General features: G+C 44.2%; 1 protein-coding gene across 1 annotated transcript; it reads left to right on the forward strand.

Annotated features, from left to right (window-relative positions):
- The first annotated feature begins 6,241 nt into the window (after window positions 1-6,241).
- Window positions 6,242-56,921, forward strand: LOC126344078 (uncharacterized). Its single transcript, XM_050001992.1, has 4 exons — window positions 6,242-6,288; window positions 36,283-36,576; window positions 45,224-45,568; window positions 56,530-56,921. The coding sequence occupies exons 2-3, from the start codon at window positions 36,289-36,291 to the stop codon at window positions 45,563-45,565; spliced, it is 630 nt and encodes a 209-aa protein (XP_049857949.1). The 5' UTR covers window positions 6,242-6,288; window positions 36,283-36,288; the 3' UTR covers window positions 45,566-45,568; window positions 56,530-56,921.
- Window positions 56,922-72,089: the final 15,168 nt, after the last annotated feature.

Below are 72,089 nucleotides of genomic sequence, written 5' to 3' on the forward strand. Positions count from 1 at the left end.
AAGCGGTGAGGGGGATCGAGTTTGTGGGGGGTGTACAGGATCCGATCCGTTCAAGGAAACGGAGGAGGTGGGGGAACGGAATGAGATCGTACAGGATCCGCATGGGGGAGTGGAGACAGATGCGATAGGCGAGGCGGAGAGCATGTCGTTCAAGGATTTGAGGGGATTTATAAAAGGTAGGGGGGCGGAGATCCAGGCTGGATGGGCGTAACATAGGGCGGAGCGGTGAAGGAGGTAGGGTGAAGTGTGGACAGTGTGGTGAGGTTGGAGGAAGGTTTCATGGCATCCATGTGGTGGGTGGCAAGGTTCTTGTTCGCAGGAAGGGAGCGGATGTTGTTGAAAAGCATACAGTGCTGTTGCGCCATGACAGGGAATTAGATAAGGGTGTCAAGATGGGAGAAGGTGAAATGGGCCTGGTAGTTGGAGTAGGTGGCATACATTTAAAGTGGAAAATGGAACGGGTGGCGAGGGAGATCTGTTGGAGGGTGTGAGGGCGCTGGAAATGATGGACGTTTTGTAGGACAATGGTGAGGAACCTGATGATGTCCTCAGCGCTGGGGGGGGGGAGGGATGAAGGGAATTGCCAGGACGGGTGGGGGCGTCCAGAGGACGGACAGGGACAGTGAGTTCAGGAGTGGTCGGAGGGGGTCGGGCTTTACACTTTTGGGAGTAGTGGGATGGGAGAGATTGCAGGTATTGCTGGAGGGAGGGGATTGAAGATTAGGGCACTGCCGGAGGAAGTGCGGTTGCCTACAATACGGCCAGGTGGGAACCTCGCAGTACTCGGCTGTTGGGTGTGCGTTATACCGCAGACATGTCTGGCAGTGCAGGGATTGAGGAGGGGAATGGGAGGGGTCGACCTTATAGCGCTGGTTGAAGAGGAAGGCACCCTCCTTCAGGAGACGGTCAATGGAGGGGGCGTCCTCAGAGAAAACCCGCATAAGGTGGGTGGGGCCGGCTGAGTTGAAAATGCGGCGCACTGCCCGCACCTCCAGCGTGGGATGCGCCTTGAGCTCCGCGATCACCTCCTCCTCCGTGATCGACGGACTGAGCCGAGTGATCACAGCAGTGAGGGTCGGCGGGCGATGTGGGGGTTGGGGTTGGCAGGTAGGAGATGGGGAAAGAGCTGGGGTGAGGAAGGCGTTGGGGCAAAAACGGGTCATGGGGAGGCGGGAGAGAATGTCAGTATGGAGGGTTGGGCTGGGTCAGGAAATGAGAACGGAATCCCATCGGGGAGTGGGGAGAGAGATGGGGGCACCAGGGAAGTGTTGGCGGAGGAGGAGGGAGATATTCCGGGCCTCGAGAAGGAAAGGATTGGGATGGGAGAGGAGGTATTTGTATCAAGAGGGGGGAGGAGGAGGAGGAGGAGGAGGAGGAGGCGGAGGGAGCAGGGCCAGAAAAGTAGACTTTTACTTTTTTCAAGACGTATGTAATGCTTTTAAGGAAAAAATAAGTTCATAAAACGATGTGGCGAAGTCTCACATACCGCTAAGAAGTTTTAAAACATGAAAATCGGAGAAGTGGATTTTCCCCCATTTCGCCGTTCCGGCTCGGCGCGGCGCGCAATGTGAATGCACAACATGTCGGCCTGAGCTGGCCAGGCACGAGCAGAGCCAGTACGCGTCAGCCCGGCCCGGCCCGGCAGGCAGTGTGAACGCAGCCTACTGCGGAACATTGAAAACTGATCCAGACTAGTAGTGCTAGAAGATAAATAACATCAAGTGGATTTTTGTACTACCACAAGATCAATAAAAAGGTAACACCATGTGGAAATAATATTATACGTTCGGTTCTTTCAAATAAAACAACTGTGCAGGAAGAAATTCAAAGAACAGACTTTACTGTAAACGAGAGAATTAAAAGCAACAGTACAGATAATAAAACAATCTCAGAAAGACCTGTGTTTGAAAATAATAGAAAAATAGTATATAGAGATTACTTACGTCTGTATAACAATGTGCTCACATACTTATGAAGAGACAGATTACGAATAGTTAAAAAACATACGGCGGAATTTTAATGCGATAATAGGACAACAACTAAAACACAGTTCTCTACAAGGAAACTTAGGATTCGATTCCAGAAAACTGCTAGAACTGCCCCAGAGAAAAAGAAATATCTTTGCCCGTAACACATGCTCACCTGGAAATAAACTTTCCAATAATCAAAATAAACTAAAAGCTGATTGGATTTTACCAACACAGTAAAGATTATCCACGTCATTTTTTTGCACTCCTAAACCATTTAATAATTTCAAATAATCATAGATTAGTCAGAGACAGAACCAAGGTAGATGCAAAGTTAGAAATAACTCACTAGGCAGGAGTTCAGAATGTTGAATATGAGTGTTTAGGAATGAAGGAGTACGCCAGTTCAAATTTCGCAAAAACTCCAGAAAACAAGAAATGTACAGGCATAGACGAATTATTCAAAAAAGATATTGAGGGGAACAACAAAATATGTAGCTGCGAAGAAGGCAAAAGAAAATAAAATATCAAACAAGGTAGCTAAGAGACGACAAGAGATTCAAACTGACTATAAGAGGGACGTGAAATAATAGGGCACATCACCAAAAACTATATGGAATTGTAAGAGAGCAACTTAAGGCCATAAGGGTATAAGAGAGAAAAAAAAACAGAAACATATATTGGATAAAGATCATAATTCACATAGCAGGTGAAAACTGAGAGAAAATTGTGTAAATATTACGAAGTTTGCTAAACGGTTGAATAGTTCAAGACATGAGTCATAAAAATAATTAACAATGACAATATTGAATAAGAAACAACATGTGAACTGAATGAAATCATTCATGTAATATGCAACAAAAGGCGCCTGCAGTTGGCAGTTTCAGCAGCAATGATTAAAGCTGGAGGGAAAGTGATACAAAAAATCTTTCAAAACTATTTTCTAAACGTCTTACAAAGAAAAATGACAAAACATGTATACCAATTCCCATTAAACTAGGCAAACAAGAGAAAAGACACTATAGACCCATCAGTCATCTTTCCGTAATTTAGAAGATATTCACCTAACTTTTCATCAACTGCAATAGAACACCATTAGATTTTTAAACAACAAAAGCAACGAGCTAACAGAAAAAGTACATGTCGCATAGTGGATGGTTTGTAACTTCTGAACGAAATTATAATACGTAGGAATGGTACTTAGTACCACCTCACCAATTTGACTGGGGTTCGTTGATACGGAGCAAAATACTGAATCCATATCAACTGATCTGTACCAACAGGTGTTGGCAAACAAGACTTAGACAGATCAAACGGCGAATATTTATATCAGCTGCATAACTTCTATTAGTCGTGAACAGAACAGTATAGAAAGAAGAGTCGAGCAAAAAGATTCCATATCAGCATAAATGATCGTAGTAGTCCTGAAAACGTTTTCAGATTCTTCAGCTGAAAACACGGAGACGTTTGTGACACTGAATCTTACCTGAGAAACCCTCGTTTTACTCATGACATTGTATTGTTCCCTCCTACGGCACATAAATTGCAACAAAGAACGAGAGAAAATCAGTTTTAAGTAAAGTAATTTATGAACACCACATTGAAGAGTAAGTACTACAATTCAACAATGAGGTGCTGCAATTGTTTGATGAATATCTGTTTTAAGGGCAGTTGAAAACAACAAATGATTGTACAACATAACTTGGTACGAGAGCAAAAATGACGTGGACTGATTTTAGTAAACAGAGTTTTCTACGTTAAAGTTCAGACGTGTTTGGTAAGAGAAGTTCACAATCAATGTATTTCCGTCAGTTTTTACTAATGGCAGTGTGGCAGACAATCAGTGCGAATTCCATTCAAAGACTGAATTTTGTTTAGCAAGCAGAGGAGAGGTGCTTCTTGAAAATTACTAGAATAACAGAACAGACTGGAGAGGAAGATTTAACTACAGCTAAACGGGTGGAACACGTAGCCAGTGGAAGATAAATTGCCGGAAAAAATTAGTGTATCCTTTTACATGTTTCTGATTCTCTCAACATTTATTGTTGCAACCGTGCATGTGCAGTACATGAAACGATTACATTTGCATATCACCAGCACAAGTAGTTCTGAGGTACCAGGTATCTAGGTACCAGGTATCGACACATGTTGTAATACCAACATTAGTACATGGAGAAACCTCCACGGGTGACTATGCAGGCGCTGACTATGGCATCCAGTCGACTGTACATACGGCGAATACTGTTTTGGGATACGTTACGCTACGCCTGTTCGACCTGTTCACGTAGCTCTGTAACGGTTTACGTCCCACAGAGCTCTAATGGAGACAGGTCCGGACATCGTGCTGACCAAGAAAGTTGCTGCACTTATCGCAGAGCACGTTGAGTTTCAAAGGCAGTGTGTGGCTGAGAATTATACTGTTGTAACAACACATCACCTTCCTGTAGTAAGAACGGCAAAAGCACTGGTCTAACAACATTCCGCGAGAGCATTTTACTGTCCCCTCCACAAACATCAAAGGTGAACGAGAGCTGTAGCTCATCGCGCTCTGGACCATAAGGCCTGGAATGAGGCTAGGGTTTCTTGGAACGTATGCACTCTACGAGGCAGCGCTCAACGGGTCAGGTTCGTACACGCAGACCATCACTTGATTCAGGCAGAATCGGCTTTCATGGCAGAAGACCATGGCGCGTCATTCCATTTTACAAGTGATCCTCTGACGACCCCATTCGAGTCGTTCACGTCATAGCTGTAGCGTCAGAGACAGGGTAGAGGTTGTCCAACTGCTAATAACCAGTTCGCAACAGTTCTTACTGACGCATCTGGGCTCGCAACAACTCTTATCTGTGCTTTGTTGGCTGTACGATGTACTACTGCTGCCTTACAATACGACGATCCTAGGGGCGTGCGTGAAGCGTGGACGTCCAGAACCGCGTCGACGGGTGAGAGACCGTTCACATGATCACCGATACCAACATTGTTGCACAACTGGCGAACCACACCCGACTTCTGTGGCGATTCTCCAAAAGGACCTTCCCACCAATCGGAAGACCACAGTAGGCTGTAGGAATCACGAGTACGTCGCCGTGGGATGGTCGACCGCTTGCTTCACACATTTGTGCCACACTGAGTCTTCTGGCCGTGAGGATTCTCTATTAAAGAGTAGATACAGATGGCTCTCTGGTAGCTATGTCAGCTCACTATCTGTTGGCGGACAACGTTGAAACCATTAGCAGTACATCTGCTGTACCCCAGGTGGCATATGTCATCATGGGCTCAAAATTTAAATAGTCTTTGCAGGTGTGCTAACATTTTCCGCCGGTGTAATGGATCCTGGAATCTCTGTATAGCATTACAAAACACAACAAATATATGAGTCGGAGATCTAGGCGAAGGTGAATGGGTATAATTAGGAAACATAAATGAATGGATATAACTGAAGACCATAAGGATACCCTTAATACATGGAAGTCTGCACCCTTTAAGCACCTGTGTATGTAAATTGGCAGGTAAAGATTACGACGACGTCAAATGTGATCAGCGTCGGTCTGCGAAGCGTCATTTGACTTCCATGCTTCTTTTTTTTTTTTAAAAAAAAAAAAAGGGTTCAAATGGCTCTGAGCATTTGAGGCCATCAGTCCCCTAGAGCTTAGAACTACTTAAACCTACCTGACAAACTAGCATAGAGAGCTGCATCAAACCAGTCTCAGGACTGAAGGCAACAACAACAATAACCTAAGGACATCACACACATCCATGCCCGAGGCAGGATTCGAACCTGCGACCGTAGCAGTCGCGCGGTTCCAGACTGAAGCGCCCAGAACCGCTCGGCCACATCGGCCGGCAGTGCTTCTTGGCGACATGGACTTTTCACAAGGTGCTGTGTTACACAGCAGCTCTGCAGATCTGTCAGGGACCCCACGAGGTAGCTCTTGTGATTGGAAAGGTTCCCTGGCTCAACAGTCCAATGAATAAGCTCGTTATCGGGCTTTTGCCATATAGTATTACGCCATCGCAGTATATCAGGTAGACAATTACAAAGTTGAATTATTGCAGCCCAGATAAACAGTATCTGACACACTCGCTGGTCGACATTTGGCGTTGCCAGTCACTGCTTTTATCAGTTACGCAACGTGCGCGATAGCGGAAGCGCGAAGTTCCACACAAACAACACCGCCGTTGAGCGCGGAACGCAAACGAGCAGACGGCGGTCGTTACGTCAGTGATCGGAGGCGGGGACACGGAGGCGCCGAGGCCACAGCTGGCCAGCAGTGTTCGTGGAGGCGGCGGCAGCGCTGCAGCTGAGCTGAGGCGAGGTGAGGTGAGTGCCACACTTCCCGCCGCTGGCATTTCGATGAAGCCAGTCCGGTGCGCGAATTGGGTCGCTCTGATGTAATCGCTGGGCAGCCTATCAAGGCCCGCCAAATGCCTCTCCCAGCCGGCCCCAATATCGCGTCCCATGTCTCCAACAGTGCACAGGACGTACCCTAAACTGCATTTTTCTCTGTGTGTTTTGCACCCAGCGAGCATATACAGAGGGGCGTGGGATTACAGCCTTTAACTGGCAGTTGTGACATGATGTTCAGAACGTTTGATAACTTTGTGACAAAGAAGATGTGTGAATATTCCGAATAAGACTTGTGTTTTTATGTTTACGCCACGCTCTTTTGTGTTCCGGTTTTTAGCAGTGGTATTGCTACGTTCCAAGTAGTGTGAAGGTGATTGTGTAAAATCAAGTAATTATACCTCGCATAAAAGAATTTTTCAGCTACCGACATCGACTAGGTTATCAGACTTCCATTTGTAGTTCTTATATCTGTAGTGCGCAACTACACTCAGGAAAAAATTAACCAAATATTACCTTAGACAAATGAAATTTCAGGACAACATTTAACTGGATAACGTATTAAAGTGATTAACATTGTACGATCACAGTTTGATGGCCGGCCAGTGTGACCTTGCGGTCCTGGGCACTTCAGTTTGGAACCGTGCGACCGCTACGGTCGCAGGTTGAAATCCTGCCTCGGGCATGGATGTGTGTGATGTCCTTAGGTTATTTAAGTTTAAGTAGTTCTAAGTTCTAGGGGACTGATGACCTCAGATGTTAAGTCCCATAGTGCTCAGAACCATTTGAATCATTTGAACAGTTTGATGTAAACGAGAGATAAGCCACACAAATGTGAAATACTGCTGCATAAATAACCTGTGTAACCGTCAGAATGTTGAGAGTATTGTGTTATACAAGTGTCAGATGTCAGTTTCTGGGATGAATTTCCATGCCTGTTGCACTTGGTCGGTCAATACAGGAATGGTTAATGCTAGTTGTGGGTGGCTCTGGATTTGCCGTCAACCTCAAGGCAACATGTCGACGCTCTGTAGAGCATTCTGGGTTGGAAAAGCGGTATGTGGGCTAGTGTTATCCTGTTGGAAAACACCCCCTGAAATTGCTGTTTATGAATGGCAGCATAACTGGTCCGGTTACAAGATTAGTGTACAGCTTTGTAGTCTGGGTGAGAGGGATAACTACGAGAGTGCTATGCACCACAGATCATAGCTGAATATATAGGCCCACTGTTTCTAGCGTCCGCAGCTCGTGGTCTAGTGGCTAGCGTTGCTGGCACAGGATCACGTAGTTCCGGGTTCCATTCCCGGCCGGGTTAGGGATTTTTTGCTCCTGGAGACTGGGTGTTTATGTTTGTTCTGATCATTTATTATCATCATCATTATTCCTGACAGTGGCTAGATTGGGCTGCGTAAAAAATTGGACTGAACTAATTGGGACTTTGTATGGGCGCTGATGACCGCGCAGTTGAGCGCCCCACAAGCCAAACCTCATCATCAACTATTTCTAGCATTCTGACAGGTTGCCTGCAGGCCCTCAACTAGCCTCCTTCTAACCAACAAACGGCCCTCGCTGGCAGAAACAGCTTTCATCAGAAATCACTATAGACATCCACCGTGCCCTCCAATGAGGTGTCAGGTGACACTGCCGTAGAGCAAATGGTGGTGGTTTGGCGTCAGTGCAATGCACGCTACAGAGCGTCTGGGTAGGAGCTGTGCTTGAAGTAACCGATTTGTAACAATTCGTTGTGTCACTAGGGTGCCAGCTGAGGGTCAAATTGTTGCTGTAGATGCCACAAACAGTCCGGAACGCGGCCTTCTTGGGACTGTACATTTTCGTGACCACCGCTGACAGCCACCACGTACAATTGCTACATTCCTGCTAAACCTTACTGCAATATCACAACAGAAACACCCACCTTCTCCTAGCCCTACTACAACACCTCGTTCAGAGTGATCGAAGCCTTGATAATGGCATTTTTGTTGACTTACAGGCAATCTTGACGACATCAACTCACCACTTCCAGTCTCAAAGACAATTACAATCTTGGCTGACGTCAAGTCACCACTTCCAATCTCAAAGATAATTAATGCTCACGACAGTTACATCATCTATTTAAAGCAAACCTGATTTGCATCTTTCATAGTGGCGCTGCTAGCACCACTCTTATGCGGCCCTCGCGAAATTGCAACAGACATCATCTTTCAGATGTGAAACACGTCTACCAACTTTTGTTTATGTCGCACAACTCGTTCTTGGTGGTGCGATTTTTTCCGTCGATGTTTAACGTTATGTGGCGGAAGCATCACTTTAAACTGAAATATGAATTTTTGATCAGTTTCACTAAAGAGATTATAAGAAGTACGTCAACAGAAGATAATGCAGCCGAATTCAATCATTCGCTGCTGAGACCATCAAATTAGGATATTAGGCACTAAAGAAGTAGACGAATTTTGCTATTTTGGCACCAAAGTTACTAGTGACCGTAGTTTTTATAGAGGATAAAAAGTGAGGTGCGCATAGATGTAAAAGCATTTCAGAAAAAGAGTTATTTGTTAATAACGAATATAAATCGACTTATTAGAATCTCGTTTGTGGAAGTATTTGTCTGGACTGCAGCTTGTATGGAAGTAAAATGTGGGCAGTGAATGCTGTAAACAAGAAGAGAATGAAAGATTTACAAATGTGCTGTTACAGAACAACGCTGAGTATCAGTGGTTTGCATCGACTAGTGAAGAGGTACTAAATCGAATTGAAAACAGCTTTATGATAAAAGTAGTTAAAAGAAGTAATAGGATAATAAAACACATTCTGGAGCTTCAAGGAACAGTTAAGTTAGTATTTGAGGGAAGTTTCGATGGTGCAAACTAAAGGGAAGAAACAGGCCTTGAGTAGAGCAAGAAGGTTGAAGTCGATGTAGGCTGCAGTAGATATGCACAGATGGAAACTTGGACAGGGTAAACTACCATGAGCAACTACATCTACACAGTTTGCGGAATGAAGGCGACCACAGAAACAACAACAACAACATTTACAAAGAAATGATACTTTATAAGTGTTCATCACCTTCATCTAGATTAACGGCTGGCATATTCTTGTAATTGACCAATGTATTAGGCTAGAGACTTACGGTACCTACGCCAGTGGTAAAAAATTTGTTTATCTTTCGGCTATATGTTTTATCTGAGTCCCGCACAGTTCACTTGTAGCTGATGCTCCCTATTTACTATCGAAAAACCAGCACTGGACTTTTACGATACTGCACTTGCCTTATCCAATTGTATCAATTTGCTATATCGCCGAATTTAAGCAAAATCCTGTACAAAATTAAAAGTAAATAAAAACTGATTATAAACCAGCCCAAGTCGCTATTTATTTGTATCTTTTGTAATGATTTTCAGTTAAATTACTGTCTTCAGAACAAACTGTCCACGGTGAAGAGGTAGCGTTGGCAGTATTGATCAAGTAAAGAAGTTACATAAAGCACACAGTGCTAAAACTTTGTGTGAGGTATTCCTTCATGAATGCAGCCAACATTGCGTTTTCGTCGTAAGAAAAATTGTCCTGAGGATGCTCGTTTAACTGAACTCCGTCTCCAAGTATAAATAAAAAGTGACTTGCGCTATTATTGATTAGTTTTTGATAATCCGTTGTTGTCGATCCGTAGACTTTATGCCAAAACTATAAAAACGTAAAACAAATCACGTGATGCTCAGTCGATTGCGCTACATTAACTTGCCATAAATAACATCTTCAGTGGAACTTTCGAGACACTCGTAGCTTTACAGGGTTTTTCTAAATTGCTTCGTTGTGTTACCCGAAACGGTGGATCAGAATGCACATCCTTTCTGTCCGAACGTGAAGTCGTGATGGCTGCATAAATGGATACATTGCTGACACATATACTAATCCAAACCAGACTGTATTCTCCATTGTATTCTCTTTCACTATCTACTTACAATAACCACACCTTGAGATATTATGTATTGCCATTGTATATTTGCATATAATAATCGAGGCGGCGCTCTCATTAACGCTAGAACTCCAAAGGGGGAAAATATTACACTGCTACTGAGCCGCAATAGATATTCCTAGTCGATGTTTTATTCAAGGAAGACATAATTTACAGATTATGCATTAGTTAAATACAGTAATTAGATCTTCAATGTTATGTTACATGCCAAGCTAAGTAGAAAATTTCCTGTTTTATACTCAACTGTGATGGCAAAATTTTACTTGGGTATAGGAATCTAGGGTTAAGACACTCTATTCGGATTCGGAAGGGAAAAGATTTAAGTCCACGGCTGGCTATCATCTAAGTTTCTCGTGGCTACTGCTGATGAATGCCAAAACGGTTTATGCAGTGAGGTCACAACCGTTTCTACTCCCCCAAGTCATCGTGCACAGAGCATAAGATTCATTGCTAACGTCATCATCCTGATATTACTTCCTTCTCTTTGACGAATTTGGTTATGCAGTTTCGCTAGTCGTGTCTGGTTCGGATTCAGTATAGTACCAAATGCCAGAAGTGTGCTTCCGCTGCCACTTTTAAGTACTGAGGTCACCAACGGCCGTTATTTGAAGTGCGAGTATACAGAGTGACTCAGCTATCCCCACCAATGTTGTTTTAAGCAACCCGCAATGTTATATCTGGCCTCCAAATACCGCGCGCGAGATTTTCATATTCCCTCGCTCGCTACGCGAAAACTATTAGTTGTGTAGAAGAAATGAACAGGACCTTTCAGTGGGAAATTTAATGTAGTTAAATTTTACAGTGGGATGCGTTTTCGTTAGAGGTCACAGTTTTCAAGTTATTTAATAAAAACATACAAAAATGGTTCAAATGGGTCTTAGCATTATGGGAGTTAACTTCTCAGACCATCAGTCACCAAGAACGTAGAACTAGTTAAACCTAGCTAACCAATGGACATCACACACATCCATGCCCGAGGCAGGATTCGAACCTGCGACAGCAGCGATGGCGCGGTTCCGGACTGAAGCGCCTAGAACCGCTTGTCGACAACGGCCGGCGAAAAACATACAAAAGGGACCTTTAAACGCATCTACATCCCCACATTCATCCCTCAACAGTCAGCATTTCTAGTATGTTGTTCGTGACATTCCGTCATACCAATGTACCAACATTTCCCACTACACGAAATGTTCCCGATATTCGACCTTTTCTGGTCTCAATTGATTGGAATTCTACGGCACCAGCAAAGTCGGCTACGTCGTTAACATTATTAATTTAAATGCGGCTAGGAGGGTAATAAAAGAAAACTACTTTTGTTAACGTAACTCTAAATCTAACGACGTTGACAATTCCATCTAAAGGTAGCCATTACAAGTACAGTACTTTCACAATTCCTGCAGCCGTCATTTTTTGCACAGTGGTAGAAGTGAGAAAATGGTTCAAATGGCTCTGAGCACTATGGGACTTAACATATGAGGTCACCAGTCTCCTAAACTTAGAACTACTTAAACCTAACCTAAGTACATCACACACATCCATGCCCGCGGCAGGATTCGAACCTCCGATCGTAGCAGCAGCGCGGTTCTGGACTGAAGCGCCTAGAACCGCTCGGCCAAAGGAGCCGGCGGTAGGAGCGACAGCCATCCACAGTATACTAGTTACCCTGACCGGTGGGAACTAAGTATGGGAGCGGGGCGTGCATTTGAGGGTCACTTTTGTTCGTTTTTGTCGTATAACTGGAAAACTACAGCCTCCAGCGAAAATGTATGACAGTACAAAACTGAACTACGTTAAATTTCCTACAAAAATATCCTGTTCAATTCTCTCGTAGGACTAATAGCTCGCGCAATAGCTGTTCAATTCTCTCGTAGGACTAATAGCTCGCGCAAAGCGAGCAGAGAGTGTGAAAATGTCGCGGGTAGTTTCTTTGACACTAGATATAACATTGCGGTTTGCATAAAACGACATCGGTAAGGGCAGCTGTATCACTCTGTTTCCTCTGTAAGACATGCGGAACTGTTGCTGCTATTCAGACCAGGCGAGTATACGCAAGGCTGCAGCGGGCCACCGCTGCGTCGTGCTGTGTGCGGTGTCGCTGGGGCACCTCTACCGGGCGCTGGGAGCCGCGGAGCGGCGCTGCTGTGGCGGCCTTGGGTGCGAGGCCGCGGGCTGACCACGGTCACGCTCATCTGCGTCTCACACGTGGCGGCAGCCCGCAGCCGGGGTCCAGGGAAGAACGCGGATACAGCTCAGCGTGCTGCAGCTGTTCACACTGTTTGCTGGCTGTACGATGCTCGCTTTAATACTTCTCATTCAGAATTTTTTTCTTTTCTACAATCACAAAAGAAATATGATGAGAAAAATATCTGCTACCAGTCACAACATCTACATCTACATCTGCATGATTACTCTGCAATTCACATTTAAGTGCTTGGCAGAGGGTTCATCGAACCACAATCATACTATCTCCCTACCATTCCACGTCCGAATTGCGCCCGGGAAAACCGAACACCTAAACCTTTCTGTTCGAGCTCTGATTTCTCCTATTTTATGTTGATGATCATTCCTACCTATGTAGGTTGGGCTCAACAAAATATTTTCGCATTCGGAAGAGAAAGTTGGTGACTGAAATTTCGTAAATAGATCTCGCCGTGACGAAAAACGTCTTTGCTTTAATGACTTCCATCCCAACTCGCGTATCATATCTGCCACACTCTCTCCCTTATTACGTGATAAAACAAAACGAGCTGCCCTTTTTTGCACCCTTTCGATGTTCTCCGTCAATCCCACCTGGTAAGGATCCCACACCGCGCAGCAATGTTCTAACAGAGGAGGAACGAGTGTAGTGTAAGCTGTCTCTCTAGTGGACTTGTGGCACCTCCTACGTGTCCTGCTAATGAAACGCAACCTTTGGCTCGCCTTCCCCACAATATTATCTATGTGGTCTTTCCAACTGAAGTTGTTCGTAATTTTTGCACCCAGGTACTTAGTTGAATTGACAGCCTTGAGAATTGTACTTTTTATCGAGTAATCGAATTCCAACGGATTTCTTTTGGAGCTCATGCGGATCACCTCACACATTTCGTTATTTAGCGTCAACTGTCATCTGCCACACCATACAGCAACCTTTTCTAAACCGCTTTGCAACTGATACTGACCTTCGGATGACCTTACTAGACGGTAAATTACAGCATCATCAACCTAAGAGAACTGCTCAGATTGTCACTCAGGTCATTTATGTAGATCAGGATCAGCAGAGGTCCCAGGACGCTTCCCTGGGGAACACCTGATATCACTTCAGTTTTCCTCGATGATTTGCCGTCTATTACTACGAACTGCGACCTTCCTGACAGGAAATCACGAATCCAGTCGCACAACTGATACGATTCCTCATAGGCCCGCAGCTTGATTAGAAGTCGCTTGTGAGGAACGGTGTCAAAAGCTTTCCGGAAATCTAGAAATACGGAATCAACTTGAGATCCCCTGTCGATAGCGGCCATTACTTCGTGCGAATAAAGAGCTAGCTGCGTTGCACAAGAACGATGTTTTCTGAAACCATGCTGATTATGTATCAATAAATCGTTCCCTTCGAGGTGATTCATAATATTTGAATACAGTATATGCTCCAAAACCCTGCTGCAGACCGACGTCAATGATATAGATCTGTAGTTCGATGGATTACTCCTACTACCCTTCTTAAACACTGGTGCTACCTGCGCAATTTTCCAATCTGTAGGTACAGATCTATCAGTTATTTATTTGTCACACGGCCGGTTTCGGACTTGCGCCCCACATCAGGTGTTTATACATTCATGTACATGTTTATAATGTTGGAGATCACTGTATAAATAGAAAAAAAAGTTATTTGCTGGTGACCACACCGGTACAAGTGGGACAATTGTAAGTGGTAAGGCAGCATTTGAAGAAAATATATATGTACTTACATAAAGACGAAGCACCGTTATTACAGTTATGCTGTGGTAATAAATTTGTCACTTAGTCACACACTTATTGTCATTTTCACGTCCATATCTCAGTTTTACCAAGTATAGCTTCATATTACACTATTATGATGTGCACTCGTGAAATACACTATGTTTACATACAAACATGTGGGCTGTGGTCAAAGAACTTAGATGTGGCAAATGTAAAGATGTTGCTCACACAGAAACTTGCAGTTTATGGTCAAAGAACATAGCGACAGGTTTTTTACTTCTTGTGAATCTGATTCAGTAGGTGTGCTTGTCTCTTTTTGATTTTGTTGTTAAGTGTATCAATCACATCTGGGTTGTATCCATTTCTCCGTGCAGTTTCTTTTATAGTGTTAATTTCTTTTTGTTCATCATGGCTGCTGAGTGGGATTTTATGTACACGATTAAATGTGGATCTGAAGAATGCCATTTTGTGTTGTGCTGGATGACATGAGGAGTTGTTAATGACAACGTCACTTCAGATCCACACTTAATAAACATTCATTGTGGCTGGTAGCGGATATTTTTCTACACCCCGTAAAGGAACGGTCATTGTGTTCGACAGCATCCACTATGAATAAAATTCATGAAATATGAAAACTTCGCAAGAGAAACAAACTGACGAAAATGGCAAGTGTTACCTCATGAAGCACCTGTCCTGTATTTATCAAACTTTGCAGAATTATACATCAAATAACGGGTATTCAGTGCTTAAGTTTCATTCCGTTCGCAACATATCCGTCATCGATATCGTCCATCATCAGTACGTATTTATGTTATTTATGTATCATGTGGTCTTTACAGCACAATATTAAATGTATCGCACACGAATAATACATGTAATTTACAAACCGACATAAATTTTTAATATAATCAATGACGTCAACATGGAGAGTACCGCGTTAGGCCCTCAAGGTCTATTCTTTAACAATGTGACGAACGGTTTGCCTGGCGGCTCCACAGTTGCAGTTTGAAGATGGAACCTTATCCCGTCTTTGAAGAGAGTCTATGTTTCTGCCATGATTGGTGCGTGTTCTGTTAAACATTGTCCACGTTCTGCGAGACAGGTCAAAGGCAGGGTGTTTGTTTCTGATGCAGAGCAAACTCTTGTAATGTCGAGGGCAAGCCTCTCTGTTCTGCCTCGGTCTCGGGAGTCTGTTACATCGAACTGAGAAGTGTGCAGTTCTATTGCTGATTTCGTAGACAGTTTTCTTGATCCAAGTCGGTTTCTTTCAAGGGTAATCACATCTTGACGGACAGGAGTTGCATGTTGCCGCGTATGCGTTTAAACGAGCAGAATACAGCTGCTTTTCGTTGAGGTCCAGGGGGCAGAATGCGGCTCAGTATCGACAGCCATTCTACGGGGGTTGATCTTACACGGGGAGACCACGACCTTGAATCACAGATTTGCTTCAAACCTTGTACATCTTTAGTAGGCCATCAAAACAAAATAATGTGCAAGTAGTAAGGTGCACTTCTCTGTCAATTGAGATTCAGTTGTGCCGGCACGGTAACTCAGCGTGTTTGGTCAGAGTGCTATCTGACCTCTGCAACTAAATACTGAGAGAATGGATCAACGATGATATAGGACGTCCGCACCGAAAAATTAGAACGAATAATACCAAACAAAATGAGATTAAATAAAAGTGGTTAGCGTTCGAGCATTGTAAGACGAACGTGCCTAGGGCGACAGTTAAACTCACGCACAAACATAATTTTTGATCTATATTTGTTTCATCACTGGTCATATTATTTACATTATGTGACATTTGAGAGGTAATGTAACTAGTAAAAAACCACCTGTATGTGCATGATATTTTAGTGAATTTCATGTAATTTGACAACTTACTATTATTAATTAAATTTAATTCGTAGAACGAACATATTTATAAATATCAACAAGTAAATGAAGAAGGGAACGTCCTGCTAGTCACGCGGTCTAACAAGCTGCTTCCTGGGCGGGAAGGCATGCCGGTCCCCGCCCTTCGGATTAGTGTCGAGGTCAGGTGTGCCGGCCAGCAGGTCCTGTGCATGGTTTTCAAGTCGGTTTTTCATCTGCCTCGGCGAATACGGGTTGGTTCCCTTATTCCGCTTCAGTTACACTATGTCGGCGATTGCTGTGCAAACACTGTATCCACGTACGTGTGCACCATCTTCACTTTACCACGCAAACATTTGGGTTTATACTCGTCTGGTAAGGGACGTACCCGGTTTGGGGGGTCCACTGGGAGCGGAACGGCACACTAACCGTGGGTTCGGTGTGGGGGCGGCAGTGAGGTGTTTGGGCTGCTGTGGCCTGTTGTGAAATTGTGAACCACTGAGGGCAACGGCGGGAAGAATCCTGTGCCTTATTTCTAGGTTCCTGGTTCAATACACAATACACACACATAAAGAAGCGCATAGGGTTTCCATGAAATTATACAACTGTCGTGATTTGCAGTCTCGTAAGGTAGGGTACCAGGAACTACTTTGCGCCTCGACACTTCGAGCTGCAGATACAGACACAGGCCCTATTTGGCAGTTAACCTGCGTACCGGTGGAATATTGCTAATGTTGCAAGAACAAATAGCGTAGGTGCAATTTTTTTTAAAATCACAGAAATTACACTTGTAATACAAAATTTTCTGTTTGTCTCCTCAGACACGTTCGTCTGAGGAATCTCGAACACTAACCACGCGACAGCAATGAACTCTAACGTCCTGTCCTTATGCACAGATACATAAGTTACGTAATAGAGGCTTAAAATTTCTCTTGCAATTTCCTCGGAACTGCCGGAGTAGAGCACATCAAAAAAAGTTTTGCATCATCCCGGTTCCCTGAACTCCTAAAGATAAACGTTGACTGTGGATATTGTATCACAGACACGGTGCCTTTGATGTTCATAGATGACACTAAACCCACCCAAAGATGTAAGCAACCATACATGGGCAACGCCTCTTACACGGAGGGGGTGCGACAGCCGATCGGTTCCAGTCATTCCACCAGGTAGAAGGTACACGGCTCGTGTTGTCTGTAGATCCACCATCCCTACACGGTCAATACCGCGGTTCGATTCCGTCCTCATTGTTACTTTGTGCCAGGAAGGGTTCTAAACAAGGCAAGAGACCTGGCGTCTTTGAGTGAACCAAAGCGATGTTGTTCGGACATGGAGGGGGTACTGAGAGACAGTGAACTGTCGATGTCATGCCTCGCTCGGGCCGCTCAAGGGCTACTACTGCAGTGGACGACCGCTCCCTACGGATTATGGCTCGGAGGAACCCTGACAGCAACGCTGCCACGTTCAACAATGCTTTTCGTGCAGCCGTAGGACGTGTGTTAACACTCAAACTGCGCAATAGGCTGCATGATGTGCAACTTCAATCCTGACGTCCATGGCGAGGTCCATCTTTGTAACCACGACACCATGCAGCGCGGTATACACTCCTGGAAATGGAAAAAAGAACACATTGACACCGGTGTGTCAGACCCACCATACTTGCTCCGGACACTGCGAGAGGGCTGTACAAGCAATGATCACACGCACGGCACAGCGGACACACCAGGAACCGCGGTGTTGGCCGTCGAATAGCGCTAGCTGCGCAGCATTTGTGCACCGCCGCCGTCAGTGTCAGCCAGTTTGCCGTGGCATACGGAGCTCCATCGCAGTCTTTAACACTGGTAGCATGCCACGACAGCGTGGACGTGAACCGTATGTGCAGTTGATGGACTTTGAGCGAGGGCGTATAGTGGGCATGCGGGAGGCCGGGTGGACGTACCGCCGAATTGCTCAACACGTGGGGCGTGAGGTCTCCACAGTACATCGATGTTGTCGCCAGTGGTCGGCGGAAGGTGCACGTGCCCGTCGATCTGGGACCGGGCCGCAGCGACGCACGGATGCACGCCAAGACCGTAGGATCCTACGCAGTGCCGTAGGGGACCGCACCGCCACTTCCCAGCAAATTAGGGACACTGTTGCTCCTGGGGTATCGGCGAGGACCATTCGCAACCGTCTCCATGAAGCTGGGCTACGGTCCCGCACACCGCTAGGCCGTCTTCCGCTCACGCCCCAACATCGTGCTGCCCGCATCCAGTGGTGTCGCGACAGGCGTTAATGGAGGGACGAATGGAGACGTATCGTCTTCAGCGATGAGAGTCGCTTCTGCCTTGGTGCCAATGATGGTCGTATGCGTGTTTGGCGCCGTGCAGGTGAGCGCCACAATCAGGACTGCATACGACCGAGGCACACAGGGCCAACACCCAGCATCATCGTGTGGGGAGCGATCTCCTACACTGGCCGTACACCTCTGGTGATCGTCGAGGGGACACTGAATAGTGCACGGTATATCCAAACCGTCATCGAACCCATCGTTCTACCATTCCTAGACCGGCAAGGTAACTTGCTGTTCCAACAGGACAATGCACGTCCGCATGTATCCCGTGCCACCCAACGTGCTCTAGAAGGTGTAAGTCAACTACCCTGGCCAGCAAGATCTCCGGATCTGTCCCCCATTGAGCATGTTTGGTACTGGATGAAGCGTCATGTCACGCTGTCTGCACGTCTAGCACGAACGCTGGTCCAACTGATGCGCCAGGTGGAAATGGCATGGCAACCCGTTCCACAGGACTACATCCAGCATCTCTATGATCGTCTCCATGGGAGAATAGCAGCCTGCATTGCTGCGAAAGGTGGATATACACTGTACTAGTGCCGACATTGTGCATGCTCTGTTGCCTGTGTCTATGTGCCTGTGGTTCTGTCAGTGTGATCATGTGATGTATCTGACCCCAGGAATGTGTCAATAAAGTTTCCCCTTCCTGGGACAATGAATTCACGGTGTTCTTATTTCAATTTCCAGGAGTGTAGATTGGTCCAACACCTTGCCGACTGTATCACTCAGGACTGGCATCACGTTCTCTTCACTGATGAGTGGCGCAGATGCCTTCAACCAGACAATCGTCTGAGACGTGTTTGCAGGCAACCCTTCAGGCTGAACGCCTTAGACACACTGTCCAGCGAGTGCAGCAAGGTGGAGGTTCCCTGCTGTTTTGGGGTAGCATTATGTGGGGCCGACTTACGCCGCTGATAGTCATGGAAGGCGCCCTAACGGCTGTACGATACGTGTATTCTATCCTCCAACCGATAGTGCAACCATATCGGCAGCATATTGGCGAGGCATTCATCCTCATGGACTACAATAATTCGCTCCCCCATCGTGCGCATCTTGTGAATAATTTCCTTCAAGATAACGACATCGCTCGACTAGAGTGGCCAGTATGTTCTCCAGACATTAATCCTATCTAACATGCCTGGGATAGATTGAAAAGGGTTGTTTATGAACGTCGTGATCCACCAAATACTCTGAGTGATCTAAGCTGAATCGTCATTGAGGAGTGGTACAATCTGGACCAACGGTACCTTGATGAACTTGTATGAGCGACGAATACAGGCATGCATCAATGGAAGAGGACGTGCTACTGGGTTTTAGAGGTACTGGTGTGTTCAGCAGTCTGGACCACCAACTCTGAAGGTACCTCTGTATGGCGGTACAACATGCAATGTATGGTTTTCATGAGCAATAAAAAGGGCATAAATGATGTTTATGTTGATCTTTATTCCAACTTTCTGTACAGGTTCCGGAACTCTCGGAACCGAGGTGATGCAAAACCTTTTTTGATGTACTTCCACATTATGTTGTTTTAATGGCCTACTAAAGGTGTATAAAGTCAATCAGCGATCCCACTATCCCAACGTTGTGGCCTCCCTCTTGTTGGTGTTCCGCCCATAATCCTCTTTGTGTTGTTCAGTTCAGCGTCGAGAGTTTGTGTTTATGCACTATTGAGCCTTACAGGAGTACCATATTCGCAGAAGAGTAGACTAACCAAGTACTGAAGTACGCAGAGTTTCGGTAGGGGAGTGAGGTTGTTCCCCATAGCTTGCGTAGGATAGTGTTCCCAGTTCGTATCTTCGCAACTGGGTTTTTCACATACTTCTTGTAGGACAGTGTCACATCCAATGTAACCCCTAGATGTTTTGGGTGCTGACTGTGGTGAAGTTGCCTGTCGCCAAAATAGATTTAGAGCTGCCAGTTCGCCTCTCTTGCACAAATGATAGGAAGTTTCTTGGTGTAGTTTGGCTTCATTCTCCATCTCCAAAAACATGTTACCATTATCGCAAGATCATATGTTAAAATGGCTTCCGTTTCTTCAAAATTTCGGAGTTCCACTATCAGCACCCGGTCATCAGCGTATTCAAACTGAAACTATGTCTTTACTTATTTTTATCATTTAAACACTGACCTACAGAATTTTCCGTGACAAACTCATCTCAAGCCTAACCTAATCATGTATTACCCACAATATACAAGACCAACGCAATCTGACTGCTATACAGTGACAACGTGACATCCAGGAATTAACACAAAAGAATGGCCCTGAATTGAAAGAACTGCTAACAATAATCAAAATCCTAAAAATATGAAATTAAAGAAATATGAAACATCTTCAACTTTGTTAATTGCCTAAACTCATTTCACTCACGACCACCATTTTTTTTTATAAGTCACTTACCTCACAGAGTAACACGAACTACAGCAACTACAGAAAGCAGCTACTAGAGCCAGGTAAATAAAAAGATTCTAACTACTATAGACTCTAACTACTAGGAGGCACATGGTTAGCAAAAGAAAGATTTTGTTGAAGAGCAAACAATGTATTTAGAAAATTTTACCTTATTCATGTGACACCGAGTTCCAAAAATTATATAGTTGTCAATAATTCCACCCCCCAAACATTACTAACAACATCCATCCTCATTTTACATTTCCCTGCGTCTCACTTTACAATACATGTTCCATCAACACAGAGTCTCCAATAAGAAAAAACATGTCCACTCGCTAACTGCCAGCCTGTCCAAACACAGAGTCTCTTGCCGAGGGCGCAGTGCGCTGTCAGCTTTATTGGTACATTACAACTAAATGAAATGAACACCCTTAGCTGCTTACAGGCGTTGACGTACGTCAACGGTGACAGAGGAAAATGCGTGCCCTGACCGGGACTCGAACCCGATATCTCCTGCTTACATGGCAGACGTTCTATCCATCTGCGCCACCGAGAACATAGAGGAGAGCGCGACTGCAGGAATTTATCTCTGGCACGCCTCCCGCGAAACTCACATTCTCAACGTATTGTCCCGCACTACATTCGTAGTGCCCCCGCTCATTACACTCTCATTGCTCACGCCGCGTTGCAGATTCCCGTAAGAGTTCGGGCACTGTTTGTGCATTCGCACAGAAGAAGATAACCAAGTGGCCGGTGAGCCTGAACTATATATATATATATTCTTTCGGACATGTCCGAAAGAACAGATACCATCTTAGTATATCTTTATTAAAACAGTCTAGAGCGCTGCCAACATGCAAACAGGCTACTCACAAAACTTAAGATATCTAGTTTTAGGTATATCGTAGATGTACAGATCAAACAATAGTCGAGCGAGTACAAATCCCTGAGAAAAATCCCTGAGAAATTCAATCAGTTAGCGCCTTTGAAGGGCTTATCCTATTGCTCAGTATGACCTATAATGCCCTTCTTGCGAGCATCCTATTAATACATTGGACACTTTCTATTCATGGGATTGTATGAATCAGTTTGTAGAGAAAACCACGTCTCCATAATATAGATGGAGTTAACGTTTTTAAAGTCTTTTGAAACCTGCTCCTATGTACGTCGTAAGTGACATTATCTCGTCTGTACAGCTTCTTTCTTGGCGAAAACCATCTCGTTCAATCGGAATTTTCTTATGCATTATAGCCGAGATTCATTTGTAGATGGCTCTTTCAAGAAGCTTGTATACTGAGCTCAGAAGGGCTATTGGGGGAGGGGGGGGGGGGTAACTTTTCGACTCGTTGCTTTGTTTTCTTGGCTTAAGGACAGCGATGACGTTAGACACTTTCATTCCTCTCGGGATTCTCCCTCTCTTCATGCTGTCAGTAAAGAACACTGCTAGCAATTTTTTGTTATATTTACCACAGTTCGGGAGGAACTCGGATGTGGGACTTAACTTCTGAGGTCATCAGTCCCCTAGAACTTAGAACTAGTTAAACCTAACTAACCTAAGGACATCACTAGACCCTCTTGCGTCTCCCTCTTAGCTTCTTGGATGGCCGTTGTTATTTCCTCGACACTAAATGGCTGCGGAAATACGGTCTGATCAGGCCTAGATGTCTGTAGAGTAGGGAATTCATGTTTAATATGGGTAGCGTGTGCTTTGTGTTGTGTGTGCTTTGTCCTGTGGGGTTCTTGAAGAAGTCACAACGTGATTCACAATCCTGCTTGGGTGCAAGGCTACTTACCCTCTTGCATCCTTAGGACTTCAGCCTAATGTCCTTAGAACTACCCAGTCTTCTCTGCTGGATCTTCTAAAGTCCAGGTTGACGGCTGGTATATATTTTCAGAACAGAGTGGGGAATATTATGGTGCATATTTTCAGAATATTGTCGGTGCATATTTTCAGAATATTGTCACAAGACGCCGAGAAATGTTGTCATAAGGGGTGGGGCATTTTCATTTAAAATATGTTTCTGACATTTTTAGGACATTTTAGATCTGTATTCACGTACAGACAGGAATACATCGCCGGACCTTGTGGCCGAGCGGTTCTAGGCGCTTCAGTCTGGAACCGCGCGACCGCTATGCTCGCAGGTTCGAATCCTGCCTCGGGAATGGATGTGTGTTATGTCCTTAGGTTAGTTAGGTTTATGTAGTTCTAAGTTCTAGCGGACTAATGACCTCAGATGTTAAGTCCCAGAGTGCTCAGAGCCATTTGAATCTTACTCTCTTGTGTTCCGTAAGACTTACAAAATGTTTTCAGGCAACTGGTATTACTTACGACTACTTATTTTATTTCAATTAAAGTAATTCAGTATCGTCGCAGAAAACTGACATAAAATGACTTTTAATCAAAATTTAGTTGCATAATTTATTTAATTGAGAGCCAGAGACAACTGTGAAAAAGTTATCCATAATGAACGGTGAAAGAATGTATTATGTACATTGAAGTGGTAGGAGAGAGAAAAGACAGGGAAGGGAAGCAACTATTGATGTCAGTTGCATAGGGACTGTATGCAAAATCAGCGCTAACGAGTAAAAATATTTGCCGGACCGGTATTCGAACCCAGAATCTCTTGTGTACCAGGCAGTTCCGTTAGCGATCTTTCCTTCGTTGGGGGCAACAGTCATGTAGAATTTTTTCAAAAAAATTTCCTTCGTTTGAATGTTAATTGTTCATTTACTTTTTACATTCATGATTTCGGATTAGTAGCCATTCTCAAGTGCATATTCAAATGTTACAATACGAGAGTTAAAACTTAAATAATGACAACTTTTTATTCAAACCGATACAAAAGAGTTACAAGTTTGCACATGATGCTGTCATTCAAAGTACTCACCAGCGTTGTGTAGAACCCGTTGCCAGCGATGCGGAAGACTAGACACTGTTAGCAGAGCGTGTTCTGTTGATGGTGTTAATGGAGCGGTCTACTGCGAGTCGCAACTCTGCAACAGTTCTGAATCGAATGCCACGAAGTGGTTCCTTCATCTTCGGAGTCGAATCAAAGTCACAAGGACTTAAGTCCGGGGAGTATGGTGGATGGTACAGTACTTCCCAGTCCCATCGACCGAACAGAGCAGCCACAGCTGGCGCTGTATGCGCAGAAAGGGTCGCCGCTTCTTTCGCAAAGTCGCTCGCAGGTGATGCTCCACAAACGAACAGTAATGAAAAAAAATGTCGTGTGACTAGGGCCTCCCGTGAGGTAGACCGTTCGCCGGGTGCAAGTCTTTCGATTTGACGCTACTTCGGCGACTTGCGCGTCGATGGGGATGAAGTGATGATGATTAAGCCAACACAACACGCAGCTGGGAATCGAACTCGGTCGCTTAGGATTGACATTCTGTCGCGCTGACCACTCAGCTACCGGGGGGCGGACTACGAAAAGTAATACTGACGGTCTGCCGTGGAGGGACGTAATGCGTTAGAATAACACCATCACAGTCGTACACGAGAATCACCATAACTTTCACCACAGTGGGGCTCTGACGCACTTTCGACCTTCGCGGCCACCCATAATGACGCCATTCCTTGGATTGGCGTTACAGTTTTGGCTCGTACGATGCGGCCCATGTCTCATCCAGTGTTACGATAAGGCCTTCGTCTGAGCAGCGTCGTTACGCATCCATTTCTGCATTTCTGTGAAACCATGCGGAACCCATCCAGGCGTCCAATCAGGATGCGAAGCACAGTCGTATGAGCTAATCCGGTTTCGTGGGCGATCACTGACCACTAACGCAGCAACAGCATGTTTTCTTCAGAGACACGAGGACGACCTGGCTGATGCATGTCTGCCACAGCTCTCCGACCTTCGTTGAAGGCTTTGCCCAAAGTGCCACTGTTCTGTACGACAATGCCGATTCCCCACACCCCTCTTGAAGACCTTGATTTACACTGTCGTGCAGTACGACCTCTGGCACATTCAATCTTGATCCAACTCCGTTGTTCCTGTTTCTAAAACATTGTGACACCGTTACGTTAGACCGCTCCGTCACAAGTGACTGAGTGTCCCTCGACTGTGTGCACGCCTGTGACGTGGGACGGGCGAGTCCATTTGCTCGGAGGTAAGATAGAAATGTCAGCAACGTGTGCTATCAGCGGCAATAGTAAATTCCCTTGCATAGAGTCTCCAAAGCAGTGTTGCCACTATTTAAGTTCCAACCTGTGTATGTCTGACCTGTCTGTGATATGTTATCGCCACAGACTAGTTAGGCATATTTTAACATTTCAATATGCACTTGAGAAAGGCTACCAAACCGAAATCATGATTCTGTAAAATAAATGAACAAGTAACAGTCAAATGGTGACATTTTTAAAAAAAAAATGTTGCGTTAACCACTGCGCCATCCAAATAAAGCGTTTCTCACACCTGCGGTGAATACCTCGACTGGCCTCCAGCCGACGCACTTGCCCACCTACCTCTCTCCACCTATCCACAGTCTCCGTCCATGTCCTCCATGCTCCCTACTTTGAGATTCCCGTATGAGGCCGAACGTAGCTGTGCATCTGTACTGAAGCTGGTAGATTCATTGTCCATCGAGGCGAATCAATTATGTAATAAACGAACAATTTAAAGAAGCTACCCATTTTTTGAGTTCATCGTCCTGACTTGAATTTTGGCTACACGCAGTCTTTATGGCTTTGCGATAAGAATATTAGTTACCATGTGCAAATAGAGTTCTTCCCTCCAACGACTGTTCGGTAACTTCGCTAAGTTTGTCAAGTTCACATTGGTTCAAATGGCTCTGAGCACTATGCGACTTAACATCTGTGGTCATCAGTCGCCTAGAACTTAGAACTAATTAAACCTAACTAACATAAGGACATCTCACACATCCATGCCCAAGGCAGGATTCGAACCTGCGACCGTAGCAGTCGCGCGGTTCCGGACTGAGCGCCTAGAACCGCGAGACCACCGCGGCCGGCTGTTTGTCAAGTAACGAGTAAACTACAGTGAGGCATCGGCAGCTCGTCGTGCAGCTGCTCACAGCAGACAACGCTCACGTGGCCTCAAACGACGTTTCATCCGGTCAGCAGTGTAAGACCCCCACTTTTTTCACACGTCACTTCCTTCTTATCTGCTGGGAAAGCGTTGAACTGCATTGTTACTTAGGAGATACCATACGTTTCACAACTCACTTTTTGTGGGACTTTTTCTTGCGATCCCTCTGCCTCTAATTGTTCATCCTAAAGCCGTTGCTGTGTTTATCAGGCAACCGATAAAATTCCCATATGTAAGGAAAATAAAGGACAGAGCACAAGAAAAGTTGTCTCATTTGTTTTATCCATACATTTTCTACGTAGCCCACATGTTGCCACCTACAAAATATGATGCCGTAGTCTCTTTCTATATCAGTTCATGCCCATATTTGGCCTACTACAAGGTGCTTCATTGAATTTCTGACCAGCGTATATATAAATTGAACTAGAAACAACTGCAAGAGATATGTGAGTCAGTGATATGGAAACAGCGTATTGTTTAACTAAAATAATCCAGTAGCTACAAGAAATGCGTCTCTAGAAATACGAAACTGAAACATTATACCACAGTCGTAAGACCAAACTTTTATATGTGAGTGCTTAGCAGTGAACTATAAGCTGGCCAGGCATATCAAATACTTAGAGAAAGCTTTTGATAATGTTGACTGGAATACTCTCTTTCAAATTCTGAAGGTGAAAGGAGTAAAACACAGGGAGCAAGAGACCATTTACAGTTTGTAGAGAAACCAGATGACAGTTATATGAGTCGAGGGGCATGAAAGAGAAGCAGTGGTTGGGAAGGGAGTGATACAGGGTTGTAGCCTTTCCCCGATGTTATTTAATCTGAATGTTGAACAAGTAGTAAAGGAAACAAAAGAAAAATTCGGAGTAGGCATTAAAATCCACGGGGAAGAAATAAAAACTTTGAGGTTCGCCGATGACAATGTAATTCTGCCGGTGATAGCAAAGGACCTGGAAGAGCAGTTGAACAGAATGGACAGTGTCTTGAAAGAAGGATATAAGATGAACATCAACAAAAGCAAAACGAGGATGATGGAATGTCGAATTATGTCGGGTGATGCTGAGGGAATTAGATTAGGGAATGAGACACTTAAAGTAGTAACGGAGTTTTGCTATTTGGGGAGCAAAATAACTGATGATGGTCGAAGTAGAGAAGATGTAAAATGTAGACTGGCATGGCAAGGAAAGCGTTTCTGAAAAATAGAAATTTGTTAACAGCGAGTATAGATTTAAGTGTAAGGAAGTCGTTTCTGAAAGTATTTGTATGGAGTGCAGCCATGTATGGAAGTGAAACATGGACGATAAATAGTTTGGACAAGAAGAGAATAGAAGCTTTCAAAGTGTGGTGCTACAGAAGAATGCTGAAGATTAGATGGGTAGATCACATAACTAATGAGGAGGTATTGAGTATAATTGGGGAGAAGAGTAATTTGTGACACAACTTGACTAGAAGACGGGATCGGTTGGTAGGACATGTTCTGAGGCATCAAGGGATCACCAATTTGGTGTTGGAGGGAAGCGTAGAGGGTAAAAATAGTAGAGGGAGACCAAGAGATGAGTACACTACGCAGATTCAGAAGGATGTAGGTTGGAGTAGGTACTGGGGGATGAAGAAGCTTGCACAGGATAGAGTAGCATGGAGAGCTGCATCAAACCTGTTCCAGGACTGAAGACCACAACAACAACAAATATTGACATTGGAAAATCTGTAATAAAAACTACAGTTGGTTAGAAAATGAAAGTAATGAGGAGATCTACCAATGAAATATAAGAAATAGTAGCGAACAAAAGACAACAGGTTACCGAAATTATTATTGTGTGTCTGAAAAAAGAAATGAAAAATAGGATGGGTTACAGAAGTAACAAAAGAAATAATATCAAAAAATCGGAAATAATAGAAGAAAACTTTTTAAAGAATGAAATACTAAATTTAGAACGTTTTCAGGACAGTAAAAGAAAATAAGACATCTGGTACAACATGAACACAGGAAATTAAAAGACAACAGGAGGAGAAAGTGAAGAAGTACTGGAAAACTGGAAGCACCAAAGAAAGATGAAGTTATTTTGGCAGCTTAGTTACAGAAGACAGCAGATGCAACGTGGAAGCCAGAAAAATAACTGCAATAGCGAAATACGCTTTCTGTGTTGCTACTGAACAATCGTTACTGGGGGAGGGGAAAAAAGTAAACAGAGATTTATCAAGACCTTTATCTGTAGTATGCTTCCATGTGTCTGTGAAAGATGGACACTGTTGAAAGTAGAAAGCACTTGGAAGCATTGTAAATGTGGCTTTGGAGAAAGGTAACGAGGACTAGCGAGACACAAAAAAAAAGTCTGTGAAAATGTCCAAGGAGGTCAATGAGCAAACAATGGTCATACCAACTGATAAAAAAGGCAAATAAACCTTTTTGGGTGTTTATTGAAACTCATAAGCTTTTGACAGACATAGTTGAAGGAAAAATGCTGGGAAAGGAAAATAAGTAATCGAAGAGCTATTAGAAGTATCAAGACATCGAAAGTATCAAAAAATGAAGATGATAGCACAAAATGGGGGAGTCGCAGCGACCTCTTACTCAACTTTTTTCTCAAAACACAGTGCCAACAGGCAGGTCGTTAAATACACAGCATCATTTATCGGCCTGATAATTTGTTGAGCGCGATAAGGGGACGAATTGTTTCGTAAAATCACATGATATGATAACAGGCACGGGCTGTTTCCCTTGTAATGCTGCATTCAAAGTACGCACACACGTGCTTAAGCAAGCAAAGATCATAGGTGTGTGTGTGTGTGTGTGTGTGTGTGTGTGTGTGTTCGGCAGCCTTGTCTGAGGCGTGGCCCAGTCTCTTGAAGGACTGAGTTATGAGGGCACAAGAACTGCATAATGAGCCTTAATTGAAGTCACGGGAGAGCTTGTTTTGCTTCCGCTTGCCTTTCCTGCAACTTGCGTATCATTTACTTCCTGCCTGTAATACAGACAAGTAATACCACCTCAAAAATACGACATTCTAGATAATATACAAAATGAGTGATACAAATAGTTGCATAAATCGCTTGAGTGACATATGTGTACTCCATTATTTCTTCAGAACTGTTAATTAGCTTGATTGTTTCACTTCAACATGTTTGAGACAGCTGGACGATCATGCTCCGTCTTATAGGAATACTTAATCAGTATGTTGATATTAATGGTAATTACGATTAAAAGGAAAAAAACAAATTACCTGTCACTGTGGTATGTGACACAGAAAAAATAAGGAGACTAAAAATTAGGTTCTTGCGTCTTTCATAACTGAATAATCTACAGATGTAAATAGGCTGTTTAAGTTTTTATGTTGGTAACATCACATAGCTCTCTGTATGAAAATCACTGACTGTGCAGTATGCAGTCTGTGGCTGGTTGGCATTGTTGGAATATTTGCTATTGTAGTGTTGGGTAGTTGGATGTGAACAGCGCGTAGCGTTGCGCAGTTGGAGGTGAGCCGCCAGTAGTGGTGGATGTGGGAGACAGATCGCAGGATTTTGAGAGCGGACGATCTGGACGTGTGTCCATCAGAAAGAGTAAATTTGTCATGAACTATTGAACATTATTAAGGTAAATACATTGTTTGTTCTCTATCAAAATCTTTCATTTGCTAACTATGCCTATCAGTAGTTAGTGCCTTCAGTAGTTAGAATCTTTTATTCAGCTGGCAGTATTGGCGCACGCTCTATTGCAGTAGTTTGAGTAACATAGATTTTTTTGAGGTAAGTCATTCATGAAAGTTATAGGTTATTGTTAGTCAGGGCCATTCTTTTGTAGGGATTACTGAAAGTCAGACTGCGTTGCGCTAAAAAAATTATGTGTCAGTTTAGTGATGATCAGAATAAGTAAAGAGAGAAATGTCTGAGTACGATCAGTTTTGCTCAGCTGCTTGAAAATCAAATAACGTAAGAGGTTTATTAGCACAGTCATTTATAAAATTTTTCTAAGGGGATGTTTCACAGACATCACAATAAGAACAAGAAAAAGAAACGGATCGGAATTTTGAGAGGAAACCTCCTAGCCTCGCCTTGTGTAGTTTTGGAGCATCGCAAAACCATAAAGGCCCCACTTCGCATACTAATAATGTGATAGTCGAATCACTAACACAGCAGCAACACGAGAAGAACTATAATCAACAATGCACGATTTTTCCTGTATTTCAGCTTAAATAACTTCTTGCTGTTTCTCTTGAGTCAGTTATTTCATCTTAAAAATTGGTTCTGCCCCTACAGTATGGGCTTTCATACATTATTTTCACTCGTCACCGCTATTCCGTAAAATATTCCGATGCAGTTGACATCTATAATCCCTTCCCTTCCCTTTCCTTCCTCCCCTTTCCACCTTCAATATACACTACATAAAGGATGGGGTAAATAAAAGTGGCCCGGAGAACAAAAGTCCATGCTATAAAGAAATACAGCAGAGGACAGCATATACAGTACTAAACTGACTACAGCAGATACCGACAGTGATTACGATTCATCTGTTGGCACTTTTGGGCCTTGGTCAGAAAGTTTCTGAAGGCGAATCGAAGCTGGCCTGTTGAAATTGGTGCAATCTCATCCGAAATGTTCTGTTTCAGTTCTTGAAGACTATGAGGGTTGTTGCGATACACCTTAGACCTGGAGGCTCCCCACACAAAGTAATCCCAAGCTGACAAATCAGGGGACCTGTGTGGCCAGATAGGGCCGTGATCATACTGATCTCTGCTAAAAATTCTGACAGACGTGAATATCGTGTGAATGTGCTACGAGGTTCGGCCGGCTGTTTGGGCAGTTATTCCATGCTGTTCGAAGTGTAGGTCTTTTCCTCCTTCGTCAGCGCTCCGTCTATTTCCGAAAGAACAGACAGAGCACGTCCACATAACTTAGCTACGTTCATTTACTTATATTTCAGTCAAAATGTCTGTTAAGAACTCAAAAACAGACAGAGCACGTCCACATAACTCAGCTACGTTCATTTACTTATATTTCAGTCAAAATGTCTGTTAAGAACTCAAAAACGTGCATTTTTTTATAAAGACACGAATTGTTTGGCAGCAGTGTGTAATCGATCTCTAAACTTCAAGAGATGGGCCAAATCTGTTCAGGTAAATCCGATCATACATTTATATTTACCTTCCACGTCTCTGAGACATGTCTCTTTAACTGTGAATGTAAACTAAGGAGAAACTGAGCACCTAATTATCGCTCCTTTTTACATGCAAACAACTCTAAACGAGAGTCATATAATCAACACAAGATGTTACCATGTCATAGTAATTTCTAGAAAGAGTAATAAAGAAAACCAACATAAGATAGCACAGAAAATACAGAAACAAATTTAGATAAAACTAATCAAAAGGTATATTGCAAATTTTTTCTTAAGTTTCTCTTAACATGCATGGAAAGTAAGAAGCGTGATAATATCCAAAATGTTGAAAGGGGGTATATTAATTTGACCTAACGTAAGGCTTCGCATTTCTCGTTGCTGATTGAAGCAGACTCGCTACACGAAAAGGGGGCATCTTAATTTCGTCCTTAGTTACGACTGATAATAAAGTACGCCTAATTGGTCAATTGTGAGTTTTGTTATCACGATAATAGGAGGAAATCTAATTAAGTTGGCAGACTGGGAAAAGTTTCACTTCCATATCTCACGTCGTGGGAGGATAAACAATCCACTGTATGTGCAAGGATAGAACAGCATCCTGACCTGCTACGACAAAATCTCTAAGCCCTACAATTTCTGACTGATACGACAAAAGGAAAGACAACAAACAAATGCAATGGATATGCTACGATCCGGCACGACCTTGCAGTGAAGAAGCTGTATACTTTCATTCGGCTTGAGTTCTGTTTGACAGATTGCTAATATCATACCAGGACTCTCTGAAGGAAAAGTGAGGTGGACTAATCTTAAATGGCAGTTAACCTACGTTCATAAATGCTGCTATTTATTACAAAGTTCGCTACGAAGATTAGACAAAATTATGTAAAACTTAGAAAATCTTACATTACGTTAATACCTTACTAATCTACAAAACAGGGCGCTTTTGTTAATTTAGCAGGGTAATTCAGAGCAGAAAATTCCTCTAGAATGAATTTACAGACACCCACTCACATAGAGAATCCAGGGAAACAAATTAGAAAGAATTTTGGAATATTCATTTGATACGATGACTATTGATACTCGATAGGCTCGCAGACTTGAGTTCCCTCCAGCTAAGGAGGTTACAATCAAAGCTGGAATGGCCGACGTCAACACCATGGTACGAATAATCATAAGACTCGCTCAGTGCTGAATTTAGAACAAACGGTATTAACGCTTCGGCCACATAGTTGCAACTGTTCATCCCAGGACCCTGTTAAAGTGCGTGGTCCCCTGAACCTACCAGAGAGGCTGAAAATGTGTGGACGGCAATTGTCCCTAGTTCTTTCTGAACAGAGAAAGGTTCCACAAACTTCTCATTCTACTGAGACAGTCATAGGGCTCTAGTTTAAACCTACGGGAGGGCTCGCTTCTGTCGTTGAGACTTGTTGCCGCCAGTCAGGCGTAAAGAAACTCTCCTATGGTTTTCGTACACAACAGTATGGAGAGGTGGGCTACAGAGTAGTGTAGCAACTGTCATCGTAGGATAGCTCGACAGAGGCAGAAATGATTAACGAAATAGTTAACACAGTAAACAGACGATCTACTGAACTTTTATCTTTCCAAGCACATGAAGATTCATAGCGAATAATGCAGCAAGAAACTGAATCCAACTAGCACAATGTCAACAAGGAGGAGGCTATCTGACCAAATGCACGAATGATAATGTCAGAGCCACGACTAGATGGCTTGTGAGTAGCAACACATAGCGAGGAGGCGCCAACTGCATGAGGGTAATGTGTCTACCGTTGGCCACCCTTAACTATTTGATCAAAAGTATTCGGACACTTGGCTGAAAATTACTTACAAGTTCGTGGCGCCCTCCATCGGTAATGCTGGAATTCAGTACAGTGTTGGCCCACCATTAGCCACGATGACAGCTTCTACTCTCGCAGGCATACGTTCAAGGTTTCTTGGGGAATGGGAGCCCATTCTTCACGGAGTGCTGCACTGAGGAGAGGTATCGATGTTGGTCGGTGAGGCCTGGCACGAAGTCGGCCATCCGAAAAATCTCAAAGGTGTTCTATAGGATTCAGGTCAGGATTCTGTGCAGGGCAGTCCATTACAGGAATGTTATTGTCGTGCAACCACTCCTCCACAGGCCGTGCATTATGAACAGGTGCTCGATCGTGCTGAAAGATGCAATCGTCGTCCCCGAATTGCTCTTCAACAGTGGGAAGCAAGAAGATGCTTGAAACATTAATGTAGGCCTGTGCTGTGATAGTGCCAAGCAAAACAACAATGGATGCAAGCCCCCCTCCATGAAAAACACGAACACACCATAACACCACCGCCTCCGAATTTTACTGTTGGCACTACACACGCTGGCAGATGAGGTTCATCGGGCACTCGCCATACCCACACCCCGACATCGGATCGCCACACTGCGAACCGTGATTCGTCACTCCACACAACGTTTTTCCACTGTTCAATTGTCCAATGTTTACGCTCCTTACACCAAGCGTGGCTTTGTTTCGCATTTGCTGGCGCGATGTGTGGCTTATGAGCAGCCGCTCGACCGTGAAATCCAAGTTTTCTCACCTCCAGCATAACAGTCTTGGTACTTGCAGTGGATCCAAATGGGGAATTCCTGTGTGATGATCTGGATAGATATCTGCCTATCACACATTATGACCCTCTTCAACTGTTCGGCCTGTACGCTTTTGTGGTGTACGTGTCCCTTCACGTTTCCACTTCACTATCGCATCGGAGACAGTGGACCTAGGGATGTTTAGGAGTAAGGAAATCTCGCGTGCAGATGTATGACACAAGTGACACACTATCACCTGATCACGTTCTAAGTGCATGATTTCCTCGGAGTGCCCGATTCTGCTCTCTCGCGATGTCTGACTACTGAGGTAACAGATATGCAGTACCTGACAGTAGGTGGCGCCTAATATGAGAAACGTATGATTTTTGGGGTGTCCGGATACTTTTGATCACATATATTGTAGTGGCTTGGGCTCTAGTGGTACAGAGCTGCTGGAGGTGTGGCTAAGCAGGTGTGCTCACTTGCGTCAGCTGGATCCTGCATGACCACTATCAGCTTCTGACCAAACTTCCAGTTCCGTTGCCCCCGAGGGATAATATTGATACGTGGTAATACGTCCAAAGAGAGAATTAAAGTGACTGGTACGTCACATCTCATGCAAGTGGGTACACTGGAACTTCGCACATGGAAAGTAATGAGGCTGTTGAGCCTCATAACCAAATGGAAAATAAGGTAAACTGATATGTCCAGTAGAAAATCCTGCTCCAAGCTTCAGCATGTGACAAACAGAAATGTACGTGACAGAAATATTGAACAAAACAGTAGAATATCATAGAAAGACAAAATTATGGAGGAGTTACAAAAATAAACATTGTAAAACTGGCTAGCTCGACTTCATAGTTGGAGTACTTAAATATTATGCATGAAATATACAAGTTATTAACACACTCAACATTACTCTTTTTCCTCTTCAACTACATAGGTGAACTTCCGATTTTCTAGCTAATTTAAAGAGTAATTACACAAAAGTCAAGCTTCTTGGAGGTACACATGTAGCATCATTTTAAATCCCAGACTTTATAGATCGGTAAATGTGCTGCTTACATAAGAGCATATGTTCGCATCAGTGGTTGAGTATAAGCATTGTCACAGACATTAAATAACACCGCAGAGAAAAATTTTTACATTTGCTGAAAAAGATTTCAAGTAAAACAAAACTTCAAAACTGCATATTTTTAATATTTTATGACAAAAGATGATTACATATAATTTATATAATAATTTACTTCCTTGAAAACATTGTGCTACACAAAGTCCAACACTGCAATATTTGTACCGCCATCTTTTTCCTTTCCTCATCCGCTCGCTAGTTTCCTTTTTTTTTATGTAAGCAGAATACAGCGCTGCAGTCGGCTAGGGATATATTAGACAACAATGTCTGGCACAGTTGTTAGATCGGTTACTGTTAATACAATGGCAGGTTGTCAACATTTAAGTGAGTTTGAATGTGGTGTTATAGACGGCGCACGAACTGTGGGACACAGCACCTCCAAAGTAGCCATGAAACGTGGATTTTTACCGCACGACCATTTCACATGTGCACCGTGAATATCAGGAATCCGGTAGGACATCAAATCTCCGACATCACTGCGGCCGGAAAAATATCCTGCAGGAGCAGGGCCAACGACGACTGAGGAGAATCGTTCAACGTGACAGAAATGCAACGCTTTCACAAATTGCTGCAGATTTCAGTGCTGGGCTATCAACACGTGTCCGTTGTGTGAACCATTCAAGGAAACATCTTCGATATATGCTTTCGCAGCCGAAGGTCCCTTGTGTACCCTTGACTACTTGAGGACACAAAGCTTTACGCCTCGCCTGAGCCAGTGATAACCGACGTTGGACTGTTGCCGATTGGAAACATGTTGCTTGGTTTCGCGTCAAATTGTATTCGAGCGGATGGACCTGTACGTGTATGGTGACAACCTCATGAATCAATGGACCCTCCATGACAGCAAAGGACTTTTCAAGGTGATGGATGGTGTGGGGCGTGCGCAGCTGCACCTGCATCCATTCATGTCCATTGTGCGTTCCGACGGACTTGGGTAATTCCAGCAGGACAATGCGACACCCCACACCTCCTGAATTGCTACAGAGCGCCACCAAGAACACTCTTCTGAGTTTAAACGCTTCCGCTGGCCACCAAATTCCCAGACATGAAGATTATTGAGCATATCTGGCATGCTTTGCAACGCGCTGTTCAGAAGAGATCTCCACCCCGTCGTATTGTTACGGAGTTATGGACATCCCTGCAAGATTCGTGGTGTCAATTCCCTCCAGCACTATTTCAGACATTAGTCGAGTCCGTGCGACGTCTTTTGCTCCCTGGGACCCTACATGATATTAGGGAGGTGTACCAGTTTCTTTGGCTCTTCAGTGTATTTAACAAAGGCACAATTGATGTAGATCAGCTGCTGCTGCATTTAATGGGCTATATATGACCTACTACGTGTATCACACGGTCGTCAGTCGTGTAGCGTGCCGGAAAACACATTTCGGTGCCTGCAAAAGCCGTGGTACCGTCCACACGGGCCAATACAAGCGCGCCCCGATGGCGTATGGACATAACACTGAATGTGTTAAAATTTATTTTTTCGGCCTTTCGTAATCCCATATTGTTTTCGTTTCTAATCGCCTCCGCATCGACCAAATGTTCACCCTTGAAGCGAACGCTGAGAGGGCTCTTTTTGACGTACCGTTCCAGCTCAGCTGGTGGTTAGCGACGGCGGCCTGGTCTGCAGGAGGAGATGGTGGGCCCCGGGCTGGAGTACCGCGTGGTGCGCGGCGGCGCGGCCGACTGCTCTCGCGTGGAGAGCTTCCTTCGGCGAGTGTTCTACCCGCGAGAGCCGCTGTGCGCCGCGCTCGGCTTCACGGCGGGTCCCGCGGACGCGGCCGACATGCCCGCCCTGGACGACCTGCGCGACGGCTGGTCGCTGCTCGCCGAGCGCCGCCAGGACGGCGCGCTCGTCGCCGCCTGCATCTGCGCGCTGCTGCAGCCGGACGAGGGCGGCGGCGCCGCCGGGCACCGCCGGCAGGTCACTCCGTGCTCTGTCCTCACTAGTCAGCTACCAGGCGTAGTCGTGGAGTTTTACTCAACTTTATCTACATCTACATCTACACTCCGCAAGCCACCTCACAGTGTGTGGCGGATGGTACCCTGAGTACCTCTATCGGTTCTCCCTTCTATTACAGTCTCGTATTGTTCGTGAAAAGAAGGGTTGTCGGTATGATTCTGTGTGGGCTCAAATCGCTCTGATTTTATCCTCATGGTCTCTTCGCGAGATATATGTAGGAGGGAGCAATATACTGCTTGACTCTTCGGTGAAGGTATGTTCTCGAAACTTTAACAAAAGCCCGTACCGAGCTACTGAGCGTCTCTCCTGCACAGTCTTCCACTGGAGTTTATCTATCATCTCCGTAACGCTTTCGCGATTACTAAATGATCCTGTAACGAAGCGCGCTGCTCTCCGTTGTATCTTCTCTATCTCTTCTATCAACCCTATCTGGTACGGATCCCACACTGCTGAGCAGTATTCAAGCAGTGGGCGAACAAGCTTACTGTAACCTACTTCCTTTGTTTTCGGATTGCATTTCCTGAGGATTCTTCCAATGAATCTAAGTCTGGCATCTACTTTACCGGTGATCAACTTTATATGATCATTCCATTTTAAATCACTCCTAATGCCTACTCCCAGATAATTTATGTAATTAACTGATTCCAGTTGCTGACCTGCTATTTTGTAGCTAAATGTTAAGGGATCTATCTTTCTATGTATTCGCAGCACACTACACTTGTCTACATTGAGATTCAATTGCCATTCCCTGCACCATGCGTCAATTCACTGCAGATACTCCTGCATTTCTGTACAATTTTACTTTGTTACAACCTCTCGATACACCACAGCATCATCTGCAAAAAGCCTCAGTGAGCTTCCGATGTCATCCACCAGGTCATTTATGTATATTGTGAATAGCAACGGTCCTATGACACTCCCATGCCGTGTATATGGACTGCTGAGACTGTAATTCCCGCTTCAGTCACTTCCTACGAACTTCACAAGCTGCTACATTGTCGCAAATAAAAGAGTGATCCGAATAGACAAAAAATTTCTTTTACTTTACGTCTACGGTCACAAATTTTTTCTCAACAGGTTACCGGTTTCGGTCAATAACCATCTTCAGGTCAGCAGCAAAATATGAAAAAAGCTAAATAGACTAGCAGATTGTCTACAGCTTAAAACAGTAAAATAGACCACAATTACAAGGATGGCTCCGGAGTATACAGGATTGACTGTAGTAACTGTGACAAATATTTTATCGGTCAAACGAATCCAATTGTACGAATTTTAATTATTTTTTCCAGGATGTGTATTTCAGGTTCGCTGAATTCTTTCTAAGAGGCCTAAATAGTTCATTGTAGATTCCCCAAATAGTATTTCGTCAAACACGAAGTTCCTTTTTCATTTTCTGCTAATATAAAACGTACATGTCTGGAGGAAGAAGCATTTCATAACACGATTTCTTCGCTCTATCTTGCAGACCACGATAATGTGTTTTTCTGTATCCACACAGGCATTTTTTTCCTATTTCACTTAATGTTTGCCCTCAATTTATGGAACCTATATACTTACAAATGGCCTCAAATCCTTACCAGACGGTTTTAGACACCTGTCAGTCACTAAGTCTTTGACCTCTTTCAGGATATTTGTAGAGTGAGGAAAGTGATGGTGAAATTTACAAACATGTGGTAACATACTCAAGGTTACCCAATCAGAGTTTAGTAACTTTTTACAGAATTTTCATGGCGAGACACCTCTCCATTTACCTGAAGCTGCATCGTAAACACGCGAAAACTTCTCCCACCCAGGACTTGTGTCCTGTTTCGTGATTGTTTTATATCCCCTAATTTTCAGTTTCTCCTCAGTCTCTTTTCATCTAGGTTCGATCATCTTGCTGCTCCCACCGCTAGCAGAGCTGCAGTGAAACTACCTTCGCATACGTAAACCTGCCTATTCTATAGTCACGGTGGATTGTTAGTGCCACCTGTTGTCAGATCCAGCGGACTGAAGGGGTCCCGCGAAGCTTTCCAGGCTTGCGGAAAATCAAAATTGCCTACTTTAACCACTGTGCTTCGTTATACACGTACTCTTCTGTCTCCGTTACGGCGGGTTGAGGTGCTTTAATGGTTGCGAAGAAGGCAGTGACAGACAAGCTGGAAGGAGAATTTCTGCACCTTTAGGCAATACAAGCGTTCTGGTGTTTCGTGTTCGCCTGTATATCGACTGATGTTGCTTTGTATACCACTCTACATCGCTCTGTTGTATCTGGCTTGAAATGCCTTTGTTTATTTGATTTCGGTATGTTCCTTTGCACTCTACGGCGTTGTAGTGTAGCGGCTCCAGACGTATTACGTATATTTATTCTCTTGGTAGTTCATAGACTTCAGTGGTTGTGTACTGTATGATGGCGTACTCAAACACTGAACATGCGGAGTGCACTTCCTGTACGGAGCAGCAGAAGGATATGCACGAGCAGCAAGGCGAAGGTCTATGGAAAGATTTCCAAACAGAAAAGTAACAACCCCTTAGACTTTCACCGCAGTGGACAGGCGTTTAAGGAGATATGGCATTCACTGTGCATCGCCATTAGATCGTCCTCAGCTGGTTGGAGTGGGTGTTGAGATCTTGGAAATAGTAGACGAAGATCTGACCATAAATATCCGCCATATAGATGCAACTGCAGGGTTCCTCAATCAGCTATAGAGCGCCTGCTTACGACGCAGCAACTCCAACCACTTCACCTGCGGAAAGTACAGGAGCTGACACCTGCATATTACCCCAGATGTCACAGTTTCTGTCAGTGGCTACTCGAGCGACAAGCTATTAAACCACTGTTCGGTCGCTGGTTACTGTTCACGTATGAGCGCCTTTTTACCCTTGCGTGTGTCACGAACGCTCATAACATGGACGTGTGAGCATATGAGAATCCTCGCTTAACTGCAGTACGATGATGCTGTGGTGTATCGAGAGGTTGCAACAATGGAAAATTGTACTGAAATGCAGGAGGATCTGCAGCGAATTGACGCATGGTGCACGGAATGGCAATTGAATCTCAATGTAGCGAAGTGTAATGTGATGCGAATACATAGAAAGATAGGTCCCTTATCATTTAGCTACAAAATAGCAGGTCAGCAACTGGAAGCAGTTAATTCCATAAATTATCTGGGAGTACGCATTAGGAGTGATTTAAAATGGAATGATCATATAAAGTTGATCGTCGGTAAAGCAGATGACAGACTGAGATTCATTGGAAGAATCCTAAGGAAATGCAATCCGACAACAAAGGAAGTAGGTTACAGTACGCTTGTTCGCCCAATGCTTGAATACTGCTCAGCAGTGTGGGATCCGCACCAGGTAGGGTTGATAGAAGAGATAGAGAAGATCCAACGGAGAGCAGCGCGCTTCGTTACAGGATCATTTAGTAATTGCGAAAGCGTTACGGAGATGATAGATAAACTCCAGTGGAAGACTCTGCAGGAGAGACGCTCAGTAGCTCGGTACGGGCTTTTGTTGAAGTTTCGAGAACATACCTTCACCGAAGAGTCAAGCAGTATATTGCTCCCTCCTACGTATATCTCGCGAAGAGACCATGAGGATAAAATCAGAGAGATTAGAGCCCACACAGAAGCATACCGACAATCCTTCTTTCCACGTACAATACGAGACTGGAATAGAAGGGAGAACCGATAGAGGTACTCAGGGTACCCTCCGCCACACACCGTCAGGTGGCTTGCGGAGTACGGATGTAGATGTAGATGTAGATGTAGATACGAGGATATCAACATCGTTTCGCGCTGAACATTTGTTTTAGTGGACAATCAGCTACTGGGATCGCATGTTCTTCCAAGCGCGTAACTAGCAGAGTGTATCGAAAACTTTTGGAAAATGAACTGAGTGCTCTGTATCATGATATCCCACTGCCCACACGAACCAACTTATGGTTTACGCACGATGGTGCTCCTGCACATTTGAGTTGGAACGCGAGAGTGTACCTTGCTGTTGCTTATCCCGTTAATTTGATAGGTCGTGCATGAATAGTTGCTTAAACCGCTCAATCTTAACCCCCTGGACGTCTATCTTTAGCAACGTCTCACGTAGTTTGTGAATGGTGTTGCACCTGAAAATGTTCCACAGCTACAGCAGCGTATTGAAAATGGCTGAGCACCTGTGCAGAGTAAGATAAACAGGGCTTGCACCATTCCGAGAGCTTGAAGTACGTCACTGTATCATTCTGAACATGTTCTATGGCATATGTACAGTACGTAATTGTGTTGAAATTTCTGGTCCCTTCGTGTCGTTGCTTCCTGAGAAGAATTGATTTTATGTTGGGTATGTTGCAATTGCGGTATCTAATTTACTGCATAACTCTGGAATAAAGCAGTCTCGGAGAAAATTCTGTTTAACGTTTTAGTCTTATTTTTGTGCATGAGTTGCATCCACAAAGTGTGTGCAATTACTTTTGAATCAACCCGTATGAGCTTGTTTATGCCATGGCAAAAATTAATTAATATCATAATTTATTGTTTGTTCGTTATAATTTTAATGTACATATAACAGATATTCCATACGTGACTAATTTTTAAAGAAATTTAAGTTGTTACTTTCTAGCTTAGCATTTATCAACCTTTTACCATGCACTGTCCAATGAATGAAAATTTCCAATTCACCAGATGAGAATATATTTGGTGTCACTTGGACAAATAAACTAACCAAATACACTAAAAATACAATTCAGGCACACACTAAAATAAAAGCATCCTACTGTAAACTAAAGGGTTAAATTACGACACATAACCTCAGTGTCATACCCAGAAAATGACACTCATTAAACTTGAGATTAACGCAATGTACATATAATTTCAATGTACCGTGCTGCTGAAACTCGTCATGCCAGTAAATATCAGCAAAAAGTGACTAAACCAGTTGAAATAATTTCATAAGCGTTAAGTTTCAAATGATCACCTCGGGTCAACTTCACCTTACAGGCGTATTCCTGCGCGTCACGGTGATCGGCTTCCTACAAAAACTTGGCAGTAATTTGTATTTTTGATGTCAGTAGGTAATGATTCGCAAAATGCAGGGAAAAGTACTTTTTTGTATATTTGTATCTACGCCGTATATATCTCTCGGCTGCCTTCGCATCACACATAAAGTTATTATTCAATTTTATTATTAGAGTTTCTGAAGTAACTTGGACTTGATTGGTTCATACACCTTAAGCTAAGTGATGATAAAGTTGTACTGCCACCTCTTGTGTGTTCCACAGTGAAGCATAATCAACAATTCTGCCTCCTGTATTGTGAGACAGTGTAAGCTGCCCGCCAGCTGCCGTCTTCAACGGACACTAGCTGGGCGGATCTGGCATCCATTAATAATTTTTGCTCTGTAATGCCGTCCACACCCACCTCCATAGCCGAGGTCGCTAACTCACGCCAGCGCGATGGCGCTCGACTCCGAGGTAAGCTGGTTCGAAACCTGGTGATGGAACATTTTCACTGGCAGTATTTGGCCGGACTAAGGAGGAGAAATAATGACGCCAAGTTCCTGGTACCTATTTTTGCGCAAAGTCGTGGTTTAAATTCCAAATCTCTCCTCGGCCAACGCATGTGGCACTGCTGATGGCGATTCGCTAAGCTATTGGAGAGGAGTGGACTGTGTGCTAGCACCGAGCTTCACCTTCCCCCTTCCAGCAATCCATAACAAGCAGACACAACACGACACTGTACATGCACACATTACAATCCTCCACACAAGACAGATACACACTTAACACTTCACAACACGTCGGAGGAAGGCAACGGCAAAACACCTACATTAGGACGTTGCCAAAAGTGCGATGCATGATTCATGCATGTGCTTCCCTGGTCTCATTTCCTGGGTATGAGGCCATTTTGATGTTGCATATCGTCCACATTATGTACTCACTACATTAATGTGTTCGGTTATGATACAGCTTGCTTAGTCATTAATAAAACTGGTGGTATACTGTGGTGTATGTAAACGAGCCTGTAAAATATTTCAATTCAAATACAGAATCTAATGAAAATAATAGGAGAAAAATGTTCTTACAACGAATGTTCATGCAGTAAACGAGTTATTAAACAACGCAGTCCTTCCTTTACTTTGGTGTAATTTACGCAGGAACGAATACCGGCGAAGCTGGTTTGACAGTCGTATGCGCTTCGGCTAATTCCTTAAACTTTGCAAGGTGGTGTATCGATTTGTCCATACGTGAAGCCGTTGGAATTATTCCGATAAAAGCGTTTTACCATTTAGGAGCCCAAACTAGCGTGTCAGTATCATCTGCTGACAGTACTACACACTAACTGAAATGGTAGTGAACTGACTGACCAATTCAGAAATTGTTACAGGAGCACAGCAAATGAATATTGAAGGCTGTTCACGACAGTCATGGCTACATTTATCGACGTACATGAATTTACCGGCGGGGTCAGGGATTTTCTCTGCCTCGTGATCACTGGGTGTTGTGGGCTGTCCTTAGCTTAGTTAGGTTTAAGTAGTTCTAAGGTCTAGGGGACTGATGACCATAGATGTTAAGTCTCATAGTGCTAAGAGCCATTTGAACCACTTGAACATGAATTTACAGAATAAACGCCATTATAGTTCTGAAAGTCCTCATCAGTTACTTTAAGAACCTTGCACTGGTGAGGAAATGGGTACATGGTATACAATTACTGCTACACGAATTATTGGACCGATCTTTCCCCACCAAACAATATGTTCTGATAGTTGCAGACTGCATTTTCTGCATTCGCAGCTGGACCACTGCCGATGCCTGTCGATGTTTATAGAAATACTCACGTGTCTGACATCCCCAACACACAAGAAAGGAAACTATACAACCTGGAGTGTGTGTCTGTGGGTAGTCTAAAGAAAGTATACCAGAAAATCAGGGATTTATTTACATCAATTACTTCAAGCTTTATATTATATACCGTGTGAGTTACGATGTGTTGTAATATGCCATTGTGCTTAACGTTGTTTTTATCAGTCAAAAATTGAATTTATTCCACGTAACATTAATATACCCTACACTCATATTCCATAAAATACTCATATTCATAATACTACATTAAAAACTAAACTCATCCCGTACAGACCATGAAGGTCCAAAAGTACCGAGCGGCCGCAGTGTCATCCGGGCTGAATGCGCCCCGTTTGCCAACAGCGCTCCGCAGATTGGATAGTAACCCATTCAAATGCTAGCCCAGGCCGACAGCGCTTAACTTCGGTTATCTGACAAACCGGTAATACTACACTAGAATACGAAAACTGAACCTGTAAGAGTGAAAGGAAATCATGTGAAGGTCTCTAGAATTACCTCCAGCGTGGATGGCGTAAATTCGTAGGGGTCCCGCCCGAGAGTGTCCATCCCACCAAATTTTAAAATATAAAACACCCAAATTGTTTTAAAGCAGCAACTCCTTCGCAGAGCATCACCACCTGCCTCTTTAACCCCACGACGGTTGCCTGTCGACTCCACGATTTCGAGAACTCGATACCGCTCCACGAAACTGTTTGACGTTACGGCCAATCGGAATCAGAAGCATAACTTAGACGTACTCACTGGCCATTTCCTGCTACTGCAATGGGTGATAGAGACACCTAGAGAACTGAGAAAATACTCGCCCTTACAAAATACCTAGTCATCTCCAACGACCAACCATGTATTGTGAGGGAAACCATATCCGCACACACTTCCGTGGCCAAGGTCGCTAAGGCACGCATGTGCGATGACATTCGATCTGGGGTAAGCCAGTTCGAATCCTGGTGATGTCAAAAGTTCTCACTGGAACTGTTTGGTCGTCAAGGGGAGCAGACATGGTGGAGTAAAGTTCCTGATTGGTAGACATTTCACCAATGTCCTGGTTTAAATACCAGACCTCTGCAGTGTCTAATGAAGTGAGGCCATAGAACACCGTTGACGGTGATCCGTCCGCGCCTGGGGACATTAAACTGGGCTGTCCTCTTGGTACGATTCGCGAGGAGCAGGCTATGTGCCGGCGCTGGGAGTCACCCTCTCCCTTCTTTCATCATAATCTTCATCCTCATCATCATCATCAAGATGGCCCTGAGCACTATGGGACTTAACTTCTAAGCTCATCAGTCCCCTAGAACGTAGAACTACGTAAACCTGACTAACCTAAGGACATCACACACATCCATGCCAGAGGCAGGATTCGAACCTGCGACCGTAGCGGTCGCGCAGTTCCAGACTGTAGTGACTGGAACCGCTCGGCCACCCCGGCCGGCTCATCATTATTATACAACTTAAATAATACACTACATTCCACACAAAATGACACCCATCCACCCACCTACCCACCCATCCACACACACACACACACACACACACACACACACACACAAAATACATACATAAACTTGGTGAGACGACAACAAACGCAAACAAAGCTAGCTCACAAGATTTTCGAGAAAGTGGACGATTCACCATCTGACCACCTGACAGAGTCTGAGGGACGGGACAGGGTGTACGCAATGATAGGATCCTGCCTCCCCAGAACTAGTTGCCTTGGAACGCCCCATACGTCCGAGACGCTGTACTGCGACGAGCTGGAACAAGGACGGCTCTTGCCCGCAGTTTGGGGACGAGCGCATGGCGGAGATCTGGCGCGTCGTGGGCGTCGCGCACGCGGCGGCCGGGCTGGAGGGGCGCCGCGCGCTGGACGTGTCGGTGCTGGCGGTGGACCCCTCGCTGAGGGGCGCCGGGCTGGGCCTCGAGCTGCTGCGGCGCGCCGCCGACGTGGGCCGCGAGGCCGGCGCCCCGCTGCTCACCGTCGTCTGCACCAGCGCCTACTCGGCGCGCCTCGCCCAGAAGCTCGGCATGCGCTGCCTGCACAGCCTGCCCTACCAGCAGTCCGGCCTCGCCCACCTGCCCCAGGAGCCGCACACGCACGTCCACGTCTACGCACTGGACCTTTAACAGGTACACTGCAAAGCGCCACTAGGGTAAGGATCTAGTCAATCTGTTTTGTCACGCATATGCACTCAATATCCCCTCTCAAGGTGAAGTCCCCCACTATGGTCCAGATCTATGTAAAGGAATTGTGGGCACGGAAATGGAAGAAGAGGGTCAGCCCTAACACGATAGCTGTAGTTCTGTGCCCTGATAAAACATTAACAGTCTTACTAACTAGGCATGGGAACTATCAGCGGCTGTAACAAAACAAATGCTACAAATTACTTTCATTTATTATTATGGCTTCAGTAACTGCTCAGCAGAAGGGTTCACGGGAGAGGAGTGTATATACACATATGAGCGTGTGAGAACTGTGGATGTTCAAAAAGAAAGGATTGGGAAACGTATCACAAAACAGAATCACGTTAACTCAGTGCTAATCGTGGAACTGAGTTGTAGGTGATGATTGCATCGGAAGGTTAGTGAGTAAAGAGAAACAGAAACGCAAAGAGTAAACTCATGACCGAAATGTTACCACACAGTGACTGACTGACCGATCTGAACTAACGAGCGTATGAATTTCGTAATTCATTTCTGCAACATTTACATCATTTATGGTAGACGAGGTGCTGTGAGGCCGCATGCGGAAGTCGGACGCTAGCGTGGCCCTGCTAGTCTGTTCGTGAATTGCCTTTTCCCCTCACATTGAAAAAGACCTTTATCTGCGTCACTCGACTTCGGTTTTAGGTCCTGTCCTTAATACCATATATACGAATGACATCCCTAGGCAGATTGGCGGAGAAACTGCTCTCTAGGCGGATGTAGCCGTTCTCACTGGCCATTTCGTGCTACTGCAGTGGGTGGTGGAGACACCGAGAGGGCCGGCCGGAGTGGCCGAGCGGTTCTAGGCGCTAGAGTCTGGAACCGCGCGACCGCTACGGTCGCAGGTTCGAATCCAGCCTCGGGAATGGATGTGTGTGATGTCCTTAGGTTAGTTAGGTTTAAGTAGCTCTAAGTTCTAGGGAACTGATGACCTCAGATGTTAAGTCCCATAGTGCTCAGAGCCAATTGAACCATTTTTCACACTACTGTACAGTGAAGCATTTCAACAGGAGCTGGCTGATCAAAAGTATCCAGGTAGGTTATGTAATGAGGAATTGACCAATAGGTGTCAGGAAAGGTGGATGCCCAAGTATAAACGGAGATGAGCAGTAGCAGCAGAATGGATCGTACGGGAGTGAAATTTGAACCCTTTTAAAACTACCCAAGCCGACAGTTTGATGTAAATGTGGAGTCGAAGGAACAACCACAACCACAGGCAGACCCTGTGTACATACGTATGGCGACAGTGGAGCATTTTGGAGGGTGGTTGTAGAAAAAAATGGTTCAAAGGGCTCTGAGCACTATGGGACTCAACTGCTTAGGTCATCAGTCCCCTAGAACTTAGAACTACTTAAACCTAACTAACCTAAGGACATCACACACATCCATGCCCGAGGCAGGATTCGAACCTGCGACCGTAGCAGCCGCACGGTTCCGGACTGCGCGCGGTGGTTGTAGAAAACAGCATGAAACCAGCGGAAGGAATAGTTACCAAACTACTTCAGGCAGTCCATCTAGCGTAATGACTGTGGGCAAAAAGACACTGAGATGATCGAACAGATCCAAGGAAGTCACACATTTCTATAGCCAACGCTAAGCGATCCTTGAGGTGGCGTAAGGGGTGTCACCTTTGGACAGTGGAAGACTGGACCGAGTGATTTGGAGTGATGAACCAACTTACACCTTATGACAATCTTGTGATAGGGTTTCTGTTTGGCGAATCTCTGGACAACGTAGCTGCCATCATGTGTAGAACCAATAGTGAAACACAGAGTAGCCGCTGTTACAGTATGGGGATGTTCTTCGTGGTTAGCATGTGGCTGAACTCCAAAAGACACTAAGTGCAGAAGAATATGAATACATTTTGCAGTATTGTGTACTACGTACAGTAGAGGAACAGATCGGAAATGATGATCGTATCAGCACAACAGCGCACCTGTTTAAAGCAGCAACTGTGAGCCAGTAACATTCCTGGTATGGACTGGCCGACCAGGAGTCCGAGATCTGAGCCGAATGGAACACTTTTTGGTTGAGATCGTCCTTTTCGCTTCAGATCTTAGCGTCCACCGTTACTAATTTCTCTGGTTTTAAGCGAAAAGGAGAATCGGCTGCCATTCCTCCAGAGACAATGAAAATGTCCTGAACAGTGTTCAAGCCGTCATAAGGGCGAAAGTTGACACACCCACCATACAGGTGTCCACTGATAGGTGTCGGGACTTTTTAATGGTTATTAAAATTTCTAACATTGTGTTTGTACAGTTTACTAGGAGTAATTTAACATTAAAGTTGTTGGTCATTAATGGATGGGTATACAAGATGCAAAATTTCGTACCTTTGTCCACAGCAATGGCTCTAACGAAGTTGAGCATGGAGTCAAATTCAACTATGGTGACAGATACGGTACGTCACTCCCAGTTGTTTCACCTCTATACCAGAGTTCATCAATCATGGTGGTTGGCCATTGGCGGCCGCGGTGGTCTCGCGGTTCTAGGCACGCAGTCCGGAACCGTGCGACTGCTACGGTCGCAGGTTCGAATCCTGCCTCGGGCATGGATGTGTGTGATGTCCTTAGGTTAGTTAGGTTTAAGCTGGGTTTAGGTTAGTTAGGTTTAAGTTCTCGGGGACTGATGACCACAGCAGTTGAGTCCCATAGTGCTCAGAGCCATTTGAACCATTTGGTTGGCCATTGTTGATGTGCCAGTCTCTTGGCAACTCGCGATCACATGTTTTAAATTGATGTGTAAGCTGGAAAATTTTTTGGCGAGGCTAGCATTATCGGAAACAGTTTCTGGAGATGGACGTCGGAGTAGAACTGTGCAGCCACCAGCTTCAAGAAGTGAGAAAAGTAGAGGCTACTGTTCAAATTCGACTTTGCCTATCAATTGACATCGTTGTGCTCTTAAGGGCATTTTATAGTACCACGCCAGTTGTCGAGCTCATTAGAAGATGGACGATAAGACAACACGGTATCACTCATGTGTGCATTGCTGTCACTGGGTGGACCGACGTTGGCGTGCATCTATCACTTGCCGAGCAAGGATGTGTCGCCGCACTGACCACTGCAAACAAACGGATTGCCGAGTTCGACGTACAGGATTTGAAATAAAATCGTCGTCACTTCTGAACGGTTTACGTTAGGACGTTCCAACTGTATGGTTGGCAGCGGCGGGTGATGGGAACTAGTATTCATGGTTTATCGACAAAACCCACTTTTATTTAGATGGTCTGTCAGTAAGCAAAAGTGGCGCATTTATGGGACTGAGAATTCGCATTTCGCGATCGAAAAGTCTCTTCACCCTCAACGGATGACTGTATGGTGTGTTATGTTCAGTCACGGAATAATCGGCGCGATATTCCTTGATAGCAATGTGACTACCGAACGTTACGTGAAGGTTTTGGAAGATGATTACATCCCCATTATCCAATGTGACCCTGATTTCGACCGGACATGGTTCATGCAAGACGGAGTTCGAGCCCATCGAAGCAAGAGAGTGTTTCATCTCCTGGACGTGCACTTTGGGGACGGCATTCTGGCTCTGGGGTACCCAGAGGCCACTGGCATGGTCCTCGATTGGGGGCCATATTCTCCGGATCTGAACACATTCGACGTCTATTTGTGGGGCGGTATTAAAGACAAGGTGTACAGAAATAATCCCAAAACCATTGCTGAGCTGAAAACAGACATTCAGGAGATCATCGGCAGCACTGATTTTCCGACACTTCAGCAGGTCATGCAGAATTTCGCTATTGTCTACGCCACATCGTCGCCAATGATGGCTCCCGACGCATGACCAGAGCACGCTCAAAGGACCGAACTCAGAACTGTTGCACAAAGTTTGGGTCGGTTCCCCTCAGCACAAAGGCGTTACTCTTTCTGGCCCTGACCTGCCTGCTTCCCTGCTTTCCACACCCATCTCCACACTCTGGGATTACAATAACGTATGCAATTTTACATGGTTTGCCACAATATCACGCCGTTTTCGCGAGACACTCGTACATATATCGTGAATACTGTTGTACAAATGCTGAATCGGTTTCCCTCAACACAAAGGCATCACCGATCCTGGTAACGACTTGCTTGCTTACTTGTTTTCTATACCAATATCCAGACTCTGGGATTACAAGAACGCATGTATTTTCACATGATTTGCCAGAATATCATACCATTTACGCGGTACTTCTCTGTATCAAGCACATAGCAATATCGCTTGCATAGCAGTATCGCTCGCGCAACATAATTCCGAAGATATAGACTGGAAATTATTTCCCTAGAAACCCGAAACTTTAGCGAGGTGAAGCGTGCCGTAGACCACTGAGTAACTAGAAACTTATCCCGTCTGCGAAGACCTTTATGTGGATACTCGAAAAAAATAGAGGAAACTGATATATCCACTCGCGAATACCGATGTCGGAACAGATTCCAAATCATCCCTGTAATTTACAAAGTTAGCTAAGGTGTTCCTTACGTCTAGAGAACCAGTGAACGTGTCTTCCATCTTTCTTTCACCTGCTAGATTCGCACACCACAATCGATGTTCTCTCAAATAAATAAAGACAGGAAATGTGAAGATCAGTCAATTGGATGGGTTGAGTTGAGTTGTTTTGGGGAAGGAGACCAGACAGTGAGGTCATCGGTCTCATCGGATTAGGGAAGTACGAGGAAGGAAGTCGGCCGTGCCCTTTGAAAGGAACCATCCCGGCATTTGCCTGCAGTGATTTAGGGAAATCACGGAAAACCTAAATCAGGATGGCTGGACGCGGGATTGAATCGTCGTCAATGCGAGTCCAGTGTAGTCAATTGGACAATTTACATAGGAGGGAATATTGTTCCAGTGCAAACACTTGTCCGTATTAAATCTTCTATAATTTCCACGCTATCACGAAATCTGTGCAACACATACTAAATAATAGTTCGCTATTCAGCCGTCTAGAGGACGACACGATTAAGTCAGCTACATTCCTGTATCCCAACAGGCCTCTCCATTCTGACAGCTCCATGAATCATATCCTCTACAGGCCACCGCCTGCGAGCCACGCACCCCTAGGCAGAATTATCCTAGGAAACCAGTCACATGAATATTTGATTGCTATTCTTACAATGAAATGTTACGATCACAGTCTCAATTGGATGAAATTCAACAATGAGCGAATTATTGGAAATACACCTGCTGACGACGATGGCTCTGGAAATAGAAGCATCTGTACCATTCTTAAGACCTGACCTACTCTTCCCTTTGCTATCACAGTATTCCACATCAAATCCATACCTTCCTTACAACTGGACATACTCATTTCATTTGTACATGTCGGAATACACACATACTTTATAAGCTGATGATCATGGCGAACTTATCACGCACCCCCCTTCTACTACTACCTCGCCATAACCGATTGCTGGAGATACGAAAGAATACTGCCAGAAAATCATAAGTTTTTCTTGCGAGTGATACCACTGTGTCTTAGAAAGAGAGGCGTAATCGTCTTACAAACGGCCAAATACTAGAAAAACACGATCGCAACCACCATATTACTATCAAATCGATCTTGCTTCTACAGCTGCACACAACTATCCATGTTATAAGCTATACCGGTTTTATAAGTCAAGGTATGGCATTACCTCCGAATGAAGTGGTTTTTCCATACAAATACCGCGACACTGAATATAGACGATGATCGTCGTAGTATATACACTACTGGCCATTAAAGTTGCGATACCACGAAGATGACTTGCTACCGACGCGAATTATAACTGAAAGGAAGAAGATGCTGTGATATGCAAATGATTAGCTTTTCAGGGCATTCACACAAGGTTGGCGCCGGTGGCGACACCTACAACGTGCTGCCATGAGGAAAGTTTCCAACCGATTTCTCATATACAAACACCAGTTGACCGGCGTTGCCTGGTGAAACGTTGTTTTGGTGCCTCGTGTAAGGAGGGGAAATGCGTACCATCACGTTTCCGTCTTTGATAAAGGTCGGATTGTAGCCTATCGCGATTGCGGTTTATCGTATCGCGACTTGCTGCTCGCGTTGGTCGAGATCCAATAACTGTTAGCAGAATATGGAATCGGTGGGTTCAGGAGGGTAATAAGGGACGCCGTGCTGGATCCCAACGGCGTCGTATTACTAGCAGTGGAGATGGCAGGCATCTTATTCGCATGGCTGTAGCGGATCGTGCAGCCACGTGCCAATCCCTGAGTCAACAGATGGGGACGTTTTCAAGACAACAACCATCTGCACGAACAGTTGGACGACGTTTGCAGCAGCTTGGAGACCATGGCTGCATTTCCCCTTCACGCTGCATCACGGACAGGAGCGTCTGCTAAACGATGAACGTGGGTGCACGAATGGCATAACGTCATTTTTTCGGATGAATCCAGGCTCTGTTTACAGAATCATGATGGTCGCATCCGTGTTTGGCGACATCGCCGCGAATGCACATTGGAAGCGTGTATTCGTCATCGCCATACTGGCGTATCACACGGCGTGGTGGTATGAGGTGCCGTTGGTTACACCTCTCGGTCACCTCTTGTTCGCATTGGCGGAACATTGAACAGTGGACGTTACATTTCAGATGTGTTACGATCCGTGGCTCTACCATTCATTCGATTCCTGCAAAACCCTACATTTCAGCAGGATAATACACGACCGCGTGTTGCAGGTCCTGTACGGGCCTTTCTGGATATTGAAAATGTTCAACTTCTGCCCTAGGCAGTACATTCTCCAGATCTCTCACCAATTGAAAACTTCTGGTCAATGGCGGCCCAGCAACTGGCTCGTCACAATACGCCAGTCACTACTCTTGTTGAACTGTGGTATCTTGTTGAAGCTGCATGGGCAGCTGTACCTGTACACGCCATCCAAGCTCTGTTTGACTCAATGCCCAAGCGTATCAAGGCCATTATTATGCCAGAGGTGGTTGTTATCGATACTGATTTCTGAGGATATATGCACCCTAATTGCGTAAAAATGTAATCACATGTTGGTTCTAGTATAATATATTTGTCCGTTGAATACCCGTTTATCGGCTGCATTTCTTCTTGGTGTAGCAATTTTAGGAGATAATTAGGAGATAATTCAGAGGCTTCCTTTATCAGGATACAGGTTGGCTGACAGCTTTCTAGGAGCTCTTTGCGGTGTGAGGGAGTAGCCCTGTATGTGAAAAACGGTATCCCATTTGAGTCAATTGGTGTTTCAAAGTACTGCACTGAAAAGGTGTTTGAATGTTGTGCAGGTGTGGTTAAATTTAGTGGAGCTAAGCTTCTTACTGTTCTTATTTATAGATCCCCAGACTCCGATTTCATAACATTTTTGCTAAAGCTAGAGGAGGTTCTTGGTTCACTTTACAGGAAGTACAAAAAGTTAGTTATATGTGGTGACTTCAATATAAATTGTATAAGTGAATGTGCAAGGAAAAGGATGCTGGTAGACCTCCTTAACTCATTTAATCGTATGCAAACCGTATTCTTTCCGACAAGAGTGCAAGGGAACAGTAGTACAACCATAGACAATATTTTTGTTCATTCCTCATTACTATAAGGGCATTCTGTTAGCAAAAAGGTGAATGGCCTTTCAGATCATGATGCACAAATTTTAAGTCTAAAAGATTTTTGTGCTGCAACACATGTTAAATATAGTTATCAACTTTTTAGGAAAGCTGATCCAGTTGCTGTAGAGACTTTTGTAAACCTTATCAAGGAACAAGAGTGGCAAGATGTTTATAGTGCTTATACAGTAGACGATAAATATAATGCTTTCCCCAAGACTTTTCTCGTGCTCTTTGAAAGTTGCTTTCCATTAGAACGTTCAAAACATGGTACTAGCACAAACAGGCAGCCTGGGTGGCTGACTAAAGGGATAAGAATATCTTGTAGAACAAAGTGGCAATTATATCAATCTAAATGCAGCAACCCATTACAAACAGTATTGTAAGGTGCTTAAAAAAGTTATTATGAAGGCAAAAAGTATATGGTATGCAGATAGAATAGCCAAGTCTCAGGATAAAATTAAAACTATATGGTCAGTCGTAAAGGAAGTGGCTGGTCTGCAGACAGGTCGAGGGTGTAGAATCAGTGCGTAGTGGGAATTTCCATGTTACTGATAAGTCGCATATATGTACAGTATTTAATAATCACTATCTGAATATAGCAGGTGAACTAAATAGAAACCTAGTCCCAACAGGGAATCACATAGCGCTCGTAGAAAAAAGTGTTCCGAGACTATTACCTGAAATGCTCCTCCATGATACTGACAAGAGGGAGATTGAGTTAATAATAAATCACTAAAGTCCAAGAACTTTTATGGATATGACGGGGTATCTAGCAGAATACTGAAGTATTGTTCCATGTATGTTAGTCCATTACTTAGCTATATCTGTAACTGTTCCTTTAGGAGTGGTCGGTTTCCTGACCGATTAAAGTACTCGGTAGTGAAGCCACTTTATAAAAAGGGAGACAGGGGTAATGTTGACAATTATAGACCTATTTCTATGCCATATGTGTTTCCTAAAGTTATCGAGAGGGTTGTATATACAAGGTTACTGGAGCATTTAAATTCACATAATTTGCTGTCAGATGTACAGTTTGGTTTTAGAAACGGCTTAACAACTGAAAATGCTATAGTCTCTTTCCTCTGTGAGGTTTTTGACGGATTAAATAAAAGGTTGCGAACGTTAGGTGTTTTCTTTGATTTAACGAAGGCTTTTGACTGTTGAATACAAAATATTACTGTAGAAGTTGGACCATTATGGAGTAAGGGGAGTAGCTTACAATTGGTTCGCCTCTTACTTTAAGAACAGAAAGCAGAAGGTAATTTTCCGCAATATTGAGAGTGGTAGTGATGTTCAGTCCCAATGGGGCATTGTTAAATGGGGCGTTCCCCAAGGGTCGGTGCTGGGGCCACTGCTGTTTCTTATTTATATAAATGATATGCCTTCTAGTATTACAGGTGATTCAAAAATATTTCTTTTTGCTGATGACACCAGCTTGGTAGTGAAGGATCTTGTGTGTAATTTTGAAACATTATCAAATAATGTAGTTCATGAAATAAGTTCGTGGCTTGTGGAAAATAATTTGATGCTAAATCACAGTAAGACTCAGTTTTTTACAGTTTCTAACTCACAATTCAACAAGAACTGATATTTTAATCAGACAGGATGGGAATATTATAAGCTAGACGGAACAGTTCAAGTTCCTAGGCGTTCGGATAGATAGTAAGCTGTTGTGGAAAGCCCATGTTCAGGATCTTGTTCAGAAACTAAATGCCGCTTTATTTACCATTAGAACGGTATCTGAAATAAGTGACATTTCAACACGAAAAGTAGTCTCCTTCGCATATTTTCATACGCTTATGTCATATGGTATTATTTTTTGGGGTAATTCTTCTTGGCTCAAAAACCGGCTGTTCGAGCTATGTGTGGTGTAAGTTCGAAAACCTCTTGTCGACCCCTATTCAATAGTCTGGGAATTTTGACATTGCCCTCACACTATATACTTTCTTTAATGTCGTTTTTTGTTACCAATATTATCTTATTCCCAAGAGTTAGCAGCTTTCACTCAGTTAATACTAGGCAGAAATCAAATCTGCATGTGGAATGCACTTCATTGACTCTTGTGCAGAAAGGCGTGCAGTATTCTGCTGCATCGATTTTCAATAAGCTACCACAAGAACTCAAAAATCTTAGCAGTAGCCCAAACACTTTTAAGTCCAAACTGAAGAGTTTCCTCATGTCTCACTCCTTCTATTCTGACTAGGAGCTCCTGAAAGAGCTAAAAAATTAAGCAAATTCCAGTGTTACATTGTTGATTTTCTTTATTTAAACTAACGACTTGTCTCCTAAATATGTTTCTTATATTTCATTTTATCTGTTTGTACAATCTACAACTGAATATGTTTCTTATATTTCATTTTATCTGTTTCTACAATCGTGTTATAATTTCATGTATTGACTCGTCCCATGACCATGGAGACTTCTCCTTAATGTGGTCCCACGGAACAATAAATAAATTTTAAAATATTTTTAAAAAATGGCCAGTAGTGTATTATCACACCAACAATGCAGTTACACGTCGCTGACAGTGCAACCTCAGGATAAAATCACCCAATTGAGAAAGTGATTAGGCTAAGAAACGTGGTATGAAGCTGGTATTTACAACCCCCTCACGCCGCCGCTAGATATTTCTCCAGTATTTGTAACGCATTCTTTCTCGATGCCACGTCAGAGGTTCGATTATATATCTACTGGGTTATAGGCAATGGTTGATTGAGAAGCATCACAAACAGTGCTCATTGAGATCGTAAGAAATGTTCACTAGCTTTTCAGATCTCTAGTGTTATGCTTTCTGGTGGAAATGACGTCTATGATTTGGAATCAAGTCTTTCTATTCAACCAAGTACCTGCGTTGTATCCGATGTAAAAGTTCTTGAATGATTCCAGACATTAGTGAATCGTATTTCTGGAACTCTCATATCTCAAAACGAGTGAACAAGTGAACATGAAAACTGGTGAAGCAATGTGGGGGAATATTTTTTTCTGTTTTGTTTTCATTCATACAGAACACATGATTTATAGAGGTGATATTTTCATTTCAAATAAATAAACCGTGAGATACAGTCACTGGCGACAATTTAGCACAAAGAACCTCTACATAAAATAAGGCTTCGCGAAGATAAAAATCTCAAAATAGGATGCAAAGCACTGGAAAAAGTAATGGACACGTTTTCCTAAACAGTCAATGCTGCTCATATTTATAATTTTGTTTAATGGTATTTCTTTACCTTCTTTCAATCCTCTTTTTTCTTATTAGATCAGAACTTTCTACCATTAGACCCTATCCGTTCAGTGTCAGCCTCCAGAATTATGGAGGGAAAAATTTGTTTTGTTGCAGGCATCCTACTGAAACTTCTCTCAGCCTGGATGAAAGCGGGATAACGGAGGTGGAGGGACACCGTCACTGGATACACACAGGCCGGGCTGCTGGTCACAAGCCTGCGCAAAGTTTCGACGGCTGACGACCACAACTTCGGGAAAGTGTTTCCTGTCATCCAGCAAAGATGTAATAGTGTCTGTCAGCGAAATAACAGTATTGACTTTCAGATGTGACACGAAAAGACTATTTTATATCGTTTTTCATCGCGCAAGGAGAGTGCAGAATGTCTGAAGTTCTTTAATGTATTGGTAATGCATATAGACATTAATAAGAGGGGAAATACGATGAAACATGAAAATATATTATAATATGAATGTATCTATGTAAAAAATATATCTTCTCTCCTCTCTTATGACGCTGTCTTATTCATTATCTGGTAGCATTAAAAGGGAAGGCCAGACAGCCTCGACATCGACGTCCCAATGCAACTGGAGGAGGACGCTACAAGCAGTCATCCGGAGCTTCGTCAGTTGTAAATTCAGAATCCAAAGTTACGTCAAGCGAAAAACTACTAAGTAGTTCCACAATTTCTTCTTGTCTGTCTTGATTGAAACACTACCATTCACTCCAAAGGGACGCTTCCACGTTGCCTTGTCTCCTAGCTTCTTCCATGTATTATGGCTACTACGATCGGAATACGATTTTCAGCGTCCGAGCCGGCCAAGGTGGTCTCGCGGTTCTAGGCGCGCAGTCCGGAACCGTGCGACTGCTACGGTCGCAGGTCCGAATCATGCCTCAGGCATGGATGTGTGTGATGTCCTTAGGTTAGTTAGGTTGAAGTGGTTCTAAGTTCTAGGGGACTAATGACCACAGCAGTTGAGTCTCATAGTGCTCAGGGCCATTTGAACCATTTTTTTTTTTTCAGCGTCCGAGCTAGAAATATTACTTTCAGTGTGATTCCTTTTGGTGTACAAAAAATCCTGATTTATGGAGCCGTTACTCTTCTAAAACACAGAGGAGGCAACGTTTCAAGACGAGCAGCGGATAAAAAACACAAGTGCTAGTCATCAGGTACCAAAAACACTTCCCCAGTAGCTATCATTTTCTGGACGCATCAGCATAATATCCAGAAAACGGGTTGGGTGGAGGGTCAGCAATGTAACTTTATCCATCTGAGATTAAGTTTGTTTCAGATTGTTGTTTGAGATGAGAGAGTTAATAAATATGTTTCAAAACAGGAGGCAATTCAAATATTTATTTTCTCATTTCATTAAACTATTTTTGTCAGAAGTTCTGTTTTAAGTCTTACTGTGCTATTACAAGCAATAGTACCGTGGTCGGAAAGGGTCAAGGCAAACCCGCCATCATCGAAGGCCAATGAGGAAGCCCACCACAACAAATAAAATAGTGGTCAACTCATAGCGTGGTTGGCTGTTGATCCTCGGTCCTCGGCTCAATCATAAGCTCTCCACAAATTTTGAATAAAAAACATCAGCAACTGCGCCCATAAGATTCTGGCCTGAGGAGTCACCATTGTTCTACCAAAGGCCTTGTCGAAGAGGCCAGAGAAGCGGTCAGAGGTTCGGGGCGTGCTCTTATCCTTGGGTTGGAAAACAGTTGCTAAAAGGTGGAAGAAGCATTAATGACCAATGGTCTAAGGACATAGAAGACAATGCAAAACATTTTATTAAATATACTTTATGTGTGTCTACACGACTTATGGACTGTAACTGAAAAATTTCTTGCTCGCTGCAAGGAAAATAATTCCGAAATAGTTCAGCATTTGGACCTCCCACTGTGGATTGCCAAGCCACTTGCAATCGCGTTTTAGACAGCGTTTAACATTTTGGAAACTTGGCGTAATGTTTCGTGTCAACATTTTCAATTATTTACTGTGACTTAAGCTGCGTTCAAGTTTAATATTCGTTGTTCAATGAGATAGTCAATGCATTTGATCCGGAATCAGGTTTTCATTAATATATTTCTAGGCATGTTGAAAACACCACATTTCGTTTACATACGATTAAATTATTTCAGGATTTCCTAATATATGTAGACTTCTTCAGTTCCTTCTTAGGTGGAGCAAGTACGGACAGTTTCATTCTTGCGTGCATCCAAGATTAAGTTTTCATTCGTAGAAATTGTACACTGCATTGAAGCTCCCTTGATTTATTTATATTCCCACATAACTGATAAATTCATGGTAAAAGGTACTATTATTTGTGCAGCACTTTATATATTTTACACACTTCACTTAACTGTGAGTATAAACTCTAAACTATAGTCTGCCTTCAGCAGGAATGTTAATGTTGGGAGCAACTGCAATCAGTATAAATTTTCTTCAGAACAGCAGTCATCAGAAACCGTTAGATATCATATTGCTACTCAGGTTGGATAGTGTGGGATTCCGCGACTGATAGCTGCTGGTCGTTCCATATTCGACGTGATTGTTTTGGCCCTTTATATTTCAGGTTTTGTACGGAAAGGTGTCATTATAGGAAGCAGCACACACTCATTGCACATGCTTCACCCACAACGTGGACCATATACGTCTTTTTAGACTCAGGCAATGAGACTGGCTCCTGTAAATTTACTCATTTAGACCCCTAATTCTTTCCGTTGCACAAAGTAAGCAGTACCAACTCTTTAACTTGCCGTTGAAATATGGTCAGATCGCGTTATAAGTCATTTACTGGATCAAAACTTCGTATAAAAGAGGGCCACTTATCCAGATCATTTTTGTGAATACATACTTTCAAGTTCAAATTCAAATGGCTCTGAGCACTATGGGACTTAACATCTATGGTCATCTGTCCCCTAGAACTTAGAACTAGTTAAACCTAACTAACCTAAGGACATCACACACTTCCATGCCCGAGGCAGGATTCGAACCTGCGACCGTAGCAATCGCGCGGCTCCGGACTGAGCGCCTAGAACCGCTAGACCACCGCGGCCGGCAACTTTCAAGTATCTGACGCTACATGTACATTATTACTCTGCATTTCACAATTAAGTGCTTGGCAGAGAGTTAATCGAGCCACCTTCAAGCTATTTCTCTACCGTTCCACTCTCGAACAGCGCGTCAGAAAATCAATACAGACATCTTTCTGTGCGAGTTCTGATTTCTCTTATTTTGTTATGACGATTATTGCTACTTTTGCAAGTGGGCGTCAACAAAATATTTTCACACTCTAAAGAGGAAGTTCGAAATTTCATAAAAAGATTCTACCTCAACGATCAACGTCTTCGTTTTAGTGATTGCTATCCCAATTCACGTATAATATCCGTGGCGCTCTGTAACCCATTTCGCGGCAGTAGAAAATGAGCTGCCTTTGTTTGAACTTTTTCCATGTCACCCGTCGATCGGATACTATGAGAATTCCACACCGCACAGTAATACTACCGAGGTGGCGCAGTGGTTAGCACACTGGACACGCTTTTGGAAGGACGACTGTTCAAACCTTCGTCCGGCCATCCCGATTTAGGTTTTCCGTGATTTCTCTCAATCGCTTCAGGTAAATTCCAGGACGGTTCCTTTGAAAGGGCACGGCCGACTTACTTCCCCATCCTTCCCCAATCCGATGGGACCGATGACCTCGCTGTGTAGTCCCCTCGCCCAAGTCAACCGACCAATCAACAGTAATATTCCAGAGGAGGACGTATAACCGTAGTGCAGGCAGACTCTTTAATAGACCCGTTGAATCTCTCGACTTTTGCCAATAAGTTTAATCTTAGGTTTGCTTCAGCCACAACATTATACACACCTGGAAATGGAAAAAAGAACACATTGACACCGGTGTGTCGGACCCACCATACTTGCTCCGGACACCGCAAGAGGGCTGTACAAGCAATGATCACACGCACGACACAGCGGACACACCAAAAACCGCGGTGTTGGCCGTCGAATGGCGCTAGCAGCGCAGCATTTGTGCACCGCCGCCGTCAGTGTCAGCCAGTTTGCCGTGGAATACGGAGCTCCATCGCAGTCTTTAACACTGGTAGCATGCCGCGACAGCGTGGACATGAACCGTATGTGCAGGTCTCCACAGTACATCGATGTTGTCGCCAGTGGTCGGCGGAAGGTGCACGTGCCCGTCGACCTGGGACCGGATCGCAGCGACGCACGGATGCACGCCAAGACCGTAGGATCCTACGCAGTGCCGTAGGGGACCGCACCGCCACTGCCCAGCAAATTAGGGACACTGTTGCTCCTGGGCTATCGGCGAGGACCATTCGCAACCGTCTCCATGAAGCTGGGCTACGGTCCCGCACACCGTTAGGCCGTCTTCCGCTCACGCCCCAACATCGTGCAGCCCACCTCCAGTGGTGTAGCGACAGGCGTGAATGGAGGGACTAATGGAGACGTGTCGTCTTCAGCGATGAGAGTCGCTTCTGCCTTGGTGCCAATGATGGTCGTATGCGTGTTTGGCGCCGTGCAGGTGAGCGCCACAATCAGGACTGCATACGACCGAGGCACACAGGGCCAACACCCGGCATCATGGTGTGGGGAGCGATCTCCTACACTTGCCGTACACCTCTGGTGATCGTCGAGGGGACACTGAATAGTGCGCGGTACATCCAAACCGTCATCGAACCCATCGTTCTACCATTCCTAGACCGGCAAGGGAACTTGCTGTTCCAACAGGACAATGCACGTCCGCATATATCCCGTGCCACCAAACGTGCTCTAGAAGGTGTAAGTCAACTACCCTGGCCAGCAAGATCTCCGGATCTGTCCCCCATTGAGCATGTTTGGGACTGGATGAAGCGTCGTCTCACGCGGTCTGCACGTCCAGCACGAACGCTGGTCCAACTGAAGCGCCAGGTGGAAATGGCATGGCAAGCCGTTCCACAGGACTACATCCAGCATCTCTACGATCGTCTCCAGGGGAGAATAGCAGCCTGCATTGCTGCGAAAGGTGGATATACACTGTACTAGTGCCGACATTGTGCATGCTCTGTTGCCTGTGTCTATGTGCCTGTGGTTCTGTCAGTGTGATCATGTGATGTATCTGACCCCAGGAATGTGTCAATAAAGTTTCCCCTTCCTGGGACAATGAATTCACGGTGTTCTTATTTCAATTTCCAGGAATGTATATGCGATAGTTGCAAATTAAATTATTCGTAAATGTATTTCCTAAGTATTTAGTTGAATTTACAGCCTTTAAACTTGTGTAATTTATCATGTAACCGAAGTTTAGCGGATTCCTTTTGGTACTCATGTGGATGACTTCGGATGACTTCACAGTTTTCATTATTTAGTACCAGTTGTCACGTTTCGCACCATACAGACGTCTTGTCTAAATCGTTTAGCAGTTTGTTTTGGTTATTTGATGACTTTTTAAGACAGTACCCGAAAGCATCATCTGCAAACAGTCTAAGAGTGCTACTTGGATTTTCTCCTGAATATTTTATGTAGGTCAGGAACACAGAGGGCCTGTAACACTTCCTTGGGATCGCCAGATATTGTTTCTGTTTTACGCGACGACTTTCCATTTACTACGGTCTGTGACCTTTCTGACAGGAAATCACGAATCCAATCACACAATCGAGAAGTTACACCATACGCACGCAGTTTGGTTAGAAGTCGCTTGTGAGGAACGGTGTCAACAGCCTTCTGGAAACCTAAAAATATGGAATCAATTTGACATTCCCTGTCAATATCACTCATTACTTCGTGAGAATTTAGGTAATTCATAATGTTCGAACACGGTATATCATAATATTACTGATATTTTGAAGAAAAATAGTATTATAAAACTTTTAATCACTTCTGTTTGTGGCAAAGCTTGTGAAATTGTAGAATGGTGCATGGAAATTTTAGTCTTGTTAATAATGAAATTTCATTCCGCCATCCAGCATCAGATTCCCTTCAGACCGAAGAGAACGTTGACCGACGGCATTGTTTGAGTAATTACATTAACCGGGTATTGATAGAAAAGAACGCTGAAATAAAAGTTTGATAAAGTAAATGCCAACTGTATACCAGTAGCGTTCAGTTGTGGCCACCAAACAATTCGTCGGCAACTTTCCTTCGATGTAGCCTGAAAAGGTTGTAAAATACTACATAGTAAATTGATCTGTAACATTAATCTAAGAGGAAAGTATGTTACTTGATTCAAACACTGCTATTATAATTAAATTCTAAAAATACATCCATTATATTAAATGACGACCTTTCCTCCTCAATTTAAAGATTTTTTTACACAGCGAAAATTTATATTTAATGTATTTTAGCCTTAATTAAACGTTTGGAGTATATTCTACTAATTATTCAGAGAGAAATATTTTCCAAAATCCTACTGAAAATCGACGTAAGTAGTATGGATCTGTAATTCAGCGGATTACTCCCTATTTCCTCTTTTGGGTACTGGTGTGACTTCTGAAACTCTCCAATCTTTAGGTACGGATCTTACAGCGAACGACCGGTTATATATGATTGCTAAATATGGAGCAATTATATCAGCATGCACTGGGAGGAACCTGATCTTGCCTTTATTAAGTGATTAAAGCTGCCTTGCTACATAAGATATCTACTTCAAAAATACTCATGTTGGCATTTGTTCTTGGTTTGAAATGTGGGATATTTACTTCGTCTTCTTTGGTGATGGAAATTGGAAAAACCATGTTGAGTACCTCTGCTTTCGCGGCACTGTCACCAGTAGCGTAAAAACTGTTATCGCTCAGGGGAGGTACCGTCTGTGTCTTTCCGCTGGTGTACTTTAAATACTTTAATAATTTTTCTTTTCTAATTTCTACCCCTTACTATTCTGTGCAGTAATAATGTCTAATTACTTAACTCTAAAACGTGATTACATAAAATTCAATGCGTTCGAACCAGAATAACTAGTTTTACTACCAAAGTCATTGTAATAATCAATTAATAATTTAGTAAACAAAACCAAAAGATTACTGACTGTAACTCTGAAAAAAAGAGGAAACAAATTGTAATATTACTCACTGGTATCTGCATTTTCTGCCAGATTTCGAGAGAGAGTTTCATTATGGAAAGTATTAAAAGCTTCTGGCGTTAAAGTTGTAAGTTTTGGGTTCTTTTAAATTCGGCATCATACTTATATCAATAGACAAAAGAACGGTTGGCTTACACGATGAAAAAAAAATCGAATACCTAATGAAAGGGTAACTTTCTACGAGTCACAGTGTGGAATGCCAGAAGTCTGAATGTGGTACTGAAACTATAGAAAGATGGAAACAATTACAGTATCAGTTCTACAACTTTTACGAAGAAGGTATGAGGCTGGAAAGAATGGAAAATAAGTAAAATTTGGTAGCACTCGAGCGGCATAATTCCACCAAGTCGACCAACAAGTTCGCTAACTTAATTAAAACTGTCTATCATTCTGACGTTAACATTAATTTACCTCCAAGAAAGGCTTTCCCACTGTTATAAGAAAGGATAGCGTCGTTCAACGAAATTAAACTCTTAGTGAAAATTCTACTTTTACCGTATTTCACGTACATTTTTCGTTAGCTCAGTTGTTAGATCGTCGAATTATACAAAACAATATTCAAAGATCGCAGGTTCAATGGAGCCCGGAAGAACATTCAAAGTTATTTGTTAAATTACTAGGAAGTCCTCTCACATGAAAACTAAATCACAATTACAAAAAAATGGTTCAAATGGCTCTGAGCACTATGGGACTCAACTGCTGTGGTCATTAGTCCCCTAGAACTTAGAACTACTTAAACCTAACTAACCTAAGGACATCACACACATCCATGCCCGAGGCAGGATTCGAACCTGCGACCGTAGCAGTCGCACGGTTCCGGACTGCGCGCCTAGAACCGCGAGACCAAATCACAATTACAAAGCTTCACAACACCAATCAGAAAAAGAGTATTATTTTGTTTTCCTTTCCGTTTACGTGTGCTTACATTTGCAATGCCTGTTCACAGACTTCACATTCAAAAAGATATTTGCTGGTTAATGTAGCCACACTTTTCACTTAGTTAGAAATAACGTCTTTTTATCTTCGTACTCTCCAGCTAGTATCCTTATTGTTTAAACTTTTGAAATTTCATCGTCTTACATAAAGATGAAGTAAGTGTGCTCCAGACACTAATGTTCGTTTACAGTCACGAAAAACACAACCCTTACGTCTGTGTGACCTGCGTGTTTACATCTCTCCGCATACAAAACCACATCACCGTAAAACTCGTTGCACTATGGGTGTGTGGTAATATCTTCACTACTTGCAATGCTTTCCAAAAAGTGAATAGTTTGTACACAAAATAAATTTGATGTTGCAGGTAGCAGCGAAAAGAATGTCCGTCGTTGCATATCTCACAGCTCTAAATGAGTGGAGCATAAATGCATTACCTTTCGGAAGTTTTCCACTAGCAGCGTTCATAAAATACGTTTCTATTGTTACTTAAAACAAGTAGCTGCGCTATCTAAGACTAAATAGCAAAGCTGTTGGCAGAAAAAGTACGTGAACTCCTAGTAACTTCGGCTAACACTCCTACAACACATGTATAGCTTCGTCTTACTCCTAGTCCGTGGCATCACCAGAGCTTCGGCCAATCACAGAGCGTTTTCGATCACGTGACCAAATCTTGAATGATTTTTAAGCTTTAATTACATAAAAATAACTGACTTTTTTTAGAATATTTACCGTAAATTCTGCTTGAATATTACAATCGCTCACAATAATAACAACCCGAACCGTATTTTAAACACAGGAAATTGTCTGTTGGCTGGGAGAGTCACCAGTGTTGCGTACGATTTCGTACACATTGATAAGGAGAGGTTGGCTTCAGAATAGTGTGGCAACAGTCGTTGAAGGAACACTGGACAGAAGCAGAAATTATTAGTGAACAAGTTAACACAGTAAGCAGAAGATTTACTTAACTTATATTTCTCCAAGCATACGAAGACTCATTACAAATACAGTCTATCGACGTCAATGAGGATGAAATTCTATGTACTAAGTATGCACGATAGGGTCGGAGCCGCGACTAAGCGGCGTCTGCGAAGCATCACGTAGGGAAGAGGCTCCATGGCAGTGGGTGCTTCTGGCTGCCGCCCGCCGTCCTATACCGTGGCGGCAGAGGCGCCAAAGGCTGGATCAGCGGGCGTGCGTCATCGACTGTGCCAGATACTGCATGACTGCTATCGGCGTCAGACGGTAACACGCAATTCTGTTGCCGGCTGTAAGACGCCAGTGAGCTGATTTATATATGCGATACGACAAGCTGCATCGGTACAGTGACACAAATTGCGGGTGCTTTATGGTCACCTTTCTACATGTGTTATATAAATCTGGGACCTATATTCCTGTATGCCACGAATCTATCTGCTAATGTGTTTTTCTCGTCCACCTGTAGATGGTCTATGCTGTCTGCAGACAGGCTGTGGAGAGTCCCACCATAGTTCCTTCCAAATGCATGTTCCTATGCTGGCCGTCCACCCACACAAAATACAATCCTGCCACTTCCTCCCTCCTATGAGTTCACGGCCCAGATCTTGAAAAGACACCCCCGCGTGCGTTTCAAGAGAGTGACCGTTTGCAGCAGCCCTTCGCTGCCTTGTTCTCGTTTGCTCCCAATGGCCCAGTGACTGACTTATACAGCTCTAGTTACAGAATCACAATAAAGAAAGATCAAGCGTATACAGTTAGTAACATGTTTACAATCACTGCCATATTCAACCTTATGATTCTAAGTACAATTGGTACATCCTGTATATCACTAGCATGAGTTGTCGTTCCACCCAAGTGTGAGACATGGCTAGCCAGAAAGGTTAGCCGGCTCTTAAATGATGTATGCGTACTTAGCGTTTGACTGTGCTGTGCTGATGCGAGTGAATGAATGAATGTAACTATTTCTGACTTTAGTCCTCAGTGAAACCTTTCTTTTGCTGATATATCGCTGTGCTGTGCGTGAATCGACGTTGTGAGAGGGCTGCAAACACTGATGCTCATAAAACGTTGCTTATAATAAAAGTTCTTCAGTAATTGTATCTTCTGGCTTTGTGTTTATATGTTTTGTGTACATTAAAACGAGTTATTTTTATACAGTTTTTTTCTTGTTGTGCGAAGCATAATGATAGTGTAAGGTAAAACCTGTCTTAGTAACAATTAATTACTAACGAAAGTTAGTTTACCACAGGGTAATGAAAGGCTAGAGAGTGTGGAGCAGGAAGCATTAGCTGTCAAGAAATCTTTCAATTTGAGACCAGTGGTGCACTAAAAACATAAAATCTCTGCAATACTTATCTCGTCACAAATACGGACAACACTCACGTGCTTCAGCGGCACTGAAATAATATTATCAGAACGTAAATTGATGCACACGAAGTACAATAAGCAGCTGGTCTTGGTCACCATGTCTTGAGCACATTACACTGGTTGTACAGGTATGCTGCAACATTTTAAACACTCTTATGAAACACGTAAGCTAAAACATACACTCAATTAAGGTCCACACGTTAGAGTGGTAAACAGGAAGTTCAGAACGTTCCCATCAAAATGTCCCTCACCGATTCATTTCTTCATCGGTGTTCCATTCGTGGTGCAGTGAACGACGGAAGCCAGAGCTAGTGTTTGTGGTTAGATCAGTCTGTGACTATCTGGAAGGATAACGATGTTTTTGTGGCTGGAATCTAATCAATTGCAGTGACCTGAGTACGTCTTCTTCAGTGGTACCACATGTTCCCAGAAAACAAACAAATCATCAGTCTTTGGTATCAAACACTAGGCACATACTATCTGTGTGAATGGCACCACTAGACTCCCTGCGGATAGTTAGACTGAAGCCGCTACGAGGAACACAATGAGTGGCCTAGACTTTAAACACAAAGCTCTTGACAGGCGGAGCCTGTTGCTCTCTCTATTGGGATGCCATAGTACTGGTTGCTAGGTAGTGACCGCATATAGGGAAGGCCTCCATCGATAATCGTTCCTTGCGCTGATAAGTGGCTCAGGCAGTGTAAGGTGCATGGCAGTATGTTAAGTTTTCACCACATATGTGGTGGAAAGATACCGTGATACAATACAGTCAAGGATAACCTAACTACTGGGGAGGGGGGGGGGGGCGGAGGGAGGGGCAAGCCGTTTCGGATAACAATTTTTTCTGCTAAGCTTTGAACAGCAGCTAATAACTACTACAGTATTTTCTTACGTAACTACACTACGTAGCTTTGAAAGGTATTTTCTACTTTCTTGGTACGTGATTTCTTGTAAATAACTGCGAGAACCTATTCATCCACCTTGCAAGTATCAAAGCCTTCGCCTCCCAGAATTCTTTTTACCGTTTCCGTTGAGATTTCAAAATTTTCGAAGTCGTCTCCTCCAACAGCATCACACAGTTTTTTTTTCCAGCACCTTCGTAGAGTTTCTATTTTCACATAAATCCAGGCTTAGTCAAACCAGTAATTTATTTATTGCCTTGAGAGTTTTATTCAAGTTCTTGTTTTGCATGTCACTATCTTGCAGCACGGTTCTCAAAAATAGCCCATAGCAGTGCCTCTTAAATGTCGCCGTTACGCCCTGATCCATTGGCTGAATTATACTGATAACGTTTGGCGGTAGAAAACACACAACAAATCGACTTTTTTTAACCCTCAAGGATGCGTAGGTGCATTGTCATTTAATAGGTGAGCTTTCTTTACGGAGACCTTTTTAGTTTTGAACGTTCGGTACAACTGACCACTAAAACGTTCGGTAAAGAATTCAGAAGTCGTGCAAGAAGATTTTTGGGGTCTATAAAAACCTGGTAGTGTATTTCGGAAGCATTCTTCCATGCTCGACGCGTTTCTACTTCTTGATGCGTATTGGGAATAATCGATGTGTACCTTGAAGGAAGCTAAGGATCTTGTTGGCAACATCCGTTTCATCGGCACTGTAAATGTGGTTCCTTAGCGTAACCTCGCCTGTAATCTTCAAACTCTGGTCTCAAAACATCAACTGCAACTGGGTCTGCAGATAACGTTTCTCCTCCTACATTAAACTACCGAATGATATATTTGTTTTTAAACATAACCACTCAGAGATTGAAACAGAATCTTCTCATTCCCCATCTAACAATTCAGTTACCATTTTAGCTCTTCCTTCCATTATGAGGCTTGTGCATGGCATGCATTTTCTCGGTGCTGTGCCTACTTTTTCAATGTCGCATGTTTACAAAGCGATTCTGCGACGACTTTACGGAGGTTGCTCTAGAATTTTAGACTTAACAGGTTCCGAAATGGTAGAAACACGTACTCCGTAATTATCCACAAGAATTTTCAATAAATTTCCTTTTTGAAGATCTAATTTCTCAGTGAAAATAATCGCAACTCACTTACGCCATAGCACAAAAAAAACCACACGCACCGCCAAGTAAACAACCAGCCGAATGCGCTTTTGGTGGCAGTATATTGGTGAGACGATGGCTGGAGAAGCAAGGTTGGGTGTCCATCTGTCCCCACTAGCTATACCACAGAACACTCTCGCCCTGGGATTATTTCCGTTCGGTACGATATTAATTATTGGGTATGTGGTTTCCGGAGGCGCTTCGGATAACCCGGGTTTCGGTTGGCACGATATCGGTTAATTGGGGCTTTACTGTATTTCCATTCGAGCTAATACAGTACCTCTTCTGTTGCGTGAACTGAAGGTAAACGCCATTTTTGGTAAAAGATTTACAGTAAAGCTACGGGAACGTTTCAAGCTTTGGACACAATAGTCAATATTCCTCTCAATTTTTTGCAGCTGAGGGGAAGTCAACGGCACAAATCGTTCCTGCCCGGAGAGAATCCAGTACGGTTGTGCATGAGCACAACGTTAGCCTTCTGCACCAAGCGAGGTGGCGCAGTGTTTAGCACACTGGACTCGCATTCGGGAGGAGGACGGTTCAATCCCGCGTCCGGCCATCCTGATTTAAGTTTTCCGTGATTTCCCTAAATCACTCCAGGCAAATGCCGGGATGGTTCCTCTGAAAGGGCACAGCCGACTTCCTTCCCCGTCCTTCCCTAATCCGATGAGACTGATGACCTCGCTGTTTGGTCTCTTCCCCAAACCAACCAACCAACCAACCCTTCTGCCAAGTTCTGCGCATAAGAGCAGATTCCGCCAGTAACCTGCCGTCTCTACGCCAGCTGGTCCGCTCAAGTTAGTTTGCTAGCACTTCCCTCGCACTCCTATGATCAACTGGCTTCGTGCGCTAGTAGAGCATTAACTCAATTTAAGATGTCTATCACGCTCGGTCCCTGACGATGCCGTAATAATTGAGAGGCCCGCACCGCTCATCGGGTATTCCGGAAGCCTGCGGGCCGTATACACGGCTAATCAACGCGCCGCGCGCAAATATTGAATGACTGCGGCCCGCCTCGGCTACACTGCTAACGCCGCCGGAATTTTCCCTCCAGCCGCGGGGCGCGACGAGGTGTCTGGAGCGTGAGGAGTGTGGGTGGCGCATCGGGGAGCCCGGCTCGTGGTGAAGGAAGAAAGAGAAGCGACAGTGCGGGCGCTAAGCAAAAAAGAAAAATATTTTCTCGCTCGGTGGCGCTTTACTCTGTCTTCTTCCCCCGTCCTACTCGAAGTTCTCCCTCTCTTTCTCCCTTTTTCTTTTTTTTTTTTTCCCTGTACGGGCTCCCCTCCCCGCCTCCTCTGCGCGGCACGCACATCTCTCGCCGTTTATTTCGCCTGCGCTCCTCCCGGTCCCGTTTCCCCCTCGACAGGCCTGGCGAGGGCTATCTGTGCGTCCAGAAGAGTATTCGGGAGAGCCGGTGTTAACGCGGGATTTAGCCCGGCCGCCCCCCGAGGGCTGCCGCCTTCGTCTTAATGAGCCGCCAGCCGCCACCTCCGCCGCCTCCTTCCGCCATTGGCATTCGCGTCAGGCGCGCGCCTTCGTTAGAGGGCCCGTGGCTGACGGAGGGCGCGAGCCGCTCTCAGAAGACGCCGACTGCGGCGCCGCCGTATGTAAAATTCATAAACGGTCCCTGGCGGCGCGGCGTCACAGCCGCTCTGGCGTAACAAGTTGTTTAGCCGGGCGAGTCGCCGAGGTCGCGCGCGCCCTGATGAATAGCGCCTCCCTTACACGGCTCCCAGATCCCTCTCCTTCCTCTTTCCCTTTCTTTCTTTGCCGTCTTCCCGTAGAGGAGCCACTGTCGCTGCGGTCCTTTCCTGTCGCGTCCCGTACCTCACCTCGCTCTTTCAGTCTTCTCGCTCCCTCACCTTCTCTCTCCGTCTATGCCTTTCCTTTTCTCTATTTCATCGCGGTGGGAAATCTCTCTCTCCCGAGGGAAACGGGATTTAGTCACGTGTCTCGTGTAGAAGACGTTGTTGAATGTGGCGGAATTATCATCTTTTACAGCTGACGGCTTCTTTTTTCCCCCTCCTATTTTCCGTCCTGTGCGGGGACGCGGCGCGCACGTGTACCCATACAGAGAGGCAGACCCCGTGGTTGCTCCTCTAAAGCTCACAAACTTGCTGTCTGTCCGCCTTGATGCTATGACGCAGGTGTGAAAAGCTCCCTCTTATCAGTACCAGCCATCTCATTTCGTGAGCTGAGTCTGTACAGCGTGTGTCAACTGGTCATATCTCGGTACAACACACGAAGGCAGACCGTGATATCCGGGTCACGGATTTACTACGAACTTTCACGTCTAGTAGTCCATTAGGACAATATACCCTAAGGTGGCCCAGCGGTTCTAGGCGCTTCAGTCTGGAACCGCGCGACCGCTACAGTCACAGGTTCGAATCCCGCCTCGAGCATGGATGTGTGTGATGTCCTTAGGTTAGTTAGGTTTAAGTAGTTCTAAGTTCTATGGGACTGATGACCTCATAAGTTAAGTCTCATAGTGCTCAGAGCCATTTATACCCTAAGGAGCCATGGGACTGTGACATGTGTACGTACAGATGGCGCAAGTGTCGCGCTCTCATTGTGTAAAAGGGCATTGCATTGGCCATCATTTGTACTCAGGTGATTAATGTGGACAGGTTTCCGACATTATTACGACCGCACGATAGGAATTAACAGGCTTTGAACGCGGAATGGTAGTTCGAGCTAGGCGAGTAGTGAAATGTCCTGCTTAACCCGCAGGATGGGACAGATGGAATAAATTATGGAAAGGGGCCAAAATAAGGGGTTGTCAGTTACACTCGAACATACCACTTCATTATTTGATCAAACATTACAAGAGCCCAAAAGCATGTGATGTCACCGCCAGACACCACACTTGGTAGGTGGTAATCTTTAAATCGGCCGCGGTCCGGTAGTATACGTCGTACCCTCGTGTCGCCACTATCAGTGATTGCAGACCGAGCGCCGCCACACGGCGGGTCTAGAGAGACTCCCTATCACTCGTCCCAGTTGTACAGCAGACTTTGCTACCGATGGTTCACTGTCTACATACGCTCTCATTTGCAGAGACGACAGTTTAGCATAGCCTTCAGCTACGTCATTTGCTATTACCTAGCAAGGCGCCATATTCAGTTACTATATCTTCTGAACAGATAATATTGTGAATCATGTACCGCCATGAGCGACGTTCATCATTAATGGATTAAAGTTAAGTTGCCGACCTCTCGTCAGTATAGTTCTTCCCTCCTCGCGCCAGCCTGCGTGAGCTAAGA

Source organism: Schistocerca gregaria, chromosome 1 (assembly GCF_023897955.1).
Source record: "Schistocerca gregaria isolate iqSchGreg1 chromosome 1, iqSchGreg1.2, whole genome shotgun sequence".
Lineage (NCBI taxonomy): Eukaryota > Metazoa > Arthropoda > Insecta > Orthoptera > Acrididae > Schistocerca > Schistocerca gregaria.

Coding starts and splice junctions, on each gene's coding strand:
- LOC126344078 (XM_050001992.1), top strand. CDS start 36,289: ATGGTGGGCCCCGGGCTGGAGTACCGCGTGGTGCGCGGCGGCGCGGCC. Junction 36,577..45,223: donor CCGCCGGGCACCGCCGGCAG/GTCACTCCGTGC, acceptor TCTTGCCCGCAG/TTTGGGGACGAGCGCATGGC.